The following is a 72,089-nucleotide window of genomic DNA, read 5'->3' on the forward strand; positions in this document are numbered from 1 at the left end:
CTTTTCTTCTTGCATATTCAGCAAGGCAAGAAGCATTGTAACTCAATTTTTGAGTTTTGTAGCAGCAATTCCTTTACTTTTCAATAAAATAGCAGCAACTTCTCAATACTTCTAGTATTATGTTATGGATGGATGATTTGATGAATTTTTGTGATTTATGTTTGAAGTCCTTTAATTTGTCTCATTCAATCAGAATTTGATGTAAGAAGATACATGATAGATGCAGATCTTAGATTTGTTAGTTGATTTTGATCGTTTGTAGCTGTGAAAAACAGTGGTTTTCCTTCAAGCAAGCATCAGGTTCACCCCTTTCTAATGAAATATTCCTGCATCACATGTTTAGTTGAGTTGTGAGAGATTCAGATCTATTTGTTGGAGTGTATTGTGAGTTAATCAGGTTGCAATCTTAGTTTTTAGTGCATCACCTCCTCCTGGGATAGGTTTCAATTCAATCAATCCTTCTATCTCTTTTCCCATCAAGAAAGTTAGTTTTTAGGAGGTATCCATCAAGAGAACCAGCTCACTCTAGAGGTTGATTTTCGTTATAGGCAACCCACAATCCTGGAAATCATCCCATGTTTCATAGGATTGCTGAGTTTTATACTTAGCATTTAGGGTGCAATCCTCGTGACAACAATATCAATCATGTGATGCTTCTCCTAAAGCAAATCAAATTTAAATGAAAAATGGAACAAAAGGGGAAAGGGTTTAGAGAATCTATGCTAACTCCTAATTTCTGTAAATGCAGATCATACTCCTCTCAGATATGATAGTTGATAGATTGTAATTAATATTTCTGAATATATGTGATTTATGATTCTAATGAAGACTGTGTTTTGCAGGTCCAAACAAGGCTGAGAATGTTCGATTTTAATTGCTCAATATTGCCTTATCGGGTCTGCATATATACTTGTATCGGGGGGGCATGTCTTGAGTGGACATGTCTCCACAAAGTGGAGGCATGTCCGCTCAAGACGTGCCTCCTCATCGATGGCACTTAAACAATATTATGAATACCATTTTATGAACGGTCACTTACTATTAGTTAAGTAGTCACTAACATATGTTTAATATGCCGATAAGAGAGGAATTCAACGTATATACAATGTAAGCAATGTTGATCGATCATTACTCGATCGATAATGAAATCAATATGATATTAATTCATGCAGATCGAAAGCATTCTTTATTTGATCATGATAATTAATAGTGAGGTGGTAAACGGATATATTTCGTTGTTGATTCTTTATCTGTCGATGCTATAATTTTAAGTTTTAACACTCCCTCTTAGCTAGGGAATATAAAGAGTAAGAATATTATAATGAACTCTGAGAGTACATTACCATACTAATAGCTATCACATAACTCGTGATAAGAGTTATCACCAGATCTCGTGATATGAAGTATCACCTGTCTCGTGATACTAAAGGATATAATATACTCAAGAACATTACATTCTCCTCATATCCTAGTTATGGTATGTGCACTGACATTAAGTCACATAATGTCTACCCTAACAAATAATGACAAATCCATGAATAATGATATCAAGTCACATGATATCAATCTATTGAACATTATAAGTTCGTCACCTTATAGTATCAAATACAAGTGCTCGTTATCTAAAAGATCGTCGCCTTTCAGAAATGTACACAGGGGGTGGGGCCCATAAAGTCATAGAGTCACACATATGACAAAAGAAGTTTACACATTAAACATCTTATATATTTAATATTAGTACAGATAGATATAATACTTACATTTCAATCATACCAAGACTCTTTCTAAAGTGTTCAACTTTCACTCTGGAGAGAGGTTTGGTAAGTATGTCTGCTGTCTGATCTCCTGTACTGATATACTCCAACTGGATTACATTCCTTTCTACCATGTCTCTCACATAGTGATAAGGAATCTCGATATGCTTAGATCTATCATGAAATACTGGATTCACTGAAAGCTTAATACAACTTTGATTATCACAGTGGATAATAGTAGGTTTCAGAGGCTCACCAAATAATCCCACAAGTAGTTTTCTGAGTCATACTGCTTCTCTTGTAGCCATAGAAGTTGCAATGTATTCGGCTTCTGTAGAACTCTGAGCCACTGAAGATTGTTTTCTGCTTATCCACGATGTAATAGCCGATCCTAAACTGAAGCAACATCCTGAGGTGCTTTTCTGATCAGTCACGCTTCCAGCCCAATCTGAATCCATGAATCCTTGAAGATCTAAATCAAGCTTTCCATATTTGAGACCATAATTAAGGGTAACCTTGAAGGTGCCTCATTATATGCTTCACGGCAACAAGATGTATCTCCTTGGGCTCACACATAAACTGGCTCAAAGCATTCTTAGCATAACAGATATTTGGTCTGGTGTTGACCAAGTACATCAAAGATCCAATAATTTGCCTGTAGAGAATTGGATATGCTAATTGAGAATCTACTGCTGCTTCCTTCAATTTATGAAGATTTGTTTCCATGGGAGATGACATAGATCTACAATTCATCATTCCAAATCTCTTCAATATATCAAGGGTGTACTTCCCTTGATTCAGAATAATGCCATCTGATTTCTGCCAGACTTCTAATCCAAGGAAGTAGTGCAATAGACCTAAGCCCTTCATGTCAAACTCGGAGGCTAGATCCTTCTTACACTGATCAATAAGGTGATCCACTCCTGTAATCAATAGACCATCAACATATAATATTAATATTAACATATCATCTTTGATTTTCTTGAAGTAGAGATTTGGGTCTGCATCATTTTTCGAGAAACCTAATCCCATGAGGTAACTGTCAATTCTTTCATACCAGGCTCTGAGAGACTGCTTAACTCCATACAGGGCTTTCTTCAATTTACACACATGTGACTCTGCATTGTGGATCTCGAATCCTTTAGGTTGCTCTAAGTAGACCTCTTCTTCAATAGTCCCATTTAAGAATGCAGTTTTTACATCCATTTGATGGACTTTCCATCCTTTGGCTATTGCAATGGCTAGAACTGCTTTGACTGAGGTATAGTGAGCAACTGGTGCAAAAGTTTCTTCATAAACAATTCCCTCCTTTTGTGAAAAACCTCTGGCTACAAATCTCGCTTTGTGTTTCTCTATACTGCCATCTACAGCATGCTTGATTTTGAATAGCCACTTGGAAGAAACAACAAATTTCTCTTTTGGCCTAGGTACTATCTCCCACACATCATTTTTCAAGATGGATTGATACTCCTCTGTCATGGCATCCTTCCATACTTGGTGTTGGAGAGCTTCTATAACATTAGCAGATTCTGATTTGATGAATTCACTCATCAAAGCTACATAACTAGAGAATCTCTTAGGTCTTTTACTCTCTCTAAAAGTCCCTGACGGAGCTGCAAAAGTCTTTGCTTCTTTCAAAGTCTTAGTAGCCCAGAGTGGTCTCTTCTTAGGATTTTCCAATGATGTGATTTGTTCTTCATTTCTATCTTCCTCAGGGTACTCCTTCTGAATCTCAGGGGCAGGATCCTCCTCTAGGTCTATGGGGGAAGTTTGAATTTCTGACTCAATAGAATTTCTAGCTCTTTTAAAAGCTATGTCTTCCTCAAAAATTACATCTCTGCTTAGTTCAATCTGTCTCTGACCAGGCACATATATTCTATAAGCTTTGGAGGTTTCACTATAGCCTACAAAAATACCTTTTCTCCCAGAAGTTTCTAGCTTAGTTCTTTTCTCTTTGGGCACATGAATGTAGACAGGACAACCAAATATCCTCAAGTGACTGATGTCTGGTTTTACACCAGTGAAAGCTTCTTCAGGAGTTTTGTCATCAATATGGGAGTGAGGACATTTGTTTTGTATGTAAACAACAGTACTAGAGGCTTCTGCCCAAAGCGATGTTTCTATGTTTTGATCAAGTAACATTGCCCTAGCAGCTTCTACAATGGTTCTATTTTTCCTTTCAGCAACCCCGTTTTGTTGAGGGTTGTAGGGTACAGTGAACTCTCTCTTAATCCCAGCATTTTTACAAAATTCTTTAAAAATATCTGATGTGTATTCTCTCCCATTGTCTGTCCTTAATGGTATAACTTTCCTCCCATAAGAGTTTTCTGTAAGGGATTTGAATTCCTTAAACCTTCTAAGGATCTCCTCAAATTCTTTACATTTGAGGAAATAGATCCAAGTCTTTCTAGAGAAGTCATCAGCAAAAATTACATAATATAGGAAACCCCCTAAAGAAGGTACAGACATGGGTCCACATAAATCTGAGTAGACTAATTCTAATACATCATTTGTTTTACTAGAACTACTTTGGAAAGACCCTTTTGTGTTTTTCCCTAAGGCACACCCCTTGCATGCCCTTGAATGATATTGTTCGAGTTTGGCTAAACCTGTGACTAGTTTTTCCATAGAAGATAGGGCACGGAAATGGAGATGTCCTAATCTCCTATGCCATATTTCATTAGAATGCAATTTCATGAATTAGGGCAAAATTTGGCTCAGTACATAATTTATATAGATATCCTTGTCTATAACCTATGGTTTGAGCCTTCTTAATAGTAGAGTTCTTTGACCATGCCAACACTTTACTGTCCATGAAGGTAACCCTATATATCTTGTCTTCAAGTGTAGATATGGAAACCAAGTTCCTCTTGATACCTGGTACAAACAATACTCGATGAGTTGAATAGAGATACCGGACTTCAATTTGATGATACATGTTCCAACACCTCTAACTGGATGTGTAGAGTCATCTCCAATTGTCACTTCCTCATCAGTTTCTTCTACCATGGAGTCTAAGAGTTCCCTGAACCCAGTGATGTGTCTTGATGATCCACTATCTATAACCCAAGTGTTGGATTTATTTGATACTTGGTTTGAAAGTGCAGAGTAGAATACATATTTCTCGGATTCATGCTCTGTCTTAGACTTTCCTACTTTGGCAAATGATGCTTGTTGCTTTGTTCTATCACGACATCTGACTGCATAGTGCCCATACTGATCGCATCTGAAACATTGGATTTGTGAAACATCTTTCTTGGATGAACCCTTCCCATGGTGGCTTTTCCTCTTCTTGAAGTGCTTCTTCTTTCCTTTCTTGTGAGAATTAGCATTCAAGACATGGAGATCTTCACCTACATTCTTTTGATTGAATCCTTTCTTTGTCTGTCTCAATTCCTCTTGAAGGCAGTCTGATCTTAGCCGGTCAAACTTTGGAAATTTAGACCTTGCAATAATGCCTTGAACAAATGTCTCCCAGGAATTTGGTAGACCATCTAAGGCAATAAGTGTTAGCTCCTTACTTTCAATCTGGTATCCAAGTGTTGATAGTTGATCCCTTAGTGCAGATATTCTCATAAAGTATGCTTTGATAGATTCTCCTTTGTTCATACTTATATGATTGATTTCTCTCTTTAGAGCCAAGGTCTTGCTGGAATTATTTATTTCGTATGTGCTTTCAAGTGACTTAAACATATGATATGCAGTCTCATCTTTTGTCAAGATTGGCACGATATGATCTCTAACTCCATCAACTATGATTTTCATGGCCTTTTCATTTCCTTCAATCCATGTCGTCTTCTCAGGATCATTCTCCGGTCATTCTTTTGATTGAATCCTTTCTTTGTCTGTCTCAATTCCTCTTGAAGGCAGTCTAATCTTAACCGGTCAAACTTTGGAAATTTAGACCTTGTAATAATGCCTTGAACAAATGTCTCCCAGGAATCTGGTAGACCATCTAAGGCAATAAGTGTTAGCTCCTTACTTTCAATCTGGTATCCAAGTGTTGATAGCTGATCCCTTAGTGCAGATATTCTCATAAAGTATGCATTGATAGATTCTCCTTTGTTCATACTTATATGATTGATTTCTCTCTTTAGAGCCAAGGTCTTGTTGGAATTATTTATTTCGTATGTGCTTTCAAGTGACTTAAACATATGATATGCAGTCTCATGTTTTGTCAAGATTGGCACGATATGATCTCTAACTCCATCAACTATGATTTTCATGGCCTTTTCATTTCCTTAAATCCATGTCGTCTTCTCGGGATCATTCTCCGGTTCTGCTTTATTATCTTTCACAAATGACTCAACTTTATTCTCTTTTAATATCATCATAATCCTGAACTTCCATGATGAGAAGTTATTTCCTCCTTCTAGCCTATCTTCGAATCTGATTACACTCGCCATAGAGGAATGTGATGTACTTAGATTTAAATCTGAAAATCTCAAGTTCGATCGCTGCTTGGATCCTCCTTAACCTGGCTCTGATACCATGTAAATGCAGATCGTACTCTCAGATTTGATAGTTGATAGATTGTAATTAATATTTCTGAATATATGTGATTTATGATTCTAATGAAGACTGTGTTTTGCAGGTCCAAACAAGGCTGAGAATGTTCGATTTTAATTGCTCAATATTGCCTTATCAGGTCTGCATATATACATGTCTTGGGGGGGCATGTCTTGAGTGGACATGTCTCCACAAAGTGGAGGCATGTCCGCTCAAGACGTGCCTCCTCATCGATGGCACTTAAACAGTATTATGAATACCGTTTTATGAACGGTCACTTGCTATTAGTTAAGTAGTCACTAAGATATGTTTAATATGTCGATAAGAAAGGTATTCAATGTATATATAATGTAAGCAATGTTGATCAATCATTACTCGATCGATAATGAAATCAATATGATATTAATTCATGCAGATCGAAAGCATTCTTTATTCGATCATGATAATTAATAGTGAGGTGGTAAACTGATGTCTTTCATTGTTAATTCTTTATCTGTCGATGCTATAATTTTAACAATTTCTAAGGACAATAACAATAATGAATGATGCTTTGATAGACAAATCCTTCATGAAACTACTTTCTACTTAAGTAGAGATAGCTCACAACACCATAGAAAGAGTGTGATCTCCTAAGGTAGAGAAAGATCTTCATATTGTAAACAATCCATTCAAATACCCAATACTAGCACAATCCAAATGAAGTATTCACAATCGAACTTAGCCACAATAATAATTGAGTTCAGGCTAACCATGCAAAACAACTTATAATCAACAAAGTGTAAATGGTACGAACCAAAAGATTCATCAAATATCATCACACTTCTCCATCATAATCAATGAACTTTATCTAAACTTGAGGATATAACAAGAAACCATGCAATATGTAGAAGAAACACCACTGTTCACCATAAATTCAATGAAAAGTATGTTTATTTGCATGCCTTGGCAACAATTTATGCCTTCTACTCTATTCTATTCTTAATTACTAACTATTAACCTTTACAAATGAGAGTTGAGCCTTATATAGAGGTCTCATTAAATTTTGAAGGCTCAGATTGATTCTCAAATCAACGGCCAAGATTATGCAATGAAACCCTAATTAGGGTTCATTACAGAAAACTCTTCCCTGACCAATGATAAAATTACAATATGATGGACACACATCCTTTGAATTCCAACCAATGAAAGGTGAGGTGAGGTATGTGAAACAATATTTGATGAAGCGCCATGTCACTTGCTCCATGTTTGAATGAATTAGGTTCAATGCATCTGGACATGTTGACTTGTCACAACTTGATTGGCCTAATGATGAGTAGGATGCCACATCAACATGCACAACATGTAAATCTTCATAAGATGTTTGTGATTGAGGCATATCTCTCGATATAACATTATCCATGCCTGGTATGATGAAGATGGGACATATTCCCAAATTGCATCATCTAAATGATTAAGTTTCTAACTTTGATCAACTCTTTTGAAACTATCCACTTCCTTGCTCACATTTCAGTTTCATATTTTCATGTCTAGGAATTTTTCTTTCTTCTTTGTGATGCATTTCCTTCCTCAACTCTGAAATCTTGAAATATTTCCTTCCTTAACCTTCTTTAATTTGGAAATTCCCTGCCTTGGATTTGGATTCCATTAATGTACTTTCTGACTTCATGATGTAGAATCCCTTGTGATGCTTTGCATTCCATCCTCATGTTTGAAAACCCGTTGCCTTGAACTTCATCCTCATTATGCGATGGACTAGTCTTTCCTTGATGAGATTTGATCTTGCCATTCCTTGTCTTAGACTTGGAACACTTTAGTGGAGTTCTTTGAATGTGGAACATGTATTTAATATGATTGAATGCCTTGTAATAGTTGTGAAATCCTTTGTTGTGTCTTCATCCTCCTAAATTCGATCCTTGATTCCCTGATGTAGTATCATCAATGACATCCTTGAATGTCTCCAATCTTGACTTAGGATCTTCGATTTCCGAAGGAAATTCAAGATAGTTGTAAAATTCCTTCCTTGCACTATTAACTTGAAGTCTTCATGTTGTTGAGTCTTGATGTTGATGTCCTTGCAAATGTTGTGAAATCTCCTTCATGCTTGGAAATTCTCCTTGTTCTCTCCTTGAAGGTGGAGTTCTTGAATGTAGAACAATCTCCCATGTGATTGAATCTTTGAGGTTGTGATGATCCTGATATAGAGCAAATGTCACCTTAATCCCCTTATATCTTGGCCATGCTTGAGATAATCCTTATCTTAATGTTGATTTTCCCTTGAGTATAAACCTTCATCATGATGCTGATCATTCCCCTCTCTTTTATCAAATCATTCATCAAAAAAGTTCCAAAAACTGAAAGAAGAAACACGACGAATTAAGGATTATACAGATAAATCAACACCTAATCCTTCATCCTCTTAATACTTTATAACTCACGTTTCTAATAATTTACTCAAGTCTGACTTGATTTTTTTAAATCTGGGAACTATCTTGACTCACGTCTTGAAAATGCACTAAAAAATGAGACCAAATTTCCTCTCATAGGCTCGCTCTAGTCTGCCCTTAAATGCTGATTATGAAACTCAATCCATTGATGAATTTGCCTTGATCTGATCCTTCTACCTTAATTCACGGTCCTGCTCACTATTTCTGCTCCCTATTTTGTTTTGAATGGAATGATGAAAGTAAGGAGGTTTGAATCTCTTCTTTTATACCCTTCCACGCCCTTTCACATACACTCTCCTACTAGGCCGACCTAGAATCCAATTGTTTTGACCTTTTAAAAAATCTGAAATACCTCCTAGACACAAAAGCCGACCTAAAGGGGCTCCCTTGCTGAGCGGATTTTAGAGATTGAAGTGCACAAATTACGAGTGCTAATTACAAACGTATATGCACAAGATATAAGTCAGCTAATGTGCTTTTTGCTTTGTTTCAACTTGTTCATCAAGTCAAGGCAGCCAGCAGAGGAATATTGCTTTAACACATAAATAGAGGTAAGATTTCCACACAAATCACAATTCTTCATCAAACAAAAAAAATACTTGCTCTGCTCTGCTCATTAGGGCTGTGAATTAGGGCCTGACCTTAGGATTTTTCAGGTCTGATTCTTCACGTTTTTAGGACTGATTTCCTTCTCCCTTATGTATGCATTTGAAAATGGGTCACACCCCTTCCTTGACATAGCCGACTTGCCCTTTCTTCAACAATTTTATTGAAATTTAAATCCAAAAGGGGGAAATTTGCATTTTACAAGGGCGGGCAGAAATTTGAGGGGTAGAAGGAAGGGCAGAAATTTGATGGGTAGAAGGAAGGTAGCCATTTTAAAATTAACCTTCTAATCATCCTTTAATCGCCAAAACTTGGAGTGGAAAAACGCACATGACAAGGAGTGGAAATTAGCTATGCACAAGGAAGATTTGCTCTTGAAAATTCATCAAATTTGGAGTGGAAATGCGCACCCTACAAGGAAGAGTGGAAAAAAACAAGGAAGAAGGAAGATTTCCTCTTCTCAATTTTCACTCAATGCTTGATTTAGAAGAGTGGAAATTCGATCTCCACAAGAAAGATTCTATATTTTTTATTGCCTTAAAATTTCACTTTCCTCCTTTCATCGTTCAACTTAGAGCAAGGGTGGAAACTCGCCATTTAGAAGGAAGAGTGGAAAATCAACATGTAGAAGGAAGATTTGATTTCATTGTTTTTTGACCTTCTTTGTTCCATTTTTAACTTACATTGCTCACCATTTGCTTGAGAGTGGAAAATCGACCCTTAGAAGGAAGAGTGGAAATTTGCAAGGTAGAAGGAAGATTTTGTTTTCCTTGTTTTTCAACCTTCTTTGTTCCGATTCACTACCAAATTTTCACCTAGAGAGGAAAATCAACCTCTAGAAGGAAGATTTTCACCTTCACTTCCCTTTCTTTCTTGATAATTCGCTCATTTTCAAGGGGTGGAAAAATTACTAACACAAGGAAGAAAAGGAATTTTGCACCCCACAAGGAAGATTTCCACTTTCCTCAAATTTTGCCTTATAAATTTCCCTTTAGAGTGGAAAATCAATCTTCACAAGGAAGATTTCCAACTTCTCTTTCACTTAGCACTCAATTTCTAGGAGTGGAAATTCAATAGGTAGAAGGAAACTTCCAATTCTTTATTGTCTTGAAATAAACTCCATCACTGAACACTTGGTCTCATCTATTCTCCAAAGGGTGGAAAAACAACCCCTAGAAGGAAATTTTTGAACTTTTTCTCTCCTTGACCTTCTTGACAACCTTGCGACATGATAAAACTTGACAATTTTACAACTTTTGCAATTCTCCTCAATCGCAGGCCAACAAAACCAACCTATTCCTCACTAGCAAAGATTAAGAACTAAAGAAACTACTGCCAAGCTAAGCAAACTAACAAAACGACTACCCTAGAAAGCGAAAAGTGGGGGTCCCCATTTGCAATGGGGCAATGTGTGAAAACATCACAACAGATACCACTATAAACTTCATCAATAAAGGTAAGGAAATAAATGAAAATTTTACTTCTGATACAAGGATTTCTTGTGTGGCACAAAATGATTCATGTGTTGTTGGTGTGGTTCCAAAACAAACAAAGCGGAAAAGCTCACCAGGTTTTTCCATGTTAAAATCAGACTTAAGGATAACAAGTTAGATTTATTATTCAATTCATGCTCACAAGCTAATCTTGTTTCAGCAAAAGTCAGTTGAAGAATTGTAGTTGCAAAGACCATGGAGCATCCACGGCCCAAATTGTTTGGATGGCTAAGACAAGGCATGGAAATAAGCATCAAGAAACAGCATAAGTTGAATTTAAGCATTGGAGCTGATTACATAGAAGAAATATTGGTTGATGTAAGCATTATTGTACACAAACATAAGACTAGTTAATTATGTGTAATTGTTTTGGTTAGTTGGCAACCGAGGGGTGGTCGTTGCGGTGCAACGGTAGGCGCTCGCACCCCCTCGATATCTTTATATACTTCGGAATGTAACTTGTAACACACAATTATGAATGGAATAACATCTCTTATACTTGTCTGATATCTATGGCGTTATTATTCTGCATTACGTGCTTTATGTTTTAAGTTATTCACCCGAGAGGGCAAACATTTGGCGTCGTTGCCTAGACGTACTCAGGAACGGAAGACGCAGATGGTGCACGGACACGATGGGCCTACCCGTTGGTGAGGTAAACCCAGAGGCCGACGACGCGCAAACAGAACTTTACATAGGAGAAGACACCGCAACGAGAGAATTTTCAATTCTGCTCCAGGTAGCCATCCAGAGCTACATCCGACGAGAGGCGACAGAGGCGGAAATCCCACCAACTGTCGTGTGGACAGCGTTGGAGGTGAGCCCGGCAATAAATCGGTTGATGAACCATATTCCCCGGTTACTTGCACAGGCATTCGCTGGCACAACAAGCTCGCGTGGAGGAGATTGCCCAGGAAGAGCAACGCCAACAAATCCTTCAACAGTACGAAGACAACAGCCGACGGGAAACGGAACGAGATGGCGCCAGGCCAAGAGGGAATTGAAACTTGAACTTTCTATATTCAAATAAAAGTGTCATTGACACGAGTTGTATCTGACGAAATGAATTAATAAAGACGTGTTTTGATTTATGTATTGTGAGTTATGGAAATGTGCGGCAATTAATGCCCAACCTATTGAATAAAGATAGAAATAAAAAAGGAGAAACGGACGAGTGGGAGGCCGCGCAGAGGGCCTTGATTTTGAAGCAGCAAGTAGAACGTAGACGTATGCTGAGGCAACTTGCCAAAGGACGATCTGTCGAAGGGTGGCCCGAAGGGAACCAAGGAGGTGTCACGGAGGGTGCAGAAGCCGAGGGAAATTTCTACGCGTCACCAGAACACCGTAGGGTGCGGAGCCACGAAGAGTTTCTGGAGGAAACAAGGTTACGACGAAATCTAGTCGAGGAGACTCCGGATCAGTTTAGAAACTTATCCCTTACACCACGAAGTGAGGATCACCAAAGGGAGCCAGGAGTGGGCGCGGGTGAGAACGAAGGGGAGGACAACCGTATGGCTGTAAGTGCGACACATGGCAGGCAGAACACCGTACCCCCAGCCACCCACGCAGGACACACCGAAGGGACCAGAGGGAGCGGCGCAGGGGCACAGACACAGCCACAGCCACCTCCAGGAAGACGACCCCCATCAATGGGGAGTAAACAGAAACTGTCGAAGTTCAATGGCGACGGGAAGGAAGATCCCGTCCGCCATTGTCGAACGTGCGAAACCATATGGTCAGCGAATGATGTTACTGACCAAGATGAATGGGTAACACAATTCCCAGCAACTTTAAGGGGAGTGGCCATAGACTGGTACTCAGACATGGATAAGGCCAAAGTCGACACATGGCCCGACCTGAAGGAGTTTGGGACAGAGTTCCGCCTCCTGAGAGATGACAACGAAATAGTCGCCGAGATCTATGGAATGAAGCAGAACAAGAACGAGACTGTCCGAGCCTATAGTTGGCGGCTGAAGGAACTATTGGGAAAAATGGAGAGTCAACCAACAGATGGATTGAAGAAGCGATGGTTCGTGGAGGGACTGAAACACTCCCCCCGAAAGAAGATGAAAATCGTTCCACCTACATCGTACGAAGACGCATACAATAGAGTGATGGATCTCGAGAGCGAGACCAAGACATCGAAGAAAAAGAAGGATAGCTTGTCCGAGGAGGATGACTCTTCACAGGAAAGCAGCAGCGACGGCGAGGCTGGCAAACGGGTGCAAGCGCTCCAGAAAGACATGGAGCGAATGAGAAAGGAATTCAAAATAATGAGAAGCACTGGTCGGAACGAAGGGGACATATGGTGCACTGAGTGCAAAGAGGAAGGGCACACAAAGGGCACTTGCCAGAAGAAGGCATTTTGCGAGATTTGCCAAGTGATGGGACACTCCACCAAGGAGTGCCCATACAACATGAAAACCCGAAGTACGCAAATGAATCAGGTGTTGTTCACGGAGCAGGCCACAACATCCGCACCAGCGGGTACGGGCCAGCAAAATAACACAACGGCATCATCTGGAGGATACCGAGATAACGGACGCGGTGGAAGAAATAACAACAATAACAATAACAGAAACCAGATCCAGTATGATGCCAAGGGCCAGCCAATGATCCAGTGTAGGGCCTGCAATCAGTGGGGACACTTTGCCCGTGATTGCACAAAGGAAGCCACTCCTCAGCACCTCTGCCGATGGTGCGGGCCAGGTGACCATGAGGACGCAAATTGCTCGAAGCCTAGTGTAAACCTTTTAAACATAGAACCCACGAAGGCGGAAGTATTGGCAATCACCAGGATGCAAGCCAAAAAGAGTGCATACCCAAATCCCCGCATGGAGACTGAGAGGGTGCGGGAAGCAAGAGACGAGATCAAAAGGAAATCGCCGCACAAAGGCAGAACAGCCACCAGACCGCAAGTCCGCTACGGACGAGGGGAGAAGAGGAAATCTTACGGCAAATATTGCAGATGGAGGTACACGTGAGAATTCAAGACCTCCTGGAGACCATGCCGCAGCTAAAAACGTATATCTTAAACTCTATACCTTCACAAGTGAAAATGAGGGAGGTCGTGAGCCCCACAGCCAACTCTGCATTAAGGGAGGTCCTAAGCCCCACGGTCGACCCCATGTTGTTGGTAGTCAACAACGGACACCAACCGGCGGTAGTAGAAATGGGCATACTAGGGACTACCTTGACAGACACTATTATGGACAGAGGGTCGGGAGTAAATGTGCTCCCAGAAGCGACACGGAAAAAACTGGGAAAGCCTACGTTGTGGCCCCCCACGTTCAACCTACTAGGGGCAGATCAGCATGGGATTAAACCCCTTGGTACCCTCATGGGCCAGCAAGTGATGATTGGCACGCAGCCCTTCGTGCTGGATTTTGTAGTAATTCCCCTGAAGCAGAAAGGGTATGACGCCATCCTCGGGCGTGGGTGGCTCATTGCAGCAAAAGCAAACCATAACTAGAAGCGTAATACTCTGTCCTTGGAAAACGTGGGGAGGAAGTACGTGATCGATCTCCGTACGCAGATGGTGAGTGAGGAGTTAGCATCCTCCTCCGACTCGGAATCTGAGGGAGACCAGTTGGGAGAGGGTGGAGATGGATGCCGCATGGAGCCTAGTGACAAAGGGGTGTTAGAACTAGAGGCATGCTCAGGGGACAACGGGGACTCCTTGAATGGCCTCTTCCATTGGCAAATGGGAGATTATGAACTATTTACACCCTCGTGCAACGTATTGAGCATCGAAGAAGAACCAGATATATTTCCCCCAGAATATGGCAAGTACAAGGAGGGGGAGGCCTCAGTGAATGAGACGCCGACACACCAATTCCCAAAGGGGGAGCCCATTAAATATTAGGAAGCCAATTTAAAGGAGACAAATCTCGGGGGGACGAGTGACCCCAAGATCATCCTTGTCGGAGATGATTGGAATCCAGTGCTGAAGGCCGCAGCCTTCAAAATTTTCCTTGAATACAAGGATGTCTTTGCATGGACATACAAGGACTTGAAGGGCGTGCCCCCAGAGTTGTGTGTACACCGAATAACATTAGTACCGGGAGCCCAACCGATAAGGAAGCGGCCTTACCGTATGAACAAAAATTATGCTGCACGGGTGAACGACGAAATTGAGCGGATGTTGGAAGCAGGCATAATCTTCAAAGTGCAGACAAGCCAATGGGTGTCTCCCATTGTGATTTCCCTCAAGAAAGAGGCCCCAATCAGATCCGGATCTGTGTAGACTTCCGGTGCCTGAACGTTGTCACTATTAAAGACCCGTTTCCCATACCCTTCACCAACAGCATCTCGAAGGAAGTAGCTGGACATGAAATCTATTCCTTCATGGATGGGTTCTCTGGGTACAACCAGATATCCATCGCGGAGGAAGATAAGTTGAAAACAACCTTCGTGGTGGAGGACGGTGTGTATGCATACAACCGAATGCCCTTCGGTCTATGCAATGCACCTGCCACCTTTCAGCGCATCATCTTGCACATCTTCGACAAGATGTCGGTGGGGAACTTCAAAGCCTTCCTGGATGATTGGTCTATTTACAGTGGACAGGACACCCACCTAAAAACTCTCAAGGAGTGCCTAGAGAGATGTCGGAGGGCACGGTTGGCCCTCAATCCGAAGAAATGTAGATTCATGGTACCACAGGGAAGATTGCCTGGACACATTGTGTGTAAAGAAGGATTGAAAACGGAACCGGACAAGATTTGGGTAATAGTAGAAATGGAACCTCCTACGGACGTCACCGGGATAAAATCCTTCCTTGGTCATGTGAGGTACTACAGGAGGTTCATCAAGAACTTCGCTGGGGTGTCCCACCCGTTGGATAGGTTGACACGGAAAGGGGAACCATACATCTGGACAGAGCAACAAAGCAAGGCCTTTGAAGAGTTGAAGACAAAGTTTATGGGAGCACCCATACTGGCATACCCGAATTGGGATAAGGAATTCCACGTTCACATGGATGCCTCAAACTATGCCATCGGGGCTACATTGGCCCAGGTAGGAGGACACGGGTTGGACCACCCCGTTTATTTTGCCAGCAGGTTGCTCTCGAAGGCGGAAAAGAACTACAGTATCACAGAACGTGAAGCCCTCGGTATGGTCTATGCCGTACTTAAATTCCGTCATTACCTCCTGGCCACACCATTCACATTTTACGTAGACCACCAGGCACTCATTTACTTGGTAAACAAGCCTATTATCCAGGGGAGGATAAGCCGTTGGCTATTGCTACTACAAGAGTTCACATTTTTAATTGTGGTAAGACCGGGGCGAAGCCATGTCATAGCCAACCAGCTATCCCAGATTAAGTCGGGGGAACCTCCAGAGGGAGTAAATGATGATTTTCCGGATGTGCACTTGTTCCAAATAGCCGTACTCCCTTCGTGGTACAAGAAGATTGGAGAATACCTGTCGACGTCCCGATTTCTGGAGGGTATGGCCCCAGGGGAACAGAGAAAGCTCATATTAAGGAGCAGGACTTTCTCGCTCATCAACGGTTTACTCTACAAAATGGGGCCAGACCAGGTATTAAGGCGTTGTGTCATGGAAGAAGAAGTCCCGAGTGTATTAAGGGAGGCACACGAAGGACCCGCAGGTGGACATATGGGCCCAGACACTACAGTCCGCAAGGTGCTTCTGGCAGGACTGTGGTGGCCAACCGTACATCACGACGCCAGGGAGTGGGTTGTGGGGTGCGACACTTGCCAACGGGCAGGCAAACCTCTAAAGCGGGACTTCATGCCCCTCAACCCGTCGCACGCACAGGAACTCTTTGAACGATGGGGACTCGACTTTGTAGGTCCTTTTAAGGCCAGCCGCACACGACGGTGCCAGTACATTGTGGTTGCGACAGAATACTTGACTAAGTGGGTGGAGGTGAGGGCTCTCCCGGATAACTCGGCATTAAGCACGGCGAAATTTATTTACGAACAAATCATTACGTGATATGGTATACCTATTCAGTTGACCAGTGACCGGGGGCGCAACTTCGTGAACCATGTCATACAGCTGTTGACCTCAGAGTTCAAGATTTTTCACTCATTATCGAGGCCGTACTACCCACGTGCCAATGGCCAGGCGGAGGCCACAAACAAAATATTGGTATCGGTAATTTACAAGTCCTGTGGGGTAGAAAAGGAAGATTGGGAGGAGAGGTTACCCTCTGTACTATGGGCCTACAGAACGACTTACAAAGTGACCACGAGTCAGACTCCGTTCCAACTCATGTACGGGCAGGAAGCGATGGTGCCAGCAGAATTCATGGTGCCAAGCCTTCGCATTGCAGTAGAGAACAGACTCAAGGATATGGAGAGCCTGAGGGAGAGATTGTATGCCTTAAGTAAGTTGGACGAAAAAAGAATACTGGCACAATGGGCCACAGAGGCAGCCCAGCAGAGACGGAAGGTCTGGCACGACAAGCATCTTCAACGAATGAAGTTTACTCCTGGGCAATTAGTGTTGAAATTCAACGGGGAAGAACGAAATCAAACCAGGAAAATTTAAAGTGTGATGGCTAGGGCCCTTCAAGGTACGCCAGGTCAATGCCAACGGGGCGATCAAGTTGTGGACGCTAGACGGGAAGGAGATACCAGACGCCGTCAATGGGTCAAAATTAAAGGTTTATCACGAACGGAGGGAACCTAGACCCTCCAATCAGGATGTTTGACAGTCTATTAGATAAGAAGAAAAAAGAAAAGAAAAAAAAGCGTACGGTCCATACGATAACCGTACCGTACGACGTTAAAAAAAAAGGACGTGGGGCCACCGTACGGTGACTACACCGGCGGTGGGACCACCAACGGTGGTAACACCAACGGTGGAACCACCGTGCAGTGGACCACCGACGGTGGGGTGGAGCCACCGTGCAGTGGTTGCCACTGGCGGTCATTGCCACCTACGGTGAATGCCATCATGCGGTGGACACCCGCACACATAAACCCCAGCACAAACAAAGTGCAAAACACAAAAACGCACGCAAAGGAAAAATACGCAGCCCACGCACGCGAGGAAAAAAAAAGGGACGTAGCCCACGTCAGAAGTAAACCACGCAACCGCCACTCACGAAGAGAGACACACAACCCACACAGCAACGCAGCCATACACAACAGAAGAAGGTCGTTATGAAGATGTCCAACGACCGTACAATTTTTAACCAGAAATCAGTTATTCCAGAGATTGATGGATTCAGCGGGGAAACGAAGTTGGAAAAAACAACTGCAGGCTTCCTCCAGTAGCAGCCAAAGGGATAGCAATACCAGGGTCTTATCGTCAGGCGTACGTGTTGCAGGGAGCACCATGGATGCCAGCGCCCGACAGAAGCAAAAGCAGAAAGCACCACAAGCTGCCATAAGTGCGAAAAATACATTAACACCCCAGAATATCACCTTTGAAGGCCTGAATGGGTCGGAATGCTGGAAATGGTGGCAGGACACTCCTGACAATGATCTGGTGAAGCAAAACCTTCGTAAGGCGAAAGTGGAGTGGGCTATTCGGATGCCCGTGTTTCCTATCCGCGAGTATGAGGGTGCCCTACAGTTCATGGTGGACACCTTCGACAAACACACATGCACCAACACTTTTGAATACCTCGAGAGGGATGTTACCATATCCTTCAAAGCGGGTATTCGGACACCTTCGACAGACACACATGCACATGCCGAATACTTCACGAGGGTATTTGGCATTCCAGGCAGACAGGGCAAGAAAATAGAATTGAAGGCTAAAAAGATGAAGCGGGAGGAGGAGCGGTGGATTAAATTAATCTCTAGGAACTTGACGACAGCAGAGCTGGACAGTGTGGCCAATGCCACGAAGGGTCGAGGAATCCGTAAGACCTTTGTTGCAGAGGGCCACTGGCGGTGCATTATGGATGTCATCAAGAGCAGATTGACAGGGTTAGGTAGGGCGTCGAACATCGCCCTCCCTAAGATTATGCTTATGAACGGGTTGATGAATGGCATTGTGTATGATTGGGCCGCGTTACTCGCAGAGCGCATGTATGAGTTTTTGACGATGCAGCATCACACATTCTATATGCCCCACTATGCTATAGGGTTGTTCCTGGAGGCCACGCGGGAAGCAGTGCCGGAGGCAGAGTTGGAGGTACGGCCACAAGGACCGTTGGCAGCAAGTGAGCCTCCAATAATGTATTGGAGACACTTGGACATTGGGCACTCTTCCGCGAAGCGGAAACGAGCGATAGATATGGCCTCGGCCTCAGGGGAGCCTGACAGCGGGAGGGATTCCAGTAGTACAGAGGATTCAGAAGCGGACGAGGAGGATGATAGCAGCAGGGCGACGGAGGAGCGGGTCCTGTTTGCCCCACCCTTGCTACCGATGGGCACACCGATGCCATCATCTGGAATGGGCGGCACCTTTATTCCGGCCTTCGGACAGAGCCGCACGCCAGTTACACTTGGCCCCCTCTAGCAACAGGTAGCATCACCGGGCCCAACCACGGCGGCACTTACGGAGGACATGGCAGAGTCAAGGACGGAGGAGTCACCGCATCGGGTAGTAGTCGCCAAGGAGCAGGGGCTGAGGGAGGTAGTGGATACGGAGCCTCAGGTGCGGTTGGACGTTGTGGGGACTGAGGCCGTGGTGACTGTTTCGGCGTCTTTGTTGGAGGAGCCGATGACAGCGGCCCATCCCCCGGTCGTAGAGATGCGTGCCGACCCGTCGGTCGTGGCTATGGAGAGCTGGCTCACACAGAAATTTCAGATGACTTTGGCACAACCGGAGGGAGCTGTTGTATTCTCACTGTGTCGGGAGACTAGAGCAGAGGTAGTCGACTTGGACGATTCCTCTGGCGAGACACATGTGCCAGCAGTTGGGCATGCGGCAGGAGAGGTCGTCTCTGCCATCCAGGTGCCAGCGGATGGTACACCTCTGGTGGCGGAGGAGGTACCTTCACAGCATGATGCAATTGTGTCAGTTCCGCCAAAAACTTCACAGCCTTCGGAGCAGGAGGGGGAGGATATCGAGGCCTATCTAGCTGACATGGTGATGAGGGGTAGGCGAGTGGTGGCCACTACTCAGACGCAAGCATTCAAGCAGGTTGTGGTGGAGTTGGAGAGGGCCCTACGATTTATGCAGGTGGGCTGCTCTGCAGCCTTTACTACATGCTTTGAGTCTCGGGGATGGCCGACTACTGAGACGGAGGAGATGCTCCAGGTGTGGATGGTGCGTCAGCCCGTTGTGGAGAGTCGGGTGACGGCAGTTGTCGGAGAGATTGAGCAGGTCTACCGGGACGCCTACTATGCACTACGGCGTACCCAACATGAGTCTGCGGTCCGCGAAGATGCTAGAGTTGCATTGGAGAGGGATATGGCCACTCAGCAGGCCTCCTGGGCAGCAGAGAGGGCCCAGTTGTTAGCTTAGCTAGAGATGACCCGCGCAGAGAAGGCGGCGGTAGAGACTCGCCTGTCAGCAGAGTAGAGTGCGAGGAGTCTCATGCAGCAGGCGTTAGAGGCAGTCACTACCGAGAGGAGCCTGTTGCAGACTCGATTGGTCGGTATGACAACGACAGCGGATACCAAAGAGGAGCTGCTGGAAGCCACGCATGTGGTGAAGACGGCTTTGGAGAAAGTATTGGTGGTGGAGCGGGATGTGACTACACGTACTCAGCACATTTATGAGCTCCGCGCCCGCTTGGCGGCCCAGACACCGGTGTCTCAGCCTTCTACTTCAGGGACGCTTCCCCAGCCCCCTCCTTAGTTTTTTTTTATGTATATTTTGTATAGGTTGCATTGTCTCCGTTTTTGTTGTTAGTCGCCTGGAGATGACTTTTCTTTTTTGGGGGGATGATGTTAGCGGCATTATTGTACACAAACATAAGACTAGTTAATTATGTGTAATTGTTTTGGTTAGTTGGCAACCGAGGGGTGGTCGTTGCGGTGCGACGGTGGCGCTCGCACCCCCTCGGTACCTTTATATACTTCGGAATGTAACTTGTAACACACGATTATGAATGGAATAACATCTCTTATACTTGTCTGATATCTATGGCATTATTATTCTGCATTACGTGCTTTATGTTTTAAGTTATTCACCCGAGAGGGCAAACACCTTCGATGTGTGAAGGAGCAGCCTAAGGCGAATGTACAGCAATTATATGGGCTGTATACTCATCACAATAAACCTGAAGTCAGTGAATTAGCTACATACTCATCATGATCAGCCTGAAGTCAGTGAATTAGTGCTGCAGTTTTCTGAATTGTTCAATGGAACCAAAAGGGTTGCCACCAAAGAGAAGTATGGAATATGGAATTCAGTTATTGCTGGATTGCCCTTTGCCAAATATTGGGTTTGATTGAAGCAAAAGAGGTCAGGGATCAGCTGAAGCAATTGTTGGAAAAAAGGGTTATAAGACCAAGTACATGCGGTTCTCTGATAGTTATAGTGCCAAAGAAATATGGTACTTGGTATATGTGTGGATTACCACAGCCTAAACAAAACTAAAATTATAAATAGTTATCCACTGCCCCACATAAATAACTTCCTAATCAGCTCCAACATGCCAAGCATTTTACAAAGCTTGATTTAAAATCTGGATATCATCAAGTGTGGATTAAGAAAGAGAATTTCTGGGTGACAAAATTTAAAAGAAAACAGGAGCTGTTTGAGTGCCTGGCATTACCATTTGAGCTTTGCAATGTAACAGCAATGTTTATGCATCTCATGAATGAGGTATTGAGGCCTTTGCCAGATTCTTGTGTAATTTTGTATGTTTTAAGATATCTCGGTGTTTAGTAAAATATATGAGTAAATATTACATTTATAGCAAGTAGTTGAAATTTGAATGAGAAGAAATGTGAGTTTGCAAAGACATCTTTGGTTTATTTGGACATATAGTTGGCAATGGCAAGGTGAGGATTGATCCTTCAAAGATTGAGGCCACAGTGCACTAACCAAAGCCCAATTCATCTGCTGAAACATGCAGCTTTATTTGTACAGCCCAATACCTCATGAAATTTGTGATATTATTTTCATATGTGGCTGCCCCATTAGATGCCATCATGGGCAAAGGCACAAAATTTATTGGGGAAGTAGACAGCAGCAAGCCTTCAAGTATTTGAACAAAAAAATTAATTCAGCACCAGTTTTGGCATTGCCAAATGTGTAATAGCCTTTTGAAGTTGAGATGAATGTGAGTGATAACACCATGGGAGTGTAACAGCCTTTTGCATCAAGGAGGAAGACCAGTATGCTACCATTTGGAAATGTTTAAGGGGGTTAAATTATAGCACATAAGATAAAGAGATGTATGCATTGGTTTCAAAAGTTAAAAAATGGAAGCATTATCTATTGGGTAAGGAGACCATTGTTCAGACGGACCACCAACCATTACAAAATTTGCAAGCTCAGACTAAATTACAGCAGACTCACCACTACAAATTGGAAGGATTTTTGCAACAATTCCATTTGGTAATAAAACATAAACACTGGGTTACAAATAAAATGGCAGATATGCTTTCCAGCTCACTGTTACTTTCAGTAGTGGGCACATCAGTTTTCATTGAGCCATTTGGCAAAAAGATATATGCTGTTGATTATCTCAAAGATGAATATTTCAGCAAAGCATATAAATCAGCAACTCAAGGTATACATCACAGATTTGAGGCTAAGTCTGATTTTTATTTGCTGGATAATTTATTATATAAATCTGGAAAATTGTGTGTGCCATAAAAAGGGAGAGTGCTACTCATAAGGGAGGCACATACCTCACAAGTAGCTGGTCATTTTGGGGTGACCATTCAGCACCATGTGTATTTGCAGGTGAACATTGCAAATTCTCTGAGAGAATACTAGTTGTGTAGCATGTGTAAGCCAACAATAGAAAACTGGAGTTGTACCAACCATTGCCATTACCTAAAAGGCCATGGGATAGCATAAGTATGGATTTTGTTGGTGGAATGCCAAAACAAAGCATGGTAATGAGTATACTTTTGCCATTGTAGATCATTTTTCAAAATTTTGTATCATGGTTTGCTTGCAAGAAAACATTTACAAGCGATGCTCTGCAGATTTTTTTTTTAGAAATGTATGGATTCATTTTGGTATTCTATGTAGCATTATTCTTGATCATGAAACAAGGTTTTTGAGCACACTGTGAGTAAAATGAATGTGAAACTTAAGTAGTCTGGCATTTCGTCCACAAATTGAAACAAATCGATAAACAGAAGTTGTCGACAGGACATTGGTGCAGCTAGTTGGAGGATATAATAAGAGGTATTCAAAAGGTTGGGACAAACATTTGGCATACATTCAACATTCTTACAAGAGGGCAGTCCACTCTTCCACCGATTTATCCCTTTTTGAAGCTTGTTTTGGCTATTTGCCACCAAGCCCATTTGATGTTTGACTTGGGCAGTCAAAGGATGGGCAGAAAAAGGGCAATGTAGAGATGGAGAAGGCAGCAAAGTTCATAGATAATGTGAGACAAATCTATCTCCAAGTCCAGAAAAGATTCAAAGTCTCAAATAAATGTTGCCATGATAAGCATTATTAGAAGCATAAATTTTAAAGTTTAAACAGATCACAGGTGTGGGTGTGGCAAGGAGAGACTACAAAGCATGTAACAGAAATTCAAACCACTGAAGTATGGTACGTTTGTGATCATAAAGCGAGTAGGAAACAATGCATTTAGATTGAAAATGCCAAGGTATATGAAGATTTATTGCATAATAAATGTTGACAAGTAGAATTTGTTTGATCCTTCAATACTTGATGATGAAGAGATTGTTTTAATGCCCAGCAGGGAGCACTTTGCACCAGAAGAACAAGATGTGCTCGAACGTGACATTCTTCTTGATAAGGAAGTGCAACAGACCTGACAAGGTAGGCATGAGGTATGGTTGATCGGAAGGAAAGTGCAAGCACCAAGTAAGGCAAAATGGGTTTGTGGAGATGATGTGGGAAAGTGATTCCCACATTTGATCAGTCCCTGACCTTTTGGGGACCAAATGTCTCCTGGTGGAGGAGGTATGATCTGTAATTGGGCAAACATGCTAGATTATTTGAGTGTTTCTGGTGACTATTGGAAAGTCAGCTCTTGACACAAACATTTTGAAATGCTTGTTGAAGAAGATTGTATGGGGATTGGGCAGAATTTTCGAAATATGGAGGTAAAGAAGGCATAAGGAACAGCATGGTGACAATCTCATGTTCAATGAACCCATTGGGTGATGTAATGCTTGCTACACCTCTTTCCTTTCTAAGTGTTTCTCCACCTATTTGCTGTTGTGCATGTCATTCTTTCGTGGTGTGAATTCTCCATTTTGGGTGTTTCTGTAGTCGGCATAAAATGCCTATGATAATATTTGATAATATTTGTTATCCGACAATGTATTAATTAATTGTATTACGTGGGTTGTCACTCTTGGTAGTTAGGTGTCGGTTAGTTGACGGCTGTGTACCTCTTGGCAACTGTCGGGTCCTTTAAATATGTTGTGTACCGCCAAGGAAGGTAGTACAGTATAGTTGGATCTATTGTAATCCTTGGCTGACCATCGCTGGTCTCTTCGCTGTAATAACTGCATGTGCGAATAAAGATATATTTTACTGCTGTGTCTGGTATGTATTGTCAAGTACATTATTATTTCATGTATTTAATTTACCAGTTGTAGCGGTTAACATTTTGGCGTCGTTGCCTTAAAAGAAATTGGGTCAGCCTTGACTAGTTCATGTCTGTAGACCCCAATAAAGGTGAGAAGAGGCCACAGGGTGGTCAAGACCAAGCAATTAGGTGATTCGTCCACCCTTGGCCATACGGGGCATAGGGACAAGTAAGAGCCTGGAAATACCCGAAGTGTTGGGATGCTAGAGGTGGACGTGTAGAGGACGCGCACATGACCCAGAGTGCAAGGAAAGCATCGGAGCGTAGCAATCGAAACAGCCCACCCAGGTCCGACACACCTGGAAGTACTCGGAGTGTTGGGGATGCTGAAGGTGGACATTTAGAGGACACCTATGTGGCTGAGAGTGCAAGGAATGCACTGGAACGTAGCGGTTGAAATAGTCCACCCAGGTCCAACACACAAGGCGAATACACAAGGTACCTTTCGAGTGAAAACAATGATGAACGCCCAGGAGAAGCAGAAACTCCCGAAGTTCATAAAGGATGGGTCAGAGGACCCCGTACTCCATTGCAAGACATGTATAATGATATGGGAGGCAAATGGCCAAGATGACAAGGACTACTAGCTGAAGGCATTTCCCACCACCCTTTGGGGGATTGCCATTGATTGGTACACAGACCTCGGCGCTAAGCACAAGGCGAGATGGACTAATCTAAAGAAGGCGTTCAAGGAGGAGTTCAAACTATTGATAGATGACAACAAGATTGTAGCAGAAATCTATAATACCAAGCAGGGTAAAAATGAGAGTGTACGCACTTACAACTGTAGGCTCAAAGAACTGTTGAACAAGATGGAGAACCAGTCAACCGAAGGGTTGAAGAAGAGGTGGTTCACTGAGGGATTGATCCCTTCATTGCGCAAGAAGATGAAAGTAGTGCCTCCATCCTCGTATGTCAATACTTACTATCGAGCAATGGACATCGAGAGTGAAAACAAAACATCCTCTCGAGGGAAGAGGAAGACTAATGATGATGAGAGCACCGAAGGTAGCAGTGATGAAGAATCTAAAACCGTATGAGCCCTTCGACGGGATATGTTGAGAATGATGAAGGATTTGAACGCCGAGAAAGGAACCAGCAAAGAAGGTAATGAACTATGGTGTACTAAGTGCTTACATGAGGGGCACACGAAAGGTAATTGTCCTAGAAATATGTTTTGCGAGATTTGTCAAGTGATGGGTCATTCAATAAAGGAGTGTCCATACAATTTGAAGACTAGAAGTACGCGAGTACTCTTTGCACAGGGAGAGTCCACTCCATCAAAACCACAGAATGTATCGCCAGGCAGTTATGGAAATCAACGAGAGCGAAATCGAATACAATATGACTCTTGAGGACGTCCTATCATACAATGCCGACAATGTAGTGAATGGGTACACTTTGCAAGAGCCTACCAGAATAAGAAAGACAACATACAACTATTGTGCAAATGGTTTGGACCTAGGAATCATGAAGACACTGATTGCCCGAAGCAAAAGGGTATTAATATGCTAGATGTAGGGGAACAAGATGAGGCAGTTCTGGCAATCACAAGAGCATAGATGAGGAAGGCGATGTACCTGAACACTAGCACGGGGAAGGAACGACTTCGAGAAGCCAGAGTGAAGTAGAACAAGTGTTGGCAAAGGAACAAGTAACCTCCAATGGAACTGCAGGTACGTCATTTCGAGAGTCAGAGAAGAACATAGTTTGGCAGGTGCTATAGACAACCATACCCATCAAGGTGGTAGGCCTTCTTCAAACTATGTCGCAACTAAGAATGGCAATTGCCAACACAGTCATCCAGAAACAATGTAAGCCACAAGAGGAACTGTCGGGAAAACCACCATCCGAAGGGAATGAGGCTAGTGATCCAATGTTGTTGACAGTGAGCATTGGGAGGAAGTCGATTGTTGTTGAGGTGGAAATAATGGGCCAAAAGTTGGCAAACACCATCATTGACGGGGGCTCGGGAGTTAATGTGTTGTCAAAGGACACTAGGAAATGTCTGGGAAAGCCGACACCATGACCGCCGACCTTCCACTTGGTAGGTGTCGACCAGCACAACATCGAGCCATTGGGAACATTGATGGCACAAAAAGTAATGATTGGGACACAACAATTTTTCTTGGACTTCATAGTCATCCCATTGCAGAAGAAGGCATACGACGCACTCCTTGGGAGAGGATGGTTGATTAAGACCAAGGCGAATCATAATTGGAAGTGGAACACACTCTCGATCGAGAGTGACATGAAGAAGTACGTCATCGACTTGAGGAACCAGGCAATGAGTGAAGAATTGGAAGCCTCCGACTCAAAGTCTGAGGGTGGGTATTTTGGGATGAAGGGAGGACAGGAAACGATGAAACCTAATGACAAAGGAATGCTCAATCTAGAAGATTGCTTGGAGGATGAGACGAATTCTCTAAACGGATTATTTCACTGGCAGATGGAGGATTATGAAGTCTTCCACCCCAACTGTAACATGCTACAGATTGGCAAAATTGAGGAAGTGCAAAGTCCATACACAGGCCAAGTCTGAACATTATGTATAGGAACAGGCTCGAGGAAATTGTATGGGGTTAGGCAGTATGAGAAGGAGAAGAGAAGTTGCAGGAACGATGAAAGAAACTGGGAAGAACGTCACCCATACGCCATACGGGGGTTGTATGAGAAAGGATTGTACAAGTTGAAAGCACACCATCCATACAACAAATCTATATGGAATTTGGAAGCACATCATCTCCCTCAAATCGAAGGGAATTGCCGAAGGGATTGGCCGGCCAAAGGGAAAAATCCGTATGGGAAAGATTGAAGGGAATTGCTGACCAAAGGAAAAAAATTGTATGAACAAGGACGAGTTGAGACCAAACCATACCCTAAAGGGATCGAGCAACTTGCCAAACCTGCCAACCCATTCAAAGGGATAAAAAAATTGAGCACCATCAACCCATACATGAACATAGCCGTACGGACACGAGCACGGGTGGAAAGTGGTCCGTACGTCAAAGGGATCAAGTCGTACAGAATCGTACATGAGGAGCATCAAACCCTGCAAAGAGTGCATCTAGATTTAGTCGTACGAATGGACAAGCCTAGGTCGTACGGGTCAGCCATTGAACCATACATGCACATAGGTGTGTAGGTTGTACATGGCGAAAAGCAGACCGTACGTGTTATTTTTTCAAATCATACATAATTTGTATCAAACCATACTTGATGCATATGAGGCCGTACTTGAGGTGAAGGGAGTCGTATGTGGACAGAAGCATGTGGTAGAAGTGAAATCTCTATTTTTTGGCTTCATCAACAATGTTTTTGGCGTCTTATAAAATCATGAAAAATCATGTATGCCATGAGTTTCATGTGGTTTTGAAGGTTGTAATTTGTTGTTAGCGATGAGGGTGCTCCCCCTCAACCCCACCCCATACCACGACAGGGAGCACGCCCTTTGCGCTGCCCCGAGACCCCACAAGGGGCGCTGCCCCCAAACCCCCACAAGCGGCACTACTCGCAAACCCCCATTTGATTTGGCAGGTACACTAGAAGTTGGGGTTGTCTAGTACAAGTCATTGCCTACACTCTTGTCATTAGTATTTCCAAATATTACTTGATGTTTACTTGTCGTCTAAGGGGGATGATGTAGTTGGCATAAAATGCCTATGGTTATATTTGATAATATTTGTTATCCAACAATGTATTAATTAATTGTATTACGTGGGTTGTCACTCTCAATAGTTAGGTGTCAGTTGGTTGATGGTTGTGTACCTCTTGGCAACCGTCGGGTCCTTTAAATATGTTGTGTACTACCAAGGTAGTACGGTATAGTCGGATCTATTGTAATTCTTGGCCGACAATCGCTGGTCTCTTCTCTGTAATAATTGCATGTGCGAATAAGATATATTGTACAGCTATGTCTGGTATGCATTGTCAAGTACATTATTAATTCTTGTATTTAATTTATCAATTGTAGCAGTAAACATTTTCCTCTTACTTCCTACAATTAAAGTGTGATGTTGGTATTGTATATGTTGTTTATGGCATCAATTACAATATAAAATGTTTGTGTGTGTTAAGAAAAATTGGTAAATCTAAAGTTGATAAGAATTTGAAGCATAGCATTCAGCTCTTTACAGATCATGAAGACAATAGAGCACTATTTTTTGTACATTACCAACACCAAACCAGTTCTCGGAGTTCAAACCAAGAGTGGCAACAAGATACACAAGTTCAATAACTGATTCATTAGCTAACAACTTATCCCACAACTAGGCTTGGTAGCTACTATTGGGATGGCCGATATTTGCATTATAAACTACATATTGTGCTTTTTAGGAATTCTATTCTTTTCAAGCAATTGTTACAGATATTACATTCATTGCCATCTACATGGCATGCTGGCTTCTTAAAGACATGAAAGACCAAAAAAGAAACTTCTGGACTCACATGAAACATGATATCAATAAATTTGTTGAGTGTGATATGTGTCAATGCCACAAATGAGAAATGTTCAGACTTCAAGCACTCTACAAACATTGCACAATTCTAAGTTCCAACTGCAGTACAGATTGACATTTCCATGGATTTTATTGAGGGATTGCCCGAGTCTAGCAGAAGATCGATTATCATCTCTCTGTGTGCCCCTTTTTGATCATTGGCCCATTCTTATAAAGCCTCTACTATTTTAGAAGCCTTCATTTGCCAAACCTCCCACCTATATGGTATTCCCACTTCCATTGTATGTGACCATGATCCCCGCTTTACTAGTAACTTTTGGCAAGAACTATTTAAGCTGCAAGAAACGCAACTAAAAATCAGCTCAACATATCACCTACAAACTGATGGTCAAACAAAATAATCAATAAATGCTTGGTGACCTATTTACACTACTTTTCTTCAAAGCAGCAAACTCACTGGTCTAAGTAGCTACCTCTTGCCAACTGGTGGTACAAATACCTCTTACCATTCTTCAGCCAGGATGACAACATATGAAGCCAACCATCACAATCTCTCACATCCTAACTTCTAAGTGGTTCCAAGGTAGCGGTTGTCAACTCAACTCCCAGTCACCAAGAAAATCTACTCTAGACTCTCAAGGATAGCTTGTCCTCAGCTCAGAATTGTATGAACAAGCAAGCAGATCAACATCGCTCCTAGTGCACATTCACTTAAGGCAACATGGTCTTATTGCACCTACAGTTGTATAAGCAGGCATACTTGGAAATCATACGCAATCAGAAGTTAGCACCAAAATTCTATGAACCTTACCAAGTGCCATGGTGGGTTGGCCAAGTTGCTTACAAACTAAACCTGCCTTTGCCTTCTAAGATACATTTGGTTTTCTACGTGTCTTGAAGAAGGTCCTTAGACAACACCTTCACATTTTGTCAACACTTGTTGAATTGGATGACAAAGGTTCCATCATCCTCAAACTTAAAGTTATTCCACTTCTACCTATGTGAAATACATCGGAATTAATGTCAGACCTACATTGTAAAATGATTTTTTTCCGTGTTTTGAAATATAAATTGGGGAAATCATGTCAAATTCACATCAAAAGAGCTAACGCAAATCCAAACCAACATTGATGCATCTATTTTACATAGACATGTCAACTATTGGGTCAACCTTGCATTGGATTTGAACCACTTTAGCATCAGATCTTCACATCAAAGGTCCTATTAGCATCAACCATAGAAAGCAAAAAATTCAAAATAATTATAATATAATCTTCCAATATTATGAGCAAGATCACCACTCACCCGAAAGTTAACATGTCTTCAACAACCATTATTTCCCTTTGAAATTTTCCATTATCTGCACAAAGGAGTCAGCATTCCCCATTCTCCCATGTCTCTAACTTAATGGTTCACCGGTTTCTATTTATATGTTCATTTTACCACACCTTCATGCATGTGGTATTTTCATTTGGTAAGTTTTCATTTTAGCATTGGATTTAATGTCAACACATACACTGATAAAGAAAAAAAGAAGGATAGATTTTGGGTCCCATTGCAAGATTTACTGAAAAACTGAAGTGTATTGCATTTTGTGTGATAGTGTTCTTAAAATACAATTACACCAACTCCATAAACACACCATCACAAAAGTTTTGGTCCAATGGCAAGGCTTGCAACCAAAAGACACAACTTGGAAACTTCTCTACCAATTTCAACAATTGTTTCCACAATGCAACCCTTGAAGACAAAGCTTTCCAAAGGGAGAACGGATGTTAAGAGTCAGGACCATTATTTCCTAACCTTGTATTATTATCATTTTATGAGCATTATAGCGATCATAAGATTACTTATTTAGCTTAGACACATATTTTCAATGGGGCCAACCCTTGAGCATTAAGGTTAAAGTTTGTAATGCTTTTATATTGTAGTTGTAATGAACAAATGATCATCTTGAATCATATTTTGCATCAAAGCTCTATGCTTAAGGAGGTTGCCCCCTCAAAGAGGCCCACAATCCTTTATATTTAATTCATGAATATAAACATATTTGTATTTATTATGTATGTTCATTGAGCATCATGTTCATTTTGCATGTTGATGATTTTATCTTGACCATCTTTCGCAACTATATTGTGCCATATCAGTGTGGTATAAACTTGTAGGGATAGTTTGCCACTCCCATAAAACAGTATAATGCTTTAATGTTAGTTAGCATTGGCCACTACACCGTTATAGGATCAAATCTTAAGCCATGCTCATCTATCTAAAACTTAAGATGGATGAGATCCACAATCCTAAAATTGCACTTCCTTGATTTGGCATGTGGTTGCACCCTCTCTGCCTGTGCAGAATTGTGTCGATATAAAAAAAATTGTTCTTTCAAGGTGCTATTAAAGATCAATATGTTAACATGATTATATCATACAAGAAGGATTTGGGGAAATCATCAAATAACCAAGAGAATGTTTTCAACACATCAGTCAAGCTAAAAGATATTGCTTAATCCATAAATGAATCTAGCTCACTATCAATGATCCCATAAACTAGGATGGATATTCCACACAGTAATTGTGAACTTATAGATTTAAAACCTAATTTAAGAGAGAATTGATGTCTGCAACTAATAAGCACAAATGAACAAGGAAATAAAGTCAAAAGAGAGAGCAACACCAACTCAAGGAGACTAGTTTACCTTGAGAAACCCACTTTCGGCAAAAGCTCCAGCTGAAATGTGAGTGAACACTCACTTAGAGTACTTCAATTGCTGCTTACAAGTGGAGGATGCCACAAAGGCTTAATAACAAAGCTTCAACACAATCAAGAATAGCTCCAAACAACCTCTAAAATCTCTTAAAACTTTTGAAAGCCTCTATTGGTGTGACACCCAAAAGAAAACAAAGTATTTAGAACTAAAATTTAAAACTCATTTACTAGCCCTCTAGAATGCTTGAGCATCGAGCAACAACTAAGAACTAAATGTACAAGGTCTACAATATTTATTTATAGCATCTTACCAATCTCTTTTGTAAAGACCCCTGCTGATGCTGATATTTTTTGTTTTGGTTTTGAAGTTTTGTAATTTTTTTGTGTTTTGCAAGGGTTTATCATAAAAAAGCAAATACATATAAACTAAAATAATCTCACAAACTGAATAATCTAAGATTGATATAGGAAATGACAGCTGCAATCAAATATCTTCACTATTCATTGAATTATGAAACTTTTACATAAGCATGCATACCCAGATAAAGAGATTAACAGCTGCTGATTTAATTTTCTGCTAAAAAGCAACCCCTAATGCAGATTAATCCTTCTTTATTGTGCAATTTCGAAGGATTAAACTCCCAAAAGGGTACAGCTATCTTCTCCAATGCTGGCCGATTCTTCTTAACCCAAAAACAATATTTTTAGAACAACTCCTCAGTCAAATCAACCCAAAATTCAGTGCAAAGGGTACGGCTGTATTGCTTGCTGATATACAGCCTGTTGTGGATGGTAATATTGTGAATTTTTTAATGATCATAATCTGCTCATGAAACTCCTTAAATTCACCTCCAAATTTTTGTCCAATAAGCACAATCTTGGCCTCTGTGTGAAGCCAACTGATTAGCAATCCTCAGCTGAATATTACACGACCTCAGATAGCTGCTGCAATGAAGTAGCTACGCTCTCCAATGCCCAATAGTTCTGAAATTTGCAGAAACCCTTGGTCTCTTCAAACCCCTATGCTCTCCAATAAACAAGTTTTAAGAAAAAAATCACATAATGAGTTCGATTTCTCTTGCAAAGCCTTATATCTCCTCATGAAGTGTGATTTCCTCTAAAAGCATTTTTAAATAACATTTAAAATGTTGTTACATTTAAACTTAGGAAATCATTTTAACTTCTCATTAATATTGGACCCCATAATTAATTGTAATAATGGCCCCCTTTCGATGATGACTCGACCCTCAACTTTAAGTGAAATTATAAAGTTAAATTATAACTTTATAATAAGCCATTTAATGATTTAAAATTAATTTGGCCACTAAAATATTAATAACTCCCAAAATACTTATTATTTAGCCATACCGTCCGAAATGGGAGTCAACACTGCTAATCACCATATGACCAGATGCTCTTGCTAAAAATAGAAAGGGTCCTTCTCGATCATTCTCTGACTTACTATAAATAGTAAGTATAGCAAATGAAGTCCAAACGAAGTCCAATCTGAGCCAAATGAAGACCAAACTGAAACATACTGAATTTTGGAGAAGACAAGAACCTCCATTAACCAGGCCTCTGCCTTAGATAACCCTCTATCCCCCAATTATTAGCCTACAAGGCTCAGAATGATAGGCTAATCGTTAAAAAATAGGAACAAGCTAAAAAGGGGACTTTACATCTTCAAACTCTTCATTGCCTCTATTGGTGCCATAAAAATAGAGTGTTTGTCATGTTGAAAATTGTATATTCTTGCAATTTCAAATTACATTTTGGAATCATTTTGGTGTTTGCCTCCCCTAGAATGTTTTTTGGGTCCATTTAGCCCTTGTCTTAGCCTTTTTCTAGCCATGGTACCAAGTTTCTGCTTCCTATGGTCCTTTTTGTAAAATTTCATGTTGCAATTGTGGTAGCATTGTGATTTAATTGTGTTCACCTTTTCTAGAGCAAAGATTATTCAAACGCTATTGTGACACACAAATATATGTACAACACACTTACATCTTGCATCAATTTATGTTCAACAATCATTTTTTAGTACTTTGCCACCAACTACTTACACTAGTGTGATGTCCCCTATTGGGATCTTCCCTCAAATTATCCTAATTTAACCTAGGTAGGGTTTAGAACAATATTTTTTGGTCTGAGATTGTTGTATTAGTTCTTAATCTGGAACCTGCAATCAGATTAGTACACCAATAAACATATCATTCAACAATGTACAAAGCTAAATTCCTTATCTATAATATTCCATTAATGTCTCTGGAAATTCATCCAATCAGCCCATCGCTATTATGAAGTCTGTGGGAGATCATACAGGGTGTCTTAAAGCCTATCAAACAGGTTCAGGATATGGAAAGTACTGCCGTTCGTTACCTCCTGCTTAACTCATTGGAGTTCAGGGGTACAGAGATACCTCCATGGCCACCAACAAGCCCTGCTTAACCCAGAATGGATCCTCTGGCTGTCTACTCTACCTGTATGTACGTATCATCCCCTTCACAATAGGATGTCTGATTGGTTGTATTTCTGTAGGTGTTATTTTATCTATAATATGCAGATTTATGAATATATATAGCAGATTGAAAGCTAATTAAAAATATATGCATACAGACAACAGTACTGTTCAGAAATGCAGTCTTGATACTGATTGAAATGCAAATTTAAAAATGTTTAGGAATGCAGACTCAATGTTAATTAGAATGCAGATTTAAGACTAATTGGAAATTGCAGATTTACTAGGGATATCGTTCTAAGATCCATCAAAATATTAGTTACATATAAAGTATATTGATTCTTACTTCACATCAAATTATCCAAAATAATTTAATACTCAGATCACTGAAAGGATGCTATGTTTATCTCCAACTCAGGGTACCGAATCCCTTCAATCTCTTATCATCCTCCATTATATTCCTTCCCATTGGTGGCATCTCCTCCCAAATGGAAACCTTTTGACAAGAATGTGTCCCTTGGCCATCGAATTTTCCTTCATAACTAATCTGTCCTTCAAGACGTAGTTAGTGGAACTGTGGAACTAACTAATACTACTATGTTAGATTTAAGGAATGAAATCACGTAACATTAAGAGATGATTAACTAACCAGAATCCACTATTGTCCTATACTTTTATCCTTGAAGAAATCAAAATTAATCATGCTCATCGATCACTGGAACAAAGTTATTCACAGTGCTGGGTCAGATCAGGTAATGAGTTCATTGTAGGGGGCATGACAGTCCACCCCTCCCAAGATTGCTTGTCCTCGAGCAATTTCAAATTCAGATGGCTGAAGATTTTTTCTCCTTCGCATGTTGCATCCTCTTCAGGTAGGCCCTTCCATTTGATCAAGAATTCTAGGATGGTCTTATTCCTCAAATGCTTCTCCCTCATGTTGAGAACAGCTTCAGGTTCCAAGATTAGTTTTCCCTCATCATCAAGAGGGGTAATTCTGCACATGGGGTGACTTGTTGCCCTAATACTTTCTTGAGTCTTGATACATGAAAAATGTTGTGAATACGGCTGTTCTCGAGCAACTCCAATTCGTAGGCCACTTCCCCGATTTTCCTTATCATCTTATAAGGTCCACAAAATCAGGGTTTTAGCTTTTCTACTCCACTTACTTTGATGGATGATTGCTTATATGGTTGTAGCCACAAAAATACCAAATCTCCAATTTCGAATGTCCTCTCAATGCGGTTTCGATCAGCATAGATCTTTTGTTGATTTTGTGCCTGGTGCAAATTGTCCTTGAGGGTATTCATAATGTCCACATTCTGTTCTACAAAATCCTTGGCCCCTAATACTCTTCTTTCTTATGAAATCAAACTTCCGAAGGAAGTTGATTCATAACCATACAATGCTTTGAACGGACTCATCTTGATTGAGATGTGATGAGTGGTATTGCAAGAATATTCACCAAGGTGCAAACATTTTATCCATGTGTTCTGCTGGCCGGTGACGTGATTCCTCAAATATCCCTTTGATCCATTTATTAACAATTTCAGTCTGTCCACTATTTGAGGGTGGTAACTAAGACTGGGTATAAGATTAGTCCCTTCTAACTAAAAGAGTTCTTGCCAAAATTGGTTGAGGAATCAACTATCTCAATCACTAACTATGTTCCTTGGTAGACCATGTAATCTAAAGATCTCTTTGAAGAATACTTCCACTATTTGTGGAGCCCAATACTCGGTAGTTATTGCAAAGAAGTGAGCATATTTGGTGAGTCAATCTACTACTACATAAATGCAATCCTTCCCTTGGACTTTCGGCAACCCAGTTATGAAGTCCATCGATATACTTTCCCGTTTTTTATTTGAAATGGGCAAAGGTTGAAGAAGTCCTGATGGATAGCTTTGCTCGGTTTTGTTTCGTTGACAAGTCATGCATTCTTGTACATGCTTATAAACACCTTTCTTAAGACCTTTCCAAGAGTATCTATCCCGCACTTGTTTGTAAGTTTTATAATACCTTTGGTGTCCCACTAAAGGATTGTCGTGGTGCTCCTTAAGGATTTTTTCCTTCATCTTTGAATTGGGCACAAGGAAAATCCTATTCTTGTATGGGATAAGCTCTTCAACTATTTTGTACTCTTCATTGAGAACAAGGCCTTCAAGAATATCATTAGCCTGTGTGTCTTTGGCATATTCTGCAATGATATCATTTTTCCAATCTGCTGCTATACTAGTTAGTGTGTTCAAATAGAGCCATCTTGATAAAGCATCTCCTACAACATTATTTCTCCCTTTCATGTACTCAATATTGAAATTGTAAGCTTGTATTTTGCTTACCCACTTCTGTTGTCTATCATTTAGGTCCTTTTGATTCATAAAGTACCTCAAACTATTGTGATCAGTCTTGACATTGAATTTTCCACAAACCAAGTATTGTCAAAACTTGGCCAAGGCATGCATTATAGCTAGCATCTCTTTATCATACATTGAGTAGTGTCTTTCCGTTTCAGTGAGCTTGCGACTTTCAAATGCAATGGGATGCTTATTTTGCATAAGAACTGCTCCAATTCCTTCCTCGGAGGTATCACACTGAAGTTTGAAGGGTAATGTGAATCAAGAATACCTCAAATAGGGCATGTACTCATTGTTTCTTTTAGTTTCCCGAATGCTTGTTGAGACATTTCATTCCACATAAAGGCCCCCTTCCTAGTCAAGTTTGTGAGTGGGGCAGCAATTTTGGAGAAACCCTTTAAGTTTACAAAGCACCTATAGTAACTACATAGTCCTACAAAGCCCCTTAGTTATGTTAGGGTTTTGGCCATTCCTTAATGGCATTAATCCTCTTTATATGCACTTACTCCTTGTGCATTGATCTTGTGACCTAGATAAAGGATCTCTTCCAAGCCAAACTCGCATTTTGACGCTTTAGCGTACAAAGATTCTTGTTCCAAGATGTCTAGGACTTCCTCAATGTATTTGAGATGTTCTTCCCATGTCCTGCTGTAGATAAGAATGTCATCGAAGAATATGAGTAGGAACTTCCTCAATTGTTTCCAAAAAATATGATTCATACACAACTAAAATGTTGCTAGAGCATTTGTTAACCCAAACGGTAGGACTAAAAACTCGAAGTGCCCATAATGACACCAGAAGGCAGTTTTTGGAATGTCTTCTTTTCTCATTCTTATTTGATGATAACCTGACCGCAAATCAATTTTGGAAAAATATTTTGCTCCATGGAGTTTGTCGATTAACTCATCAATTCTTGGTATAGGATAACGATTTTTTATTGTTTTCTTGTTTAGAGCCCTATAGTCTATACACAACCTCATAGTTCCATCTTTTTTCTTGACTAGGACTACGGATGATTTGAAAAGACTAGAAATACGTTGAATATTGCCCATTTCTAGTAGATTCTTTAATTTGACAGGGGTGTTGGTAAGGTGTGGTGATCACTAGTTTTGCCCCTTCTTCCAACTCTATTGTATGCTCAAATCCTCTTTTGGGGGGTAGTCCCAGGGGGATATCATCAAATACTTTCTTATATTTGATCAAGATGGGTTGGATGTCAATGTGAATTTTGTGCATTTTCGAGACAAGCTTGGAGTTGTGGAGAATGAAGCCCTTGCTGAGAGGGAGTCTCAGCATCAATGATTTCTTGAGATGTATTTTAATGCACTCTTCTTTGTGAGAGAAGTTTGAGGTGCAAGCCCTTGTTAATGCATTCTTCTTTGTGAGAGAGAAGTTTGAGGTGCAAGCCCTTGTTAATGCATTCTTCTTTGTGAGAGAGAAGTTTGAGGTGAAAGCCCTTGTTCCACCCTTTGCAAGTAGGTATGGTGGATCCACCCTCTGGGAGTAGCCATGGTGGATGTCATGGGAGAAATTCCATGACTTGGCACTTGTGTTTATTCACCCTCTGGGAGTAGACATGGTGAACGTCATCATGTTGAGTGACTTCGTGATGAGCACTTGTGTTCATTTGTATTTCCATACATAGGAGTATCCATGATGGACCCACCCTCTGGGAGTAGCCATGGTGGATGTCACTATGTGACTCAGATGTCAAGAAGGATTCCTCCCTAGCTAAGAGGGAGTGTTAATGTGATAGCGTTGGTCGGTATCCTTCAGGGCCAACATAGACAACTAAATTGTCTAATTGGCCTAATCGGCCTTAGACAATTTAGTTATACCGATTTGCTTATATTCATTAATATGCCAACTTCATATTGAATCAATCTTGTTAACAAATAATGATTAAGACATGTTAATTAAGAAGTGTCTTTTGGGATTGAATCAGTTCTAATAAAGACGTGTTAAATATCAATGTAATCAATCCCTATCTAAAGATCGTGTTGATTAATAAGAAGCCGACTCTTGATCAAGTCGTGTTGGTTGAGCAAGACGTGATTGATATAAAGATCTATTCTCTCCATCACCTTTAGCAATCAAGTAGCAAGCAGATCGTGTTCTCTCCATAAGTATCGAATCATTCATACAAGCAGATCAAATTATTTTGCCTTCAGCAGATTCACATTTCTCCTTCAGCAATTCATATTCTAGCAAAGTGTGTATATCTCCATATAGATTATCTTCAGCAGTTCGAGATATCCTACAGCAGTTCGTTGACATTCATCTACAGCTGTTTGAGAACCAACTAAGGAAGATCAATTGTATAAACAGATTGTATATTCTCTATAGTGAATTGTTGCCATCCATATATATAGCTTCAAGTGTGAAGCAAAATCATTGTAAAGTCTCTTGACATAATTAAGATAATAAAGACATATTCATTGCTAGGTTTCTAACCTTCAATAGGAAGGTTTTCCCAGGGTAAATTCTGTGCATTTGTGTTTGATTTACTGTATAACTAATCTGATCACCAGAACTTAACACATTGAACCATAGCTCCCGTAGCGGAGGCTGTTGTAAATCCCTTAAAGTTCTTCGGTTTGAACTTCATCCTTGCAACTAATTTCTCATCGATGAAATTATGGGAGGCTCCACTATCTACTGGGGTGATAACCCTATGCCTTTTGAGGGTCCTCTTAATTCTGAATGGACGATGCTGGGAAGCTTGGGAAATGGTAGCTAGATATACATGTTCCTCCTCGCCTTCCTCCTTTCTTTTTCTAGGGTTTCCTTTCTCCCATTCTTCTTCGTCGGATAGTACTTCTATTTGCCGTGCTTGTCCTTGTTTCTTGCACCTATGCCCTAGTTTCCATTCTTCCTTGCATCTGAAACATAATCCCTTATTTAGGCATTCTCTTTTGTCTTTGTAAGTTAGATCAGATTTTTATCCTTCATTATGAAGAGATTTGGCATGATTATGTGGAGATTGATTTCTCATAGAATATTTGTCCTTTGTAAATGTGACATCCACATTTAGGGCTTATTAAATTGCATCCTTGAGTGATGAAGGGTTAAAGGCACTTACTAATCTACGAATAGAATCTTTTAGTCCTTGGACAAATAAGTAAGCTAATCTTCTTTGGGATACTTCAGGTACCATTACGGACAGCTTTTGGACTTGAGTGACATAATCTTCCACATTTCTTTGTTGCCATCCTTGAGTGATGAAGGTTTAAGGGCACTTACCAATCCACGAATAAAATCTTTTAGTCCTTGGACAAAAAAGTAAGCTAATCTTCTTTGGGATACTTCAGGTATCATTACAGACAGCTTTTGGAATTGAGTGACATATTCTTCCACATTTCCTTGTTGCGTTAGTAGGGTGAGTTCCCTAAAATACCACTCAGCATGTTTTTGGTAAAATCTTTGGATGAGTTCTTGGGTGAATTCATCATAGATAGTTATGTGTTGATGATCTTGAGTAATGAGGCCATGATGCCAGCAGTCATGGCCTGTCCCCTCCAAGTGGAGTGTGGCAAATTTGATAGCATTTTCTTCAGTCATTGGACTAAGTGCAAGGTATGTGTCTAGTTTTTGGATCCAAGAATGTGCTGTTATTTTCTGTGATCCATCAAATTTGGGGAGGGTCATTTTGCTGAATCTATCTTTTAGGTCTTTGTCAGGTTGCCCCCATTTCCTACTTGGAGCACTCTGTGTTTTTATGTCACAGTAGTCCCTGAAAGGAATATCCTTCTTAATTTCAGGGTCTAATCTTGAGTATGCTTCCCCAATTTCTTCCAAATTATCCATGATCTGATTATTTGCATCTTCTATCATATCTTCTTCCCTGGGTAAAAAATAAGGTCTTGTTGGTCTAGGGGCTGAGGCTCGGGGAAACATATTATTATTCTCAGAATGATCAGAATTAGTATCCCGCCCATGGGTTTGGTTGGGTCTGAAATTACTGCTACTCATGTTTTGAATAGCTTGGAGGAGTATGCACAGAGGAAAAAGTCGCAGCAAGTTTTAAAAGCTGATTTTTGCATGACAGCAGTGGTAAAAGCATATTGGTGGGCATCTGGAAGCATGCTTATGATCCCAAGAGTTCTTCCATGGTGGTAGAACAAGTTGCACGGCATTTGGATCATTGAAATAAATGAGAGGAGCACTAATGGGGAGTCAAAATGCACAAAACTACTGTTGTGTTTCCATGTTGAGTAACCTACATGTTAATTGGTCCAATTTGTTGCATCCATGATGCAAAAATCAAAGGAGCTATTGTTGCTATGGCATGTTAATATAACCCTGTTTTCATTATATAATTAGTATTTCTTTGTAGTCATTGAAGTGTAAGACCTGAGATGGAGCGGCCATGTAGAGGGTAATATAACTTTCATTTGTTGTTGATACAAGCTTGAAAAACTAAGATCCATAAAGTGCAATGTGTGCAAAAGTGGTAATCTGTTCTAAGTCTCTTAACATGTATGTTCTTCTTCGCTGATAATTGAGGTAAGTATATGCAAGCAAGCAGCTCGAGTGAGAGCTCCACCCCAGTCTACAAGAAGATTCCAAAAACCAAGAAAGGGCACCAAATGCATTGGAAGAATTCAGAAGTCCAAGAACATATTGGTTATAGGCAAGCACGAACTGGTAAAGCATTTTTCAGCGAAGTAAGGATTGACAATACCAGAGAGGCAATGGTTCTAGGAATCCCAACATGAGAATATTAAAAGGTTGATTCCTATCTTTTTATTTTTAAAGCATTGGGGACTCAAAAACCTTTAAATTTGGGTGTGTGTGTTCCAAAATGGATATGGTTCGTCACCAAGATCAGTTGTTTGAGTTCAGTGACTGTTTTGGAATGAATGGACACGGTTTTGGCCTCATAAATGCAATTGTCTTGCAGGGTCAAAAACAGTACTTTGGTGGTACCGAAAGATAAATATTTTTACATTCTCAAGTTTCTCTCAAAAAAATTGTACTTACCAAAAAAGCAGCAACTTGCTTTGAGTCTGTATGCAAAAGTATGACTTCCAAAAGATGGAGAACAAGACGAGCATTTAAGGGACAGTTTTGTAACTGTAATGTGAAGCTTACAAAACCGCCGGTTCCATAGAAGGTGGTTTTATAACTGCCGGGGTGGTTTTGAAACTACCAATCTAATAAATGAGGCAATTTTGTTATGAACAAGTAGACAAATAAAGATAATGTGGAGAGAGAACATTGATTCAACCCGTAGACCTCTCTATCTAAAACAGCAACGCTCCATCATTTAGTTGCTTTAACTCCATTTACTGGCTTGTGATAGGCAGTTTTGAACTTACTCGCTGAACATGCTAAGCTAATGTGAAATTGATTCAACCAAGTCTGCTGTAAATAACTTAGCAGGAAAGCCTTCGCTTCTTTATGTTTTTTGTTCGAATGTAATATCAATAGGTCCTGTTCTGTACATAGTGTAGCTATTTACTCTCTATAATTAAGAATATTCACTAACTTTTCGAAAGGAAAAACAAGCTAGTCTCGGACAGAAACTCTCTCCGATTTAATTAATAGTTACAAATATACTGGATTGTGGATTTGCAAATAGCAAAATACATATTAAAATAGCTGAGTCAAAAGTCACCCACTTTGCAGGAAAAGATCGAGATTGATCAGAAAAAAGGGAAAAAAACTGTTAACTTCAGGAAACAAAGCTGTAAGAAAACTTAAAAGAAATTTTGATCTGCTATTAAAAGAAAAAATTATTCATCGACTCCTACCTTTAGAATTTAGATGTTACATTTTGGAGAGAGCTAATCAAAAATTCTCTCCCCGGTTGCGAACATTAAAAATATGACAGCACTGAAAATGCAAAGGAATGCTGGAATACAAAAGATCTGAGTCCAACTGTTTGGATTTGAGAGATCCATATTGGCAGCTTTAGCCGACTCAAGAATTTGACCTGTCAAACCCACACCGACTATTCCGGCCAGCGTGCCAGCTGTATTAGAAATTCCCATTACTATGCCTGCATAGCGAGGAGCAACATCCAAGTGGTTAACAGCAAAACCTGCTCTTCCAAGTGCTAGAAAGCCAAGGGACACAGAGGAACAAAGCACTGCTCCCCAGGAAGTTCTCAAGGTAGGCATCATCATCAAAGCAAAAGCGGAAACAAGAAAACCTCCAGTGTTGAGCCATTTCCTCGTATTTGTCACAGAAACTAGCCTTCTCGTGATCAGGTAATCAGCTAGCACTCCACCTATATTGGAGAACACAAACATATTCAAATAGGGGAGCATTTTTGAAGAGCCCATTTTCTGAAGGCTCAGCTGCAGACCCATTTCAAAATATGTTGGCAGCCAGTTCATCAAAACATAAAGGGCATAATGGAATGTAAAATTGTTGACAACAATGGCCCAAATGGGCAAGCTAAACATTAAATTTTTCCAAGGAATGGAAGCACGACTCTTCTCTGGAGTAGTAGTGTCAATCACGAAACCATTTTTGTGTTCTTTGTCTCGAGTAAGCGGCAGCAAACCCTTACCATTGCCATATTTTGTAGATTGACCAAAGCCAGCAGAGAGGGCTTTTGAACGATCTGAACGTGGGGGATCAGTGGCACACATAAGCCAAATAAGTGCCCAAGTGCCACCCATGGCTGCCTCTGCTAAAAAAACTGCCCGAGGTCCACTGAACTGGACAATGCCAGGCAGAAAAAGCATCCCTGCAGCGGCTCCAAAATACATGCCTGATGTAGTAAGGGAAACAGATCGTGACCTTTCATGAGGTGGAACCCATTGAGCCAAAACATTATGAATCGAAGGGAAAATAAAACCTTGTGCCACACCAACAAGGAGGCGCGCAATTACCATTGCTTTAACCCTCCCCGGGTCCAGGGGCACTACTGCGGTTGTCAAAGACCACATTATAAACGAAAAAAGAAGAACACGTCTGCCCCCAATTCTCTGTGCAACCCAACCTCCAGGAATCTGTGACAGAGCGTAGCCATAAAAGAAAGTAGATAGAATTAAACCCTTTGTTGATTGGCTTATTCCAGCTGCATCTGCTGCTGCTGTGTATGCGATGGAGAAGCCCACTCTTTCAATGTAGCACACGCAGGTACACACAAATGTCAATCCAACAATGATGTGGCGTGCAGCCACGCTTCTCCCCATTGCTGTGCAACAACTTTTGACAATCTTAAACATTACCTACTCCTAATATCCATGTTTGCCCGCTTCTATTCACTGGTTCATGTACATTCTACAGCACCTGGATCTGAATTGTACAGAGGGAGGCACGATCAAGAAACAAGCCTTCCTAACTATTCCTTTGCTCCGGGCAATCCTCTACATGCTGAGGTAGCCTCAATTGAAAAAGCAATCCAATTCATACATTTTAGCATGCTTTGAAAACTTCAAGTAGCTTTTACGAGGTCCTAGTCAACTCTTCCATCTATAGATTTTATAATCGTCGCAGAAATAAGTTCAATTCGCACAATTTTCTAGGTAATTTTGATCTAATGATGAAGGCAATTATTATAAGCCTATAAAAATGGAATTTTAAATACTAATGGACTGTTTTATAAAATTTAGATACTAATGGACTGTCTTATAAAATTTAGATACTAATGGACTGTCTTATAAAATTTAGATACTAATATTTGCATGATCTTTCCAGTGAAGACAGAGAGTAAGAAAAGAAAATGTAAATTAAGTTGTCTTCTTAATATAAAAGAATTGTTTTTTTCATTTTCTTTTGTATAAAGAGTCTAAATGGGTGGCGTGTTTGTTTAAGTGTTTTGGGTTTGTCTCATTTAGATCTTGAGTTAGATTCTCTCTTAGATTTATTCGATGGCTAGTCAGTTCGGACCTAAGCTCCAAATCGTTGGGCTAATATGCTAATTCTTCTCATTTACTAAAAAATATATACTTCTTGTATAAAGAAAATATTTTAAATACATCTATTTGAAAGATGTCAAGAGATATTAGTCTCGAGAAATATTAAAGTTATTTTCCTATATGAATACTAATATAGATATCTTACAAAGTGAAAAAGACAACATTTTTATAAAGGAAAGTGTTGAGAATGGCACATGAAGGTTTTCCACATATGTGGGCATGTTCTAGGGTGGCATAAGGCCACGTTTATGGCTACTACAGAAGGTCACAGGCCTCTTCAAAAACTTCTCTATCCTCTTAACTTTGTTTTCAAGTATGTAGGAGTCAATTAATAAATTATTAGTGTATTTCGGTGTGTGGATCTAGTGAATAGGGGTGTTGATCACCTCTATTGCTTCCTTTGCTTCATTTTTATCCTTGTTTTTGTCCTTCCTTCATTATAGTTGGCAATATGGTAACCCTTAGGGATATTGGTGTACCCAATCTTTTTTCTTTTAAGGAAGTGATTAATGTTATTGAAACTTCCTCTTTGAAACATGTAAATGCTATCAACTTTTTATTTCATGCAACTCGAGAATCTAATATTGTTTAATCCCAGAGGACTTGTCCAAAGCCTAATGGTTGCTTGGAGAAATGTAAAGACTAACCTATTCTATTTATTAATCTAGAAGCCATATTCAATGATGTTTCGTATTTGTAGAAGCTTGCTCTTATTTATAATTGTGTGGGGCTTTGAATCTCTATAATCTTTTTGGAGATTTGGGTTAGAAAGAAAAGGAACTTGAAAGGTAACTTAGAAATTATTTTGGCTACTAATGACTATTTTTTCATGGTATTCTCTCAAGTGGTCGATTGAAACATGATTTTTGAAGGTGACCCTTATTTTCCCAATCAAGCGAGTTATTCATTTGATCCTATGGAAGAGATGTATTATAAGATCCCTATCTAGATTCATCTCCCTCGACTTCTATTAGAGTTCTACAGGTCTAATATTCTACGAGTTATAGTGATGATTATTAGAAAGCCTTTTGGACCTTCCTACCAAAACCTTGACAAGAACTTTGCTACATTTGCTCTCCTTTGTGTTGAAATCAACTTGAACAACCTTCTTTTGAAACCCATGGAGCTCAAGTTGGTTAGTATAGATTAGATTCAACAAATCGATTATGAGCTCTTTCGTTTCATTGTCATGCATGTGATTAATATGAGCATATATAAAAAAACATACACAAATTTGGGCCCTCAACTTTCTCTCCCCACCTCTAAGATGCAAGCAACCAATGTGAAAGTAGAAGCAAAGGCCCTAAATCATTCTGATGTGCCAAATTCAAATGGATTCGTTCTTGTGAAATCACATTCGAAGAAGAGGTATAGTAATCACAACAAAAGTGGTTCCTAAAGGATATTTTGGTAATAGATTTGATGCTCTAGAAAGCTTTGAGGATTTGGACATAGTGGAGCAAGCCAACAACTTGGCTAGTCAAGATATGCATAACCAAGACTCGGGTGATAATACTATGTCAATGCCTTCTTTTGCAATGCAAGAATCATTTAAAAACAGTGAATTTCATGTTTATAGTTATTTAGAAGCAAATAACAAGATGTAGGAAGATGTAGAGACACATGCAAAAGGATTAATTTTAACTCGTATGATGAAAAATCAATTAGAGTCAAACAAAGTTAGAGGTTGTACCGAATCCTATGCACAAACTACGGGCAAAGGAAGATGGTAAAAAGAACACTCCTCCCATATTAGGAACTCAACAAAAGAACATTAAGAAGGGAACATGGATAAGGTGTCAAAAGAAGGAAGGAAAAAAGATCAATAAAAACTAAGGTGGCAATCACTAGTGGAATCTAGTGTCATCAATATTTTAGATACTCATTTTTTTAATCCTTAAAACAGAAGGTGATTTTTTAGAATGCAAGGGATCTAAGTAGTATCCATTGACAACATGTTACTTGATATCAGATTCAAGAACACAAACTAGATATTTTCTTCCCTCATGAAAGAAAGTTATTAATTGAAGGCACGATAAGTATCTTTCCAAAGATTTCGAGGGGAGGCTAGTGTTTATGTATTGGAGCTAAGGGCACTCTTAGAGGATTGGCTTCTATTTTCTCATGGCAAGTTGGAAGTAGGAACTCAATAACAATGGTGACCTCATGCCTTGACTTTATAGACTCTATCTTGCTTACTAATGATCATGCTTCCATTGATTTATTAGGTAAGATTTTTTCTTGTCTCATATTAGATGTTTGATCTCTTGTTTCCTCTTTCCCCTACATTTAAACAAGTGACTTCAATGTTATTGCTAGCCTAGATGAGAAAAGGGGGTCCTGATCATATTGTCCCTTCTTCTATATTATTTAGAGACAACATCTCATCCCTTAATATGGTGGATGTGATGCAAAGGAATAATTTTCAGCTAGAGTATCAAATGTGTAAAATAGATTCTCTCGTAAAGGCTTGATAGGTTCCTTGTCTATGAATTTCAATTAGACTTCATCTGCTGAGATTTTAGGATGGAAAGGATCTAGCCATTAGCTAATCTTATGCTACTCCACTATGTTATCAGTTAAGGTGTGAATCATCCTTTCAAATTTCAAATTATATGGTTGCAAGAATCAAATGTGTACATGCTTAGAGAATGATGGTGGTTTGATGGGAAGCCTACCTTTGACACTCCTTCAAGAGACTTTAGTTTTTTAAGTATAAGCTAAAAACTTAGGGCAATTTTAGATGTTTGGCTTCTATTTTGTCATGTTGAGTTGGAAGTAGGAACTCATTCTCTATGGTGACCTCATGCTTTGACTCTAGAGATTCTATCTTGCTCACTAATGCCCATGCTTCCATTGATTTTTTAGATTTTTTCTTGTCTCATATCAGATGTTTGCTCTCTTGCTTCCTCTTTTCCCTAGATTTTAACAAGTGACTTCAATGTTATTTCTAGCCTGGATGAGAAAAGGGGGCTATGAGCATATTGGCCCTTCTTTTGTATTATTCAAAGACAAAATTTCATACCTTAATATGGTAGATGTGATGCCAAGGAATAAAAAATTTAGCTAGAATAATCAAATGTGTAGAATAGATTTTCTCATAAAGGCTTGATAGATTCCTTGTCTATGAATTTCAATTGGACTTCATTTTCTAAGATTTTAGGATGGAAAGGATACGACCCTTACCTAATCTTATGCTACTCCATTATGTTATTAGTTCATGAGAATCATCCTTTCAAATTCCAAACCATGTGGTTGCAAGAATCCAACTTGTCCGTGCATATAGAAGGATGGTGGTTGGAAGGGAAGCCTACCTTTTCCACTACCTTGTACTCCTTCAAGAGACTTCAATTTGTTAGTTATAAGCCCCAAACTTGGAACAAATCTCCTTTTGGAAATATTCTCCAAGTTAAAGCTTAATTTCAAGATAAGCTTGGGATAGTCACCTGGTGGACTAAAGATGAGGGCATGACACACGATCTCCTATAGGAAAAGTTTATTTTGTCTAAAGAACTATTAAAATGGGGCTCCATAAGGAGATATTGTGGAAATAGAAATATCAAATTGATTCATTACTAAAGGTGACGAAAACACTTCTTTTATTCACAACTTGATAAAGGAACAAAGACACAGTAATGTTAATGCCAAGCTCACCGTTGCTCAAGGATAATAGTTCTCTTCATTTCAAGGTATCTCCAAGGAAGTTTTTGGGCATTTCTCCTCCTTCTTAAATAAGTAAGGACTTTAGGATGTGGGAAATGAGAACTTGTTCTCAATTGTATCCCTTCCTCCTTCCCCTCTCCCTCGCCTTTCCATCCAAAGGCTTGGTACTTAATTCTGTCCATTCATCTTTGTGTCAGAAGAAATGAATAAATTGCTCTTTAAACCTATCTCTTTGGAGGAGATTATTTCAAATGCCCACCAAATGAACAAAGGTAAGTCTAATGGGAATGGTGAATATTTAATTGAACTTCTTTAAGAATTTTATAAAATTTTAAAACATAACTTATTAGAGATGGTTAGAAAATTGTATAACAAAAATAAAATGCTTAAAGAAATCAAATTTTCCTTTCTTTCTTTGATCCCTAAAAAAATGGAGTCAGCTCTTTGGACTTATTCCAACCTATTGATCTTTGCAATGTTATAAAATAATTAGCAACATTATTGCAGAGTGACTTGAAAAGTGTTATATTTATTTAATCACTCTTGAGAAAGAGGGTCTTGTGAATGGATGCCAAATCTTGGAAGGTATTGTTGTGGTTGCAAAATTCATCCATTCTATTTTTAACTCAAAGGAAAACTTTATCTTCTCTATGTTGAGCATGTTGAAGGCCTACGATAAGGTCAATTAGTCTTTTCTTCAAGATATATTAAGGCTTTTGGATTTTTCTTTAGCTAGATTGAGTATGTAATGAGTTGTATGACTTTGACATCCTTTCAGTGTTAATTAACAACATTCCCTCATCTCTTTTTTCAGCCTCCAGAGGTCTTAGACAAGGAGATTGTTTATCTCCTTATGTGAATACATATTGATGGTAGAAGGGTTAGGCCGATTGATAAAATGATATCAACTGAGACCTAACTTGTTCAGGGTTGACCTCAGGCAGAGAATACTATCTCTCGATTTCATAATCAATTTGTGAATGACACTGCTTTAATGGGGATTTAAAATTGAGGAGGCAAATTTTTTTAAGAAACTGTTAGATATTTATTTGTCTGCCTCTAGTCAACAAATCAAGAAGGAAAAAACTAGTATCTTCTTCTTCAACATGTTGGATCCTATTTAATGCATAATTGAAAACATCTTTCATTTTCAAATTAGAACTTTATTTGTGGATTATTTAGGAATTCTTTTGTCCATAAGTTGTCTTAAAAGGAATAGTGGAATAAGATCTTATATAGATTTTACTTGAGAGTTATTCAATGGAATTTTCATTGGATATCTTTTGGTGGTCAACTAAACCTATTAAAATCAATACTGCAATCCTGGTCTATGTACAAATTTTTAAGTTTAGCCACTCCCAAAAAAATTCTCGAGGATTTTGACATTCATTCTAGGAAGTTCTTATGGATAGAAAACTTAGAAAGTAAAAAATAGAGTTTGACGAATTGGGATTTGTTTTGCAATCCTAAGGAGGTTGGAAGTCTTGGTCTCACGCAATATGAGCTCAATTGTCAAGCTTTAACAACCAAATTATATTGGCATTGGTAAACAAATCTAGGCTAGCCTTAGGCAAAAATTATTGATTTTAAATATCTAGGGGGAGTTGTCGAGGAGGATATCCTACAAATGAATCTTTCTAGGAATGGATCCATGATTTTGAACACCACTAAAAATAGGGCTAAACTTAAAGAATCAGATTTTCTATATATTTAACAGAGGTAATAATGCACTTTTCTAAGAGGACTCTTGGGATAAACATCCTCATATTCTTTCTTCAACCTTTAAGGGATATTTTTTAGAAGCGAGTTGGTTCAAGGTTGTTGATTTTAAGTTCCACACTTCTCTGGGAAGATCAACTGTCCACAAGTGAAGAGAGCCTTTGAGTTGGCCTGAGGGGGATTCTTTGGTAGATAGAGAAACTTTGGCTTCAATTTTGAAAAAGAAACCTTATGGTTCCTTAGAGGGATTAGATTCCATTGCTTGATTTAGTTGCTCTTGGGTATCAAAAATTGGAGATGCAATAAGAGGGATTGTATGTCTTCCTTGGTGGGGTGGGGGGGGGGGGGGGGATTTGGAGGAGGTTTGGATGAACCAAATATAATTTATTTTGGATTTTGAGTTAGGGTAAAATTCTCATATGGGATAATATTAGGAAGAGAGTTTTCCAAGGGTCTTTTAGATATCAATATAGAGAAGTTGAGATGCATGAATATGTGTTGCACTTAAATAGGTTTCGTGATAATAGATTTGAAAGGCACCCAGGATTTAAATATTTTATATTGAACCTTATGCTACACCATCGTAGCCAAGGACTTGCCACAATGTCTCTTAAGAAAATAATTGGGGATTTCATACCAACCATCATCGATAGTCTTTGTCTCAATACACAACAATTGCTTGGCACTTAATTGGTTAAACAATTAATGCATTATAGCTCTTCCCTAAGAGGGTCATTCTCATATTGAAATGCATGTCGTAGCAAGTTTTCAAATATGATCAGCCAATTTGGATTGCCCACCATCTTGTTCATATTCAGTGTTGCAAATACTAAATGAGCATTTATAATGATTGTTTTTAAACGACATAACACCTAGACAACAAACTTAAAAAGACTACACAAATAACATAACTAATAACATGCATACCACATGCTTATACCTACATCAACGGTTCACAATCTTCCATGAAGACGAAATAGATAAGCTTCTATGTACAAGAAATTATTGGTATATATAAGAATGGCAATATTGATTCCTTTGGCTTGATAATGCACTAAACATGGATAAAATAGACTAAGGAGACCATACAACTATAGAAAAAGAAAAAAAAGATTCTTTGAAAAATATATCATTGCATGGAACCCTTGTAGTCCATCTAAATGAAACAACACATGACATCAATCTTTCCAAGATGATCCTTGCTTATAAAATGTAATTGAGATCTTCTCTAAAAATACATTTGCTAACAATGAAGAGTTAATCAGTCATGTCCAAAGATACACAAAATGTACTGAAGCAACATGTCTACATTAGAAGAGTCAAGTTGTAGAATGTCGATATAGAACTCCTTTGAATGAGTGTATTAGATCTTCCTTATCTTGTGATGAATTTGGTAAGAAAACATATGCCCCTGCACAAAATGATGATAGGTTAAACATATGCAATCCATATATGATTTCAATATGGATTGCTAGCCTATCATTTTAAAAATGTTTGTTCTTAAATACATTGCAAAATATACATCTAAGTTTATAAAAAATAGAGTTTTGTATTGATATGCTAACAAAGATATGTAGAAATCAAAACCAAAAAGTCAAGATCTAATAGCATATTATGAAAAAATCATGATAGAGATTGTTTCAAAACAAATGTAGGCATACAATAAACATGCCATATGCTCCAAAAATTAATGTTTGTTATTTGCAATTGTACCTTTATAATATTAAATGTTGGCCAAAAAGTATTTTGTCGAATCACAAGAAATCTGGATAAAAGTATAGTCGAATTGAGCTATCTAAATTTCTACAAGCAATTCCCTATTGAGATGAAAATGATAGCATTGATCGATTCTGCATGCCCCTTCTCATTTTCTTCTTGTCGCAAAGGGTGCAAATGGAAAGATAGAAACAACATGTAATTGTCAATGCCTTCCGTCAATTCTATACTATTCCAAATGAATATTTAGATCATTTTGAAACATTCAATCGGAATGAGCTACTTATCAATGAGAATTTGCATGGCATTGCCACAAATATAAGTCTCATTAAAGATATTATTATTGCAAATTGGAAGGAAATGAATATAAATAAGTACTTTGTGACATGTTGACCACATAATTGATACATAAGTTAACCATGAAGAGTATGATGAGGTTAATAATGAGATAAAATAGAAATGATTGAATGGGTGTTGCTATCACAAATGGGCCTTGCTAGTGAAGAAAATCTAAATTGCCTTAAAATGCATGGTGGATGTGATTATGATAATTTCAACAAATGGGATGAATATACTATTCCTCCACGTTTACATGGGACTATACAACATTTCATAAGCACAAATATGATGTCCCAAGAAGGCAAACAATCCTCATTAGAGTTAAACAATCCACCATATCCACTCTCTTCCAAACAAGAGCAAGCACTTACCATTATTAAAGAACATTGTAATGATAATTCCTTCAACTAACCCTTGCACCGGATCATTCAAGGAACAAAGGGTGTAGGAAAATCCTATCTAATTCATTTGATCAAGAATGCACTTTGTACTCTAACATCACAAAAACATAACTCACTCCTTGTTTTGGCTCCTACAAGAATTGTTGTTTAATATTCCAATAAATAAAATTGCAATCATTAAAGAAAAGGCATTCACAAATAGTATTTCAATAAGACATGAAGCATGTGAAATACTTCCTTGTGGATGAGATGATCTTAATGGGGCCAAAGTTACTATTGAAAATAGATAGTAGATTGTATGAAGCTTTTCTCCACCAACAAAACTTATGCTTCAACGATATATCTATAATACTTGTAGATAACTTGACACAACTACCACTTGTATGGACAAGCCCATTTGAACATCACACTCAAAAGCCAAATTCATGTGGCTACAATTCACTACAATTGTTAGATTACAAATAATTTTTTGTAAACAAGGTGACACTCAAACTCTAATTTTCTCTTTCCAAACAATACAAAACATGTGTAATGCAAAACTAGTTGAAAACGTTTGGGAATTATTAATGAACTATACAAATATATTCCTATCAATAGATGAAAAAAGAAAGATTTTGACCACTCAATGCACCTATTTGCTACAAATGATTTAGTGAATGTACAGAACAACAAAAATGCTTAAACTACTAAACCCTGTTGCACTTAGTGTTTTAGTAAAAACGCACATAAAATCAAATATTGATAGTGATGTCGACTAACTTCCCCAAGAACTCTTACCATGTAAAGGCCAATGAATCATGTTAACAACAAACTTGTGGATTGAAATAGGTCTTGTAGTTGGGTCTCTTGGAGAGGTGGTAGAAGATATTGTGTACATAATTCTAGTTGTAAACCACCTAATTTTATCTTTGTACATAGTAGTATGATATGATACTTGCAATGGTCTACCATGGAACCAAAATGACCCAAAAATATGCTTGTCAAACCTATATCGCCTAGTAATTGTCGACAAATATCACTATCCATGCCATGGGCAATTAAAATACATAAATTGTAAAGATTAACAGTAACAAAAGTGACAATCAATATTGGTAAAACAAAAAAAAAAAACTTAACTTTTACAACTATATCTAGAGTTAAATCAATAAAGGGACTTCATATAGAACCTTTGTTCCTCTTTGACTGATATTCAAGAATGAAAAATAAGCCACATTATCACAAAAAAAGAGGAGTCTCAATTACATCTACTCTCATTATAATAAGTTTAGGTACACAAATTTTAATGTAAATTTTGTAGATAGCCTATCAATTTGTTCTTTTTATTATCACCATATCATATGCTTTATAAAACAAATTCTAACATAATATTTTCACAATTTCATGTTCTATAGGAGCATGCTTGACAATCATATAAAAGTGACATTTTCATAATAAGAATACTTAAAGAAATTGAATCTTTATTTTTTATTTATGAAAATAAGTAGATTACATAGATATTGGTATCTCTACCCATTGCGAATAAGTAGATTACAACATGATGAATAAATATACATTCCAACTACAAGTCATCATTTGACTAGTGATTCCTACCTTTAAAATCACCCACAGAAAAAATTATCCAAATGTTGAACTTGATTCAATCCCACTTTCCAAAATTTAAACCTCTAACAAATGAGGATAAAATATCAAGTGAAGAAAAAAATCAAAACTTTTACCATTGAATAGATCAGAGACATCTGATGATAAATCATAGAATGTGATAAGAAACATTGATGCAAAAGAATCTTCTACAGAAAAAACACAAATAACACTATATAAGATGTTCACATTTTGAGGAGAACTAATCAAAAATTCTCTCCCCTGTGGCGAACACTAAGAATATGACCGCACTGCAAATGCAAAGGAACGCTGGAATGTAGAAGATCTGAGTCCAACTGTTTGGATTTGAGAGATCCATATTGGCAGCTTTGGCAGACTCCAGAATTTGACCTGTTAAACTCACACCAACTATTCCGGCCATGGTGCCAGCTGTATTAGAAATGCCCATTACTATACCTGCATAACGAGGAGCAACATCCAAGTGATTAACAGCAAAACCTGCTCTTCCAAGTGCTAGAGATCCGAGGCACACAGAGGAACAGAGCACTGCTCCCCAGGAAGTTCTCAAGGTGGGCATCATCACCAAAGCACAAGCAGCAACAAGGAAACCTCCTGTGTTAAGCCATTTCCTTGTATGTGTCACAGAGATTTGCCTTTTGGTGATCAGGTGATCAGCAATCACTCCACCAATATTGGAGAACACAAACATATTCAAATAGGGCAGCATCTTTGAAGAACCCATTTTCTGAAGGCTCAGATGCAGACCCATTTCAAAGTATGTAGGAAGCCAGTTCATCAAAACATAAAGTGCATAATCGAATGTAAAATTGTTAAGAACAAGGGCCCAAATGGGAAAACTCGACAGTAGATTTTTCCAGGGAATGGAAACCTGGGTCCTCTGTGTACTCATAGTTTCAGTCAGGAAACCATTTGTGTGCTCTTTGTCTCCTGTCAGAGGCAGAAAACCCTTAGTAGTAGATTGCCCAAAACCAGCAGAAGAGGCTTTTGGATGATCTGAGCGTGGGGGATCAGTAGAACACAAAAACCAAACCAGTGCCCAAATGCCCCCCATGGCTGCCTCTACAAAAAAAACTGCCCTAGGTCCCCTGAGATGAACAATTCCAGGCAAAACAAGCATTCCTGCAGTGGCCCCAAAATACATGCCTGATGTAGTCAGGGAAACAGATCGTGACCTTTCATGGGGAGGAACCCATTGGGCCAAAACAGTATGAATCGAAGGAAAAATGAAACCTTGTGCCACACCCACAAGGAGGCGAGCAATTACCAGTGTTTTAACCCTCCTTGCATCCAGGGGCACCATTGCTGTTGTCAGAGACCACACTATAAAGGAAAAAAGAAGAACCCGTCTGCCCCCTATTCTCTGTGCAGCCCAACCTCCAGGAACCTGTGACAGGGCATAGCCATAGAAGAAAGTAGATAGGATTAAGCCCTTTGTTGACTGGTTTATACCAGCTGCATCTGCTGCTGCTGTGTATGCAATGGAGAACCCCACTCTTTCAATGTAGCACACACAGGTACAAGCAAATGTCAATCCAACAATGACATGACGTGTAGCTACCCTTCTCCCCATTGCTCTCCAAAGCACCCACTTTTCAGAATCTAACAATTTACCCAATTCTAGTATCCATATTTGCCTGATTCAATCCCTTCACTAGTACCTGCACATTCTACAGAATCTACTGGTACTTGTAGTACATTCTACAGCGCCTGGATCTGGATCATAAGATGCACTCTTAAGAGACAAGCTTTCCTAATCTTTAGCTCACAGCTATCACATACACGTTTAGGTAGCCTCCAATTAAAAAAGTTAAAGCTAATTTCTATTCATGCATTTAGCTTCCTTTGATAACTTAGAGCTTTTACTACTACTAGATCATGGTCAACTCTTCTATGTAAAGAGTGAATTTTATAATTGTCACAATTTTTTAGGGATATTTAAAATTTAATTAAAAATATGTACAAGTGATTTTATTTTTCTTATTTTTTGTTTCATTAAATATTTAAATATTGTTAATCTTAAGGGCAGGTCATATGCTACTACTTCACTTATTTTAGAAGTGTTGGTTCAATCTACTATTTGGCTTATTTTAGAATGTTGGTTCCATCTACTACTGGCTTATTTTAGAACTTTGATTTCATGAATATTTAACTTTTTTGCTTATTTTTCTTATTTTCTCTTTTACTAAATATTTAAAAATTGTTAATAATAGTCAACTCTAAGGACAAGATCCCATGCTACTACTTAGCTTATTTTAGAACTAGTAGTTTCATGAATATTTAGGTTTTGCTTATTTTAAAGTCGCCATTGTAAATTTCTATTTATAATAATAATAATAATTTATGCAATAAAACTTGAGGAAAAAAATAGAAAGAAAATATTAAAGAAGAAAAAAAGAAATTTGTGAAGCCACATGGCATATTTGTTAATGTTGGTGCTTATTTCCAGCCCCCCTCTTTTTCTACAACTTATTTCTATTTCCTAACAATAGATGCTCCACTAAAATAAGAAAAGACCAAGTAGCTGCATGGAAATATTTAGCTTTTGCATAAATATTTTTAATGGTGAAATTTGTATATTAATATTATTTTTAATTTAATTTTATGTTTGTATTTGAAGTAATGGTTTAAAATGTTTATATAAATAAATAGTATAATTAAACATTTTTAAATTAAATTATGGTCTATTTTTGTTCATTTAATTTTTTGTTTAGGATTGATTAAGCTCAAGTTTGTATAATAATTTCAAAAAAAAGTTTCAAATTTTTTAATCTATATAAATATTACATTAATATACAAACCATACAAGTAATATTAGTGAAAAACATTACAATGAATCTTAAATACCATTCCTCGAGTATAATATGAAGAACAATCAAGTATATCTCAATATAATCAATTATATGATGAGTCAAGTATCGCAACATTTTAATATAGTATACAATGATTGTATGAATCTATTAGTTGACTTGTCGATATAAAAGTAGTCTATATAGTTATGAATAATAAACATGTCTTCAACTAGAATCTTCAAAATTGGCCTCTTAATGGGCCTGTTTGAGATAATCCATGCGGTAAGGAGAAAGAGGAAGTAGAATTGATGAAACCAACTAGAGGTTGGATCAAAGTGAATTTCAACAAAGCCTTGAAGGGTAACTCGAGACCGTTAAGTACACGGTATGTAGCGCGAGATTGGAATGTAAGCATTATTGCTTTGGGAGCTAAAAAATTGGTTGAGGGAATGAATAATGAGCCCAAGTGTCAGACTTCTCTCTTGGCTGTCAAAATAGAAAAGAAAATGGTCATTGAAAAGCTTCACCTAGAGGAGGATAAGAAATTGGTCATTGAAAAGCTTTGCCTAGGGGATGATTCATTGATTGTTGTTAATGCGATCATCAAAGGGGAAGCAACCGCATGGAGGTTGAATAAATGTATTCATTCAAGTCGTAGTTATTTGGTAGATAGTGAAAACGAATCCATTAGTATCATGATGATGTTAGAAATTAGGAAAATGATGCATTATTGAGTGTTTTGAATAATTGTGCATTATTTGGTTTTATGCCGCATCGTTGGTGAATTATGTGATGATCCTAGGATGTAGGTACTAGAGAGGATCGTGAGAGTGGCTCCCAACGTGTCCCAACCCAAAGTGGTACAAGAGAGGCAATCACGTGAGGGAGTCAATTAACCAAGAGAAAACTAATGAAACATGGGTAATTAATTAACCAAGATAATGGAAACTCCCTACATACCTTGAATGTTTGTAAAGGTTAAGGATGATGACTTGGGATGTTCCTTGCGCACCTTGAGCACTCATACAGGCTAGGGATGATGACCTGGGAAGACATACCATCTTGTAGGGCATGAGATGCTTGTGATTAAGTATCCTCATTAGTACAAGACGGTGCTAGGTTCCATGTGTAGTCATCCCTTTGAGCTTCGTGATGACACTCCCTAGCTAGCTCTCTAGCATGTACTCCTAGTGTAGTTGATTAGCATCTAAAAAATGATTTGTTAATTTTCTATTGGTGTTGAATTCATTGATGTATACTTGTATATTGGATGTATTCTTGGTTCTTGGATGTTGTGAAAACTTTATGATTGGATACCTTGTGTTCTTCATGTTTGGATGTTCTTATGTCTTCTCCCCACATGTCTTGTGTGTGTGAGTGTTTTGGCCTTGTGACTATCTCCTAGCATGGGGAAGTGGATCTTTTGATTCCATGTGGTTGGGTGGCATGTATAACATTGTTCGATCCAAAGGATTGCGGACTAAGAATGCTTAGTGGACTCTAATCAAATATATTTGCTTATGCATTTTTAGTTGATTCATTGAAAGACAATGTTGATTATGAAGGCTATTTGAGTCCCAAGTTGCAATTGTAATAATGAACTTTGGACCTCTCATAATGACATGGGTTGTAATTGTAATGTAACATGGATGGTAGTAAAATTGATATCATGCTTATGTGACTTGACGTTAGAGTTGAGCATGGTTATGTCATTGATATGCACTTACTCTTTATGGCATAAATGGTAAAATGAACTTAGGAAATTCTTTAATTGGATATAAAAAGAATGTAGGAACTTGTATTTTGGGCTTAAAATAAAATTTCCTTTATTAGAAATTAGATCTTATCCTTGAATCTTGTAGAACTATTTAAATTTGCAAAATTTTAAAAAAGTTTGAGGCCTTCGGCCTAAGGACTTTGTAAACTTTGTGAAAGAGGTAAGGCTCATCATCGAACCTCAATTACCAGAAGGTCCTACTAAGGTATTGTATTGATCTAAAGGTTGTCAGGTTTCAACCTTTGAACTTTTGTCCTAACATTAAAGCCTCCTCTTGGTGCAAGGAAAGGCTTCTCATCGAACCTCACTCCTCCAAGTGTTCCTTAGAGGCCTTTGTTGTTTTAATTTTACCAGGCCTTGAGAATTGGGCTTTCACCTTACAAAATTAAACAAAAATTGTGAATGAGGTAAGTTGAAACCCTAACACTCGATCCCCAATTAGTCCTCTTTCACACTTCAAAGTTTCCAAGCATTTTGCACTTCAGACTTTGGGCTTTTTGTTGGATATTGCTGAGAAGTTTGCTAGAATGATGTGTTATCATTGATGTCAACATATTCCTTTGTGTGTTCTAGTGTTGCAGTCAGATTAAATGAGTTGGTTTGGCCAGTGTGTTGCAGATGAGTTGTTGTGGATTAAAGGGTTTTGATATAAGTATCTCTAGTTGATTCAGCTAAAGTTTCAAAGGTTCGCATGGTGATTTGATCGAGTTATGAGATTCGGTATTGAGGCTGGTTTTTCTGTTGTTCAATGTTGATCAGTGTTCTAGATTTTGCTTCGTGTTGCAATATCTTGGTTTGCAGATTTGGCAGAGTGTTTGGGATGTTCATATGTGTCCTCAATTCAGATGATTCATGATTTGGAGGTCTACAAGTGAATCTTTCAATTTGACAGCCAATATAGTTGATGTTCTTGAGGTTCGGTATAATGATGATGATGGTTCTAGTAAGTGGTGATGTTGCAGTTGTTGTTTTGGTAATTCATGGTGCTTGTGGATGTTTCTAGATCATGTCCTATTTGTGTTGATGGTCCACATTGATCATTGTGCTCGTTGTGTATGATTTATCCAATATATTCGTGTTATGCGATTTTCTTAGCCGATCGGATGATCTTAGCATTTTGCGGATGTTCAAGGCATAATTCTTGGAGGGGTTTCATGTTCAAGGCAGTTGATTTAAGTCCATACTATGTCTTAGCCGACATTGTTTTGGTCTGCATGTAATGTTGTAGCATGTGTGGTTATATTCTTGTAATTTGTGATGAGTGTTGAGCTGACCTTTAAATATAGGCTGGTGAATTGTATAAATAAATGTAATAGTCGTGTGAGAGGTATCATCTGTGTGTGTGAACAATGATTTGATCTTTTAATAGCAGAGAAGAAGTGCGAAGAAGTGTAAAGAAGTGCGAAAGAGCAAAGATCAGATTGTGTGCTTAACCAGAATTGTAACCAGGCATGAAAAGATGCTATTTTATCAATTCATGATCTTCTGAATGTAATCCAAATATTTTTGTAAGGCAGTGAGTCTTCCCAAGGGTTGTAGCCCTTCTTGTTATATGATTTGAGTAGTGAGATCTAGGCAGTGCGCCTGAATGCATGTGCGTTCCCCATTGTAATATTTCATTTACTCCCACCATGGTTTTTCCCTTAACTGGGTTTTCCACGTCAAAAATCTTGGTGTTATGTGTATAATTGATGTGGTATTGATTTGTGCTTTCATTGTTAATTATCATATTTAAAATTGTGTTTGAGTTGTGTAAAGTTTTTGAGCAAATTGATTCACCCCCCCCTCTCAGTTTGCTTCCCTATTGCCAACACTTTTGACTTACCATTTACATCCTTGCCAAATAAAAAGTAATCAAAAACCCCAATATTTGAAACCCTGATTCGTTCCTTTTTTCTTCAGACTTTGGGCTATCTCTTTTTCAAGTTTTTTTTAAAATTTTTTTATGAAGGTAAGGCAAAACATCGAAACCTTGACCACTGAAGACCGACAAGGTCAACTAGGAGTAAGGCCTCCCAATTTGGCTCTTGTATAGGTTATACTTTATGTTGAGGATCGCCTTCGGCCTAGAAGAGTGGACTGGAGGGGATAATTCCATCATCCTACTCCTTGTCTCATAAATTGATAGTGTCTTCATCTAGTCGACTAGTATTTGCTCCTAGATAACCATCGTTGGTGTTGGTTTTTTGGTATGTCATAAGTGTTTTAAAGTGTTATTTGGTATGGATTGGAGTTTGATGATTTGTTCATCCTATAATTGTGCGGTGTCACAAGAGAATATGGTCGTGGGCTTGTACCTAATCATCTTTTAAGTGATGCTCCTTCTCTCTCATAGGTTCATCCCGGTGGTTTTGTCATGTGACTATTGAATCATCTGCTAGTGTCACCTTATATTTGTAATGGTGAGGTTATTTTGGTTGTCTTTATCTTTGTTTCATAATGTTTGATATAAAAAATTTATTTGTATATTGTATTGCAAGTGTGACATGTTGTTGTATCTTTGGCGTTGTTGTTTAAAAAAAAAAAAAGGTAGTTTCATCAAGTTTTGCCTTGGTCCTTTCAAATGAGGTATTACAATAACAAGACAAATAGGTGTAGAGAGGCGTGGAATACACTTATAATTATACTTTCTCACATCTCACACCAATACCTATCGGGTTTAATTAATAGCAGGGATAATACAACACCAATCATAACTAGAATCACATGTAACCGAGTATATTAACCATCCTAAAAAAACCATGGGCAACTTCTATAATTCTCTAGCAAGTCATACTATAGTGCACTTTGAGTACACTAGCACACTTCAAGGTCTATAATAAGATGGAAGGAAATCGTTACACTTTTGAGACACTAGAATTACTAAAGGACATCAACACAAGTTATAGACATCAATGAACTTGGTAGAGCAATGTTGTACTTTCCTAGTTGTGCATCCATCATAATTAAGGTTTTTTTAGAATTAACTACCTAGATAAAATCTATAATCCATTTTAATACTTTTTATAATGAAATTATGACAAATCATAAAATAGAGACAGTAAAAAAGAGTTCCCTAGAAGTTTGTATGTATGATTTTCTACATGTTCTTAATCTCAAATTTCATGTAAAGTGTTTACCCATTCTTGAGATCATAATCAAACATTAGATTTAGTTGAATACCCAATTTAGACTCTTCTACAAGGTTCACTTAGCTCACTAGGAAATACCTAAGTTTTCAATCTAAAAATAATACATAAAAAATACAATTCATATTCAAATAATTTCATAATAGTAGCACACGTAAGGTATAGTCACCGCGTACTTCATAGATTCATTGAAGACGGATCTCCTATAAGATCCAAGTCTCATATATTTAAGAATCCATAACTATGTTATATATAGAGAGAGATTTTTCCAATCCAAGTTCACAAAGTTTGAAACACCAAAATATCTATCATTGAAACAATATATTGAATTTCTATAATTTTAAGATTACATTCCTAAATCAATATTAAAGAAACATTGAAATCCCAAATTGTAAACCTCTTAAACTTCTCTAGATTTTGCCAGGTTTCATTCTCTACAAGAGATTTAAAACAACGAGATTTAATCGATTTGGATTCAATGAATATTCTAATTTATTCCACCAATCTATCATTGTCATGATCTTTTCAAAACTAAAATCTAACTCTGAGTTCCAATGAATGATCAATTTTCATATTAATTTCTTTTAAACAAGATACATTTATTCAAATGAAGAAACATATGTTTCAAATTCATGAATATAAATTATTAATTAAACAATTGAGATGTTTGTTAAAGTAATTCCATGATTAAAATTCTAGATTCGATCTTTTGTAACTTGACAATAATTGATGGAGATCTAGACACAATTCCACTCAACCCTTTAAACAATTGAGATATTTGTTAAAGTAATTCCATGATTAAAATTTTACATTTGATCTTTTGTAACTTGACAATAATTAATGAAGATCTAGACACAATTCCACTCAACCCTTGAAATTTAATCCAAGTGATAGCCCAAAAACTCTAAACTTCAACGTGTAAATTCTTTTCTATCATCTTCTTCTTAAATGCAATCAATTATTAACCTCATTTGGATTATCCTTATTTGGTTTAAATCATGCATTCTCTCATTGTGGGAATAAAACTCAATAATTTTTTTATTTTTTTTCAATTCAAAAAAATATTTTAAATAATTTTTTTTGTTCATGCACACAACTTAAAAATATTTAATAATCATTTATCTTTATTTGTGCAAAATATAATAAAGATAAATATGTTCTTTAAATTTCAATTATCTAAAACTAGATAATTACAGTCAATTAAATTGTAAGCAAGACCAAAAGTTTATTATTTTTTAATTAACAAATTGTAGACACTTTAATTTGACTAATCAATTTAATCAAATTTATTCTCCTAGGTCACCCTCTGACTAAATTTATTTAATTAATAAAGCCATGTCCCATAGCCAATTAATTGATTAATCTCTTAATTAATTAATCCATCGCTTAATTAATTAATCCTCCTAAACCCTTCCTCTATTAAATAAAATAACTCATTTATTTTATTTTATTCATGTCATCTTTTTTCTTCTAATTCTTGAATTAATTAATTCCCCCACATGTCTCCTAACTCAAACCCTTCTTCTAACCCAACCCCTAGCCTAACCCATGGGTTCTAACTAACCCTATCCACCTAACTAACCTTATCCTTTCTAACCTCTCCCCTCACATGTGTGTGTGCACATTCCTTAATTTTCCATTATTTGGAAAAAGATCCTTATTTGGGTGGTTATTTCCCAAATAGACATGTGTCCTTGTCATCCCTCTCCAAGACGTGTTCTCCTTGAGGACATTTGTCTTTCCACATGGCACCTTGAGGCTTGCCACTTATCCTCTTTTAGGACAAGTGTCTCATTTTCAACCTTCCTTCATTCCCCATCCATTTCTATTTAAACCCTCCATTTTCTAAGCAAATCATCCATTTTTCATAATCATATCATCATAATGTCGGTTTACATACTCATATCGATCCACTTTTGCACAATTATATCGTCATAATGCTGAATCATAACTCACCTTGCATATCATTTTCATCAATCTCATCTTCACATCGTCAATCATTGAGCAAAATAGAGTACCTGTAACGTCATGAGCACGCATCAAATCGAAGAACTCTCAAATTGAAGTGGATTTTGGTTTGCATTTATTTGTTATTTCCAATTTTGTTTATGTTTTAACGTTCTTATCTTGAGGTGTTTGATTTATTTGTGGTTGTTCGATTATTAGTTTAGCTTTTAATCATTTGCATTTTGTACCAACATCTTCTAGCACGCCCGGTGGTACCCACTTCACAGATCATTTTAATCCTTGTTTGTTGTTTTAGTGATTGTTAATTGTAGGTTTTTAGCACTTGGAGGCAAAAAAATGCAATTTCGGAGGTCGACTTCCGCTTCGACGGAGGTCATTTCATCACCAAGTCAACTTTTGCAGTCTAGCGGGTTGTGATCAATTGTGACGGGTTTGCTACCAACTTTAGTGGAAATGCATTCTCGTCATTCCATCTACAGGTATAAAGGTGATTTTTCATACTCCAACGGGTTTGTGGTGAACTCTAGCGGGTTTGTGGTCAACTTTTGTGGGTTTGTACTGGTGAAATTAATTTTGTTTTTTTGTGCTCTCTGGTCTATGTTTAAAGTTAACTCTAGTGGGTTTGCATTCTGTATACATTTTTTTTTGCACTGTTTAATTAAAATTTTACATTTTGTAACTGAAACAACGGGTTTGCAGGTAACTCCAGCAAGTTCGCAGGTAACTCCAGCGAGTTTGAGGGTAACTTCAGCGGGTTTGAGGGACTTCAACGGGTTTGAGGGTAACTCCGATGGGTTTGATTTTTTACAAAAGCCACAGGAATGCACTAAGAAACTACGAGAATGCACTAAATAACTACAGGAACGCACTAAAAAAGTGCAGGAATGCATTATGCTTTTACGGGTTTGTGGTCTCAGTGTTTTAACAGTCATTTTCCTGAATCTTTATTTCATTAGATCATTGCTTACTCACTAACTTTCATTGATTGATTGGATTTTTACTAATGTTTGTGCAGCTAATCATGCTTGTTAAAGACCCCATGCTTTAAACATTAACAGTTTGTTGTGGGACCGCTAAAGAGGGGTGCTTTTTGAAAACATGTCTTTTTCCTCAATCGCTTTCAATTTTGCATTGTGTCTTCTAGTTAATCTAGTAGCACACTTCAATTTCATAAAGGAAAACAACAACTTGTTTTCCGTGTTTGGCACGTTTGTGCATTTGTAGAGTGGACCTATTGCTAACACACTCTATCCTCTCCCTTCGCTCTTGTGTTCCTGGGTGCAAGAGAAAAGTGTTAGCGACATTCATTTTTTACTTTTTAGGTAAGAGGGTCTACCTCCCGAGTAGCCGATAAGGCCAGGTGAGAGGGTACAACCCAAGCGGTACTTTCTTTCGGTCTGTTATATAAATATTCATGATTTTGGCGAAAGCCATAATCACCTAGTGTTGTTGTGTTATAACAATGGTTTCCCTCGGTATCTACATGCAAATGCCTTCGTGGTCTTGACAAAAGTCAAAATCCCCTGGTGCTTGTGTAGCAAATACATAAAAAACCTATGTTCTACAAGCTAGGATATCTCTTAAATAAGTTAGCCACTGCATGTATAAACACCAAATTACCTTGAAAGTTCCCCCACTATGAACCAGTGTTTTAGCAGCCCCAATCCTTCTATTTTTTGGTACAAGGATGAACCTCTGAAGCCACCCACAATCTCGCAATTCATTATTGAGATATCAATTCCTTGAGATCTTTAGATCCTTAGGAATTCAAAGTCTTGTGTGCCCAATAAGTGTGTGTCGTGGAGTGGAGCCAGTGTCACTAGACTTTTATGATATCCAATATGAATAAGTGTGGCTACGGATTAATTTCCAAAGTGGGATCCAACAAGTACTGTCATTTGACCAACCTAGGAAGTACATGATTGTTAATGCCTTTATCATACTCGTGTTCTTGTTGTGTTTGTGTCACAAAACAATCTTTTGCCAAAATCAATTTAAGTTTCTAAACACGTCATTTTACCTAGTCTTGGTTAGTCTTGTTCTTTGGCGGGTTCGCTTCCTGGTATAGCAAGAATGCCTATTTTTTTGAGCTAGATTGACATACTTAGTGAGTCATTGTCATTCAAACTCTCATAGGTTTGCTTCCAGGATCCGCGGGTTCGCTCTTTACTCTTGCGAGTTTGTGTTGTGTGTCACCCAGTCCTCGGTTGTTAAGTGTGGCGGGTTTGCACCAAAATCCAATGGGTTTGCACCCTAATCCAATGGGTTAGCTATCATTCTCACCTACCATTTCAGTCTTTGAAACTATAGTGGGTTTGGACATAGGTCTAGTGGGTTTGACTCTTACTCTCGTGAGTTCATGTCTCACTTCAACGGTTTTGATCCTTATTGTCTTGTTATGCTGCCAAAGTCTACCAAACAATTTTGCTTCATAGTCTGGCGGGCTTGCCTTATTCCCAAGGTCCATTTGCATTTGCTTGAGTTGTCATTGTCTTCCATCTTAGTTTGCATTTGCATTTTGTTAGTATCCTCTTTGCTTGCATAGTTGCATCATTGCCATCATCTTGATTCTTGCATTGTCATTATCATCCATCATCACCTCTCGTCTCCCAATTCGCGTTATCATTGCCTTCTTCCTAGGTCATTAATCTAAACATCAAACATCCAAAATCAAGCATAAAACTTAATCCCCTTTCCAATTTCCTCAAAGTCAGTCCCCATCCTAGTTTGAGCTTGTCATTCATCCCATTCTGAGCTTTAGTCTATCGTCCATTTTCATCTTTCATCTCTCCAACTCATCAATTAATCATCGTGTAGCAATTTTATTATGATGAGTTTGGTCACCCTTCATTTTCTTCCACTTCATCCCATTCTGATGATGATGAGAGTCTCATTAATCAAGATGAGTATGAAATTGAAAACCTTGATGCCCTCATCCTTAGCAAGCTTGCACCAAGTGTCAAATACTAAAATCCAATTGGTCATCCTAGCTACCCTACCATTCCTCCATGCGCATCCACTCATAATCCTTATCACACCTTTGACAAAGGAAATCCATTATGTCTTCCATGCGCAACTCCCTCATGGATCACACCCATGTATCCCTCATATGCAACATCCATGCCTCCATCTTCTCCCATGATCCTATCCCAACCTCCATCTTTTCGTAACAACACTACCATTTATGTCCATAATCCAAATCCACCATCTCATTATCCCCAAATCCATTACACATCCATAATCCTAACCCTCCATCCTACCTCAATCCTCCATCCAATCCTAATCCTCCATCCTACCTCAGGTCTCCATCTAATCGTAATCCTCCATCCTACCTCAAGCCTCCATCCAATCCTAATCCTCCATCCTAATTCAATCCTTCATCTAACCATAATCCTTCATCCTACCTAAATCCACCACTATCCACTTCATCCTATCTCCACCCACCATCCACTTCATTCTACCTTAATACACCTTCATCCACTCCACCCTATCTCAATACACCACCTGCCACTCCATCGTACACCAAAAGATCTTCATCCGCCCCATCCTACCCTAATCCGCCTTCATCCACTCTATCCTATCTTAATCCACCATTGTCTGCTACAAGCTATCTCAATATACCATCTTCCACTCCATCTTATCTCAATTCACCACTCTGCATTCTCTCCTCCATTTTTGCAACTTCTCTTCCACCTCCCACACCTATCATTCCTCTCCCACCTCCTACCACTATCGAAAACATCTCATCCATTGAGACAATCCAACCACAATCCCCATCATCTACTCCTACTATCATTCAAATTCAACCCAATGAACCTCCTATCCTTCCATCCACTCCATCTACCCCAGTTGATGAACCTCCCATCCTTCCATACACTCCATCTACCCCAGTTGGTGAACCCCCCATCCTTCCATCCACTTCATTTACCCTAGTAGACGAACTTCCCATCCTTCCATCCACCCCATCTACCCAAGTCAATGAATCTCCCATCTATCCATCCATTCCATTTGAAGAGTCTACCCACTCAACCATCATCACACCATCCACACCAATCCCATCATGCCAAGATCTTATTCCCAAGCAAGTTGAAATATTTATCGATCCAAAGCAAGATCCTACAATTCTTCCTCCTCCATCTCAAGATCCCTTATCATCCCTTCATCCACATCATGATCTTACCATCCCATGCACTCCATCTCAAGAGCCTTTATCATCCCCTCGTCCAAGTCAAGATCCTCTCATCCCATATACTCCACTTCTTGATCCTCCATTACCTCCCATGCAAACCATCCCACCACCATCACTCTATCCCCTTGGTTCACTCATTCATTCATGGCGGTTCACTTGCAGTAGACAAACATCTGGTATACACCACCCATTCTCCTCCATTTGATAAAGGACTCACATCTTGTTACCCAGAGAACAAGTATCCTACTTTAGATAAAATGCTCAAAAAATGAACTATCGCACTAAAGGCTTATGCCTACATGAGAAAGGTACTTTGGAGCCCATCCATGCCAAAGCACATCTAGTATCTCATGGTCTCAGTTACATATCCCAAGGCACTTCATCCAAAAATATTGGTACAACTAATGAAAAATCCAAGTATGCTTCCAAACCCACGATCGCATCATCCCATCCATCCTCCAAATCCTTTATCACCATCCCCCTACTCCATAATATAAAGACAAAAAAAAACATCCATCTCCCTCCTTCATCCTTTAAATCCATTTTGGGTCCCTATATCCCAAAATCCACCATGTATCCCCCACATGCTAAATTTATTTTAGGCCCTTATATCCCACAACCCCATGCTCTATCTTTACCTACTCATCCCCCCATACACAAATCCCATATCTCCATCACCCATCATAAACATCCTACTCCTTCCATTCCCAATCAAGATAAAAAAAGGCACATATCCCCACATTCCATCGAACATCCTGCATCCATCACTTCATTCATATTCCCTCCATCTCCTACACCTTCGCACACTCTTTCCAAGGCTACTAGCAAAAATTTGGATGCCAAGTAAAAAATGCATAAAGCTACACATCCACAACAATCTAAAGATCACCATATCCACTCAAAAAGACATGTTGTCACAAAGGAAAATCTGATACAAAACTACAATGAATCCCAAAGGCCACAAAGACCCACTGAAGAAAAAACAAGAACAATGCGGATCCCAAAGCAAAAAGAAGCAATGCATCTAAAAGAAAAATTTGCAATGGTATCCAAAGTCGGTATTCCACAAGCTAAACATCATTTCCCTCCATCTCCTAAATCTATTTTAGGTCTCTATGTCCCAAAGATCCTTATCATAATTCCTCCATCAAACTCATGTACTACATCCATATCCTCTCCGCTCATCCCACATCCCCCACAACATGTGCCATTGTTGGTCTTGACAACTTCTCCCCATCACACTCACTTTCCCTCATTCCATCCAAACACTTGCCACTACCATATCCCTTACACCACATACATTCCCCATCAAAACTATATAATCCAAGCCTTTGCATAATCCACTCATTCCTAATAAAGTTGTACCAACATCCAATGATCACTCCAAGTGGGCTCCTATTACCTTGATATGGAACTTGATGCTTGAGTTCTCCATCCACCTCCCTTATCACCTATCATCCAAATCCATTTATCCTCATCCATCTCTATCCATAAATTTCCTCCCAAAAATCGAAAAATACCCAAAAATAAAAAAAATAAAAAAATAACAGAAAATAATAAAAAATAAAAAAATAAAAAAATAAAAAATTGAAAAAAAAGTAAAGAAAAAAATTTGTCCAATGGTGAAAACTTGGCAAATAGGCACCTTGGACAAGTTTCGTGATGAAAACCTAGTAAACAAGCGTCACGTGTAATTTCCTCCATCTTTTTGTTCTCCACACTTGGGGGCAAGTTCTTCTAGACACCCATCCATCACCCCCTACATTCCATCTACCTACCATACCCGTCATATCTTATACAATTCACTTCCTCCATCCTCCTTTGTATCTTGATAAAAACAAAATGCCACCATGTATACATGCTTTAGTCACCTCTTGGCCTCCATTTCCCCATCACACTTTTCCTCCTTTCACCTTCCTATCCACCCATCCTTCCTCCCTTCCATGTAATTCTTTTTCATACCTTCATAGTCCTTATCCACCCATCACCCTATCTTCCATCCACTTCCCTCAAATTCCTATCCTCCGTCATTCATCTTATCATATCCATCCATCTACCAATCCTTGCCTCCCAGTTCTTCCATTCCTTCACCCATAACCTTTTCCTCATCCCAATCCTCATCAACCTCCATCCCTTCGTCCCTCGTCCTTTCATCTCCCAGTCCCATCCATAATGCTTCCATCTCCAAACATTTTTTATCATATCCTCCATCCTTTCAATCCCTTCTCTCATGCCATTCCATTGCCTCGTACATCCCTTTTCATTGGTATCTAGCTCCAAGCTACCCCCATACCATCCAATGCCACCCATCCAATCAATTCATCTACTCCCCACAATCTACCATTGCATGCAAATACTATCCATATCGCTCAGCTATCTAGATTCAAGCACCAATAAATTCATCCAATCACATCTATGGTCTTTTTCCCAGCCTTACTGCAAGCCTTGATTGTAATCAAATCATCATCACCAGGATGCATCCTTCCCAATCTTTGGGTTGTTTTGGGGATATATCATTCTCACATCAGCAACACCCCATCAATCATCAATCTCTCTCTCCATCATCCATAGCTCTTGTACATCTTGTAAATAGTGTCATGTACATAGCGTTGCATGTCTCCATCTAGGTTCACTTGTACATATGTGTCCTGGGGTCTCATCCTTTGTATCAGTCAGTTGTGTCCTCAAGATTGTGTCCCATTAATTGGTTCTTCAACAATCATCCTTGAGCATCTTTGTCATCATGATCATATCAGGTACCTTTTTTCATCCCATCATCATCAATCTAGAAATGTCATAATTTGTAAAAACGAATCGCACTCCTTCATATAGATCGTCTCCTTCCTCAAGTTAGACATCATCAAATCCAATCTATCAGTTATCCTTTTGGCAAAACATATTTGAGATACTCGTGTTGGCTTTGATTATTTTTTATCATCGTTTATCCTTTTTAGCTCCTTTGTTTTGTTTCCTCTTGGTCACCACAATCTTTTATATCATGGTGTGCTAGGAGAAACACAACTAGGGATGTGATCTTCTTGGTGTTGGTTTTGCTTGGCGTGTTTTCTTGATGCGTCCCTTGTTGTACCCTCATGAGATCTTGACTATCTCATGTTACACTTGGGCATGTCTTCTACTTGTGGTTTTTTCTCACACCGTTTCCTGCAAGGTCTTTGTAACTTTATATGGTGTTGGATTATGTTTGTGTGTCTGTTCATATTTGTCAGTCCATCCATAGGCTATAAAATTCCACCTTGGTTCCTTATACCCTGGTGACTCACGTACAATGCTAAATCGAAATAAGTGTTTGTCGCATGGTAACCCATTTTCAAGGGTGCTTGCGCTCCATGATCATTTCATTCATATCATATATTTTATTTGCATTCACCCCTATTTCCCATCTAATTCTTGTCACCCCTAGGCTAAGTTTTGCGTTGTCTTCTATCTTGTCCATTGGGGCAATGTTTCTTTCAAGATGCCACCCAGGCCCCTATTTCCCATGCACCCTCTTGAGAGGGAATCATTCCCTCATCCTCCATCCATCGTTAGTTCAATCTGGGGCATCTTTTTCTCGTCTCCTTCTTGCCCCCCTTTTCTTTGAGGCTCAAGTGTCTTATTTTCTTCCCATTGATGCTATTCTAGCACCACCATGAAGAGGGGCAAAATGTAGACACTTAAATTTCACTAATCAATTTAATCAAATTTAATTCCCTAGGTTGCTTATATTAATTAAATAATTCATATTATTTGATTAAATATAGCATCCCATCCCCTCTGGCTAAATTAATTTAATTTATAAAGCCATGTCTTGTAGTCAATTGATTGATTAATATCTTAATTAATTAATCCCCCTAAACCCTTCCTCTATTAAATAAAATAATTTTTTTACTTTATTTTATTTATGTTATCTTTTCTTCTAATTATTGAATTAATTAATTAAAATTAATTGATTCCCCCACATGTCTCCTAGCTTAAACCCTTCTTCTAACCCAACCCCTAGCCTAACCCATGGGTTCTAACTAACACTATCCACCTAACTAACCTTATTCTTTCTAACCTCTCCCCTCACTTGTGTGTGTACACATTCCTTAATTTTCCATTATTTGGAAAAAGATCCTTATTTGGGTGGTTATTTCCCAAATAGACACGTGTACTTAGGGACACGTGTTATTCCTCTCCAAGACGTGCTCTCCTTGAGGGCACTTGTTTTTCTTGGTTCAGCCACTCGTCTTCTTTGAAGAAAAGCGTGGAATCTCATTCCACATGTCACCTTGAGGATTGCCACTTGTCCTCTTTGAGGACAAATGTCTCATTTTCAACCTTCCTTCATTTCCCATCATTTTTTATTTAAACCCTCCATTTTGTAAGCAAATCCTCCACTTTTCATAATCATATTGTTGTAATGTTAGTTTGCATACTCATATTCATCCACTTTTGTACAATTATACCATTGTAATGCTGAAATCATAACTCACCTTGCATATCATTT

General features: G+C 38.9%; 2 protein-coding genes across 2 annotated transcripts; both read right to left on the reverse strand.

Annotated features, from left to right (window-relative positions):
* Positions 1-28,708: 28,708 nt before the first annotated feature.
* LOC131044726 (probable anion transporter 5) lies at positions 28,709-43,843 on the reverse strand. The gene is made up of 2 exons (XM_057978118.2): positions 42,171-43,843; positions 28,709-29,237 (listed from the first exon to the last, which is right to left on the reverse strand). Exon 1 carries the CDS (start codon positions 43,596-43,598, stop codon positions 42,204-42,206), a length of 1,395 nt encoding a protein of 464 aa, XP_057834101.2. The 5' UTR covers positions 43,599-43,843; the 3' UTR covers positions 28,709-29,237; positions 42,171-42,203.
* Positions 43,844-53,569: 9,726 nt separating this feature from the next.
* On the reverse strand, positions 53,570-55,604 carry LOC131044730 (probable anion transporter 5). The gene has a single exon (XM_057978123.2). The coding sequence runs from the start codon at positions 55,317-55,319 to the stop codon at positions 53,970-53,972; it is 1,350 nt and encodes a 449-aa protein (XP_057834106.1). The 5' UTR covers positions 55,320-55,604; the 3' UTR covers positions 53,570-53,969.
* Positions 55,605-72,089: the final 16,485 nt, after the last annotated feature.

Source organism: Cryptomeria japonica, chromosome 3, assembly GCF_030272615.1.
Source record: "Cryptomeria japonica chromosome 3, Sugi_1.0, whole genome shotgun sequence".
NCBI lineage: Eukaryota > Viridiplantae > Streptophyta > Pinopsida > Cupressales > Cupressaceae > Cryptomeria > Cryptomeria japonica.

Excerpts from the sequence above, each read along its gene's own strand:
- LOC131044726 (XM_057978118.2), bottom strand. The coding sequence starts at position 43,598 with ATGTTTAAGATTGTCAAAAGTTGTTGCACAGCAATGGGGAGAAGCGTG.
- LOC131044730 (XM_057978123.2), bottom strand. The coding sequence starts at position 55,319 with ATGGGGAGAAGGGTAGCTACACGTCATGTCATTGTTGGATTGACATTT.